Genomic DNA, 64,085 nt, shown 5'->3' on the forward strand with positions numbered 1-64,085 from the left:
TCTTTCTTGTATGAGTGTATGGATGTTTTGTGACGAAAAGGCTTCTCACAGATCCCTCCCATAAACGATCAGTTTTGGTGGCATTAGACTATCCACGCCAAGCAATGTAGAAATGTAATTTTGATACATTCTGTTCCATTGTGACTTTATATTTGCTGGGATTGTCATTCGAATTGTTGGTTAGATATTCAAAACCATTTTTACATAATGTGTTCAACCTTATATACCTCTATGTATATTTGTAATGCATTAGGTTGGCTTTGAAAATACAGTATACTGTTTGTGATAAAATTACTCGTTTGTTATTTGCTCTTAAAATTTCGTGAAACTTGCACTTTTTACGAGAAATGTCATAAACGAACCTAAACTGAAAACTTAATCTCATAAATGTATTTCGAATCTTTGAAATGTGCAAATATTTCGTAAGTGTACAAGTTTGTGTTTTCTTTCACAGCAAAGCAACATCGGGCTAGCTGCTGAGCCCACCGAGGGAAATCGAACCCCTGATATTAGCGTTGTAAATCCGTAGACTTACCGCTGTACTAGTGGGGACAGTATATGAGCTTGATGCTGATTGATTACAAAGCTACTGTATATGTTTCGTTAGCTGTTTTAGCACAGTGCCATAGAATAATCTATATACGCTCTGTTCATTGTGGGAATAGAACCTTGCATTTTAATGTTGTAAGTGAGTTAACTTATCGTTGTTGCACCGCAAACCACAAGGTTACTGACATTAAATTTAAAAACAACTTAAGCACAGTGAAAGTAAAAATGTAAAATTTGTTTAAAAACTCCTTGTCAGAAATTATTTTCACCAAATTCGATATTACTAAAAGCTTGGTTTGTTTTGAATTTCGTGCAAAGCTACACGAGGGCTATCTGCGCTAGCCGTCCCTAATTTAGGAGTGTAAGACTAGAGGAAAGGCAGCTAGTCATCATCACCCACCGCCAACTCTTGATCTACTTTTTTTTACCAACGAATAGTGGGATTGACCATAACATTAAAACGTTCCCACGGCTGAAAGGGAGATAATTTTTTCGTGTGAGGGGGATTTGAACCCGCAACCCTTATATTAAGAGTCGAGCGCCCTAACCAAAGCGTGTAGGTTTACGCAAAGTTCAAGACAAGCACTCTAGTTTTACACTGCTAAACGGGATGGTTAGCACGGATAACTCCTTTGCAGCTTTGCGCAAAGTCCAAAAGAAACAGCGTTAAATAGAAATTAGTGTGTTTGTTTTTTCTGCTATAGTAGAAAAACAAACATTTTCCTTCCAGTGTTTACATAATTTACCACAACTATTACCTAGGTTGTGGTTGAATAATTCATAAATCGACATTATGGTTCATAGTGGACAACCGGATTTCTGAGATTTAAAGGTGCCACATAGCTGTGCTGTGCGTGAGTCGATCTTGCGAAGGAAGGAGCAAAGTTTTCTGACATTCTGTTGGTTCTTTTGTCTGCAGTAGAATTTTGTTCAGTTAGTTTCATGTGTTTTTATTGGAATTGTGTGTATTGGTCACCTCTTCCACAACACATAACGAAATTTTTAGAGTAACTTATTTCCATTCAGTGTGAAAGAACATGCTAGAAAGATTTTTTTTATAAACAAAAACTTTATTCTGTGTAAAATAATTTGAAATACTTGTATAGTTTATATTCAAATTATTATTGGTTACGAATAATAAATATTCGTTTCCTTGACAACAGAGAAAGAAACCAAAACGTGTTTGGAAATAAAAAATAAAAAAGACTGCAAAGTCATCATTGTACCTGTGCTGCCATCTTTCGTTTTAAAAAAATAGTATGTTGTAGCATTTGTCTCAGCTCTGTCAGCAAAGTTGATGTTTTGCTGGTGAAAGTGCATAAGCGGCCATATTAGATTTATTATGTCTCCTTTTGTTTGTTTATTTTTGAATTTCGCACAAAGCTACTCGAGGGCTATCCGTCCCTAATTTAGCAGTGTAACACTGAAGGAAGGCAGCTAGTCATCATCACCTACCGCCAACTCTTAGGCTACTCTTTTACCTACGGCTGAAAGAGCGAGCATGTTTGGTGCGACCGAGATTCGAACCCGCGACCCTCAGATTAGGAGTCGAACACCTTAACCCACCTGGCCATGCCGGGCCTTGACGTATACGAAAAGTAAACTGTTTAATCTCAGCTGCCTCTCTTTTATGAGCGCCAAGTGACAAAGTAGTTTTGATTGTGAATGATTTAGTGACTGTTTGTAACCTACCAGTCTTTTTCCACTCAGTTTCTTTACTTTTTTATTCGATATGAAACTCATTTGTCTTCGTTATGCTCGTAAAAAAAAAAAAGATGAAATGAAGTCCGAGATTAGGTATCATTAAACTGAGATAACTTGGTTGGTAAGAAATTGTTAGAATTTACTTTGTTGTTTGTTAGTTTTTCGGAGATTTTGTAAAAAGCTATATTCAGTTGAATTTATATGCACACAATACATGTAAGTGTCCGTGTGTTAAAATTTACAATTGAGATTTGTGAGAAAATACAATATCGTGTGGCATCATAATGATATAAGATCAAGTACCCGTTTTCTGATTTACAAAAGCTCAGATGTATCAATCATGTTTCTCCTTTATCCTTAATATTTCTATAATCTACCCCACAGTTAGACAATCTATCAGTAATATCTGAGCATGTGCGCCATCTATGGTCCAGCTGGCTAGCAAGAATCGGGTTTTGATCCATGCTTGGACCAGGGAGGGCAATATTCAATGTTTAGTGTTATTTTATTTGATCTAAAACTCATTCCTAAACAATACCCTGGTCACTATCTTGTTCTTCTGACAGAGTGTTAAACATTTTCCATTGTTCGCTTTTTTTTTTTTTAAATTTGGCACACGCCCAGAATATATGAGCATAATTTTAAACTTTTCGCTTCGAGATGGTGGAAGAACATAAACATTAATTTTCAGCAAAATTCCGGTTTGAAAACCTAATTTTAAACCTTCATCACACCTGGGTGGCCTTATGGGCGCGTTTCAGCCCTCCTTGGTACCCTCTTTGGAGAAAGACTACGCCCCATGACATCGCCTAACATGGAATCTCCTAAACTCTGAGAATATTTAAAAGATAATCAAACACAGAAACACAACATGAATTAATGTACGATCTATCGCCCAAGGAAGGCTGCAAATTATTGGTTTCACCACAGCTCGCGACACAAAGATAATAGGTTACGATACGGAAAGGTTGATCAATTGCTTACTAGAACCGTAGTTACCAGTAAGTCTGTCAGAAGACAAGACCACGTTGGTCAGTGTAATTATTCAGCAAAATAATTATATCAATCGATTATACAAACACATGTATATACACTCTCTCTCTCTCTCACACACACACACAATGATTTGTGGCATAACGGTAAGAGGTCTATTTCCTGACATCCAAACTCACCGGAACTAGCCTCCATGGACTTTTATAGCTGTGATAACACCAGATATGTTGCAATGAACTACACAGAAGATTGTAAATCGTCACAAACCGTGGCCAACGAAGTGAAAGACTTATCTTCTTGAAACAGATACATTCCAACTGGTCAAAGTTTATAGTCTTTGGAACCGCTTTTGGTTTCCTGATAATTATTTATTTTTAAATCGCTAGCCTGGTTTTTTTTAACACCCTTCTACATACTATTAAGTAAGTTTATACGTTCCAAGTTTTTGCGATTAGAATTAAATTATTTGAAAAAAGTTTAAAAAGAAGACATAAAAAGTGAGCTTTCTCGTAGTTCGTATTCAAGCCAATATTTAAAAAAGTGTACAAAATAACCAACCAATTTTTTAAAAAAAGTCACCTCAATCAAAGAAGAAATCAGCCTTTGAAAACGCTATAAGTGTGGTTCTGTTTTGACTATTTTTTTTTATTTCGCGCAAAGCTACACGAGGGCTATCTGCGCTAGTCGTCCCTAATTTAGCATTGTAAGACTAGAGGGAAGGCAGCTAGTCATCACCACCCACCGCCAACTCTTGGGCTATTCTTTTACCAATGAATAGTGGGATTGGTCATCACATTATAACGCCCCCACGACTGAAAAGGGCGAACATGTTTGGTGCGGCGGGGATTCGAAACCGCAACCCTCGGATTATGAGTCGAACGCCTTAACCCCTCTGGCCAAGTTTGTTTCGTTTTGGGGTATTGTTAGACGCAAAGTTACACAAAGGGTTAATACGGGTATCGAGGCTCGACTTTAGAACGCCGTTCCGCTGAACTACTGGAGATAGGTCTTAATTTTACAAACGAACTTAAATCAATATTCCTGGTTTGGTACAAGACAATTATACTCATTTTGTTTAGATTATTTCTCTAAGGAAACTTCGTAATATTAATACCTCGCACTAAGAATAATATATATGTTCAAAATGAACATAAGAGATGTAGAATCAAAGTGAGCGGGTTGACCTTGAATAACATTTTAGCTAAAACCTACCACATGATTTCAATATGCGAAATTTTACACTTATGCTGTTCCGCGTTATTTAGTTTCATGATTATATATAGATATATGTTATGGATCATTCATATCAAAAGCAAATGTTTGAATCTCTCTGATCCTGTAGCGAAATTTGAGCGTGTTAGTTTACTTAGACCTATCTTGGTTTTGCCCGGCATGTGCAGGTTGTCAGAGCGCTTGACTCGCAATCTGAGTGTCGGGGGTTAAAATCCCCCATCATACCAAACATGTCCTCTTTTCAGTTGTGGGGACGTTATAAAGTTATGGTCAATCCTACTATTCGTTGGTAAAATGTAGCCTAAGAGTTGGCAGAAGGTAGTGGCGACTATCTGTCTTGACCCAGCATGGCCAAGTGGTTAAGGTGCTCGCCTCATAATCTGAGGGTCGCGGGTTCGAATCCCGTTCGCACCAAACATGCTCACTCTTTCAGCCTTGGGGACGTTATAATGTACGATTAATCGCACTATTCGCTGGTAAAAGAGTAGCCTAAGAGTTGGCAGTGGGTGGTGATGACTAACTGCCTTTCCTTTATTCTTACAACGCTACTAAATTAGGAACGGCTAGCGCAACCCTCGTGTAGCTTTGCGCGAAATTCAAAACAAATCAAACCAGACCTTATTGCCTCCATTACAATTTCCATTTACTATCTTTATTTCAAAAAGCGATACAGCGTCGCGACAGGGATGTGTCAAGTATTTTTTTTTTTTTTTGTTGTTTTACGCCGTGATCCAACATAGCAACACATTGCAACTACAGCCGATAACTTTAATTTTACACTATCCATCACGTGGCGAATAAATCAACAAAATGCTGTTTTGTTTCTATTTGTTACTTTTATCAAATTTATCAAGAATATCCTTACTAGTGCTAGGATGGCTGAAACTACTCCAGTTATTAAGTTTTAGTTTTATTTTCGACTGAGTTTGGTAAAGTACTTTTGTTCGCAACGTGTCAAGACATGTTTTAGGGTTAAAACTAACCTTCTTAGGTACCCAGTAAAAACAAAAACAAAAAACGAATCGCATCAAACAAACAAGTTTATAAATGACAAAGGATTTGTCTATTAAATCTCTAAATATTTTGAATGAAATACTTGAAACATATAAAAAAAATATTTTTTCTGCCGACTTTCAGTGTTTGGTTTTGTGTTCCAAAATCTGTCTCAATGATAAATCCTAGTATAAAAAATAATTTCTAAAGTTAAAATTCGTTTAAGTAAATATAATACCTTTAGCTACAGCGTTTCGCCAGATTAATCTAATATCATCAGGTACAACAACTACAAGGAGTAAACTCCTGATCTCCGTAATACAAGACATGTTGTTGTTTTTTGAATTTCGCGCTAGCCGTCCCAAATTTAGTAGTTTAAGACTAGAAGGAAGACTAGTCATCACCACCCATCGCCAACTCTTGGGCTGCTCTTTTACCAACGAATAGTGGGAGTGACCTTTACATTATAACGCCCCCACGGCTGAAATGGGGAGCATGTTTGATATGATAGGGATTCGAACCCGAGATCCTCGGACTATGAGTCGAGTGCCTTAACCACCTGGCCATGCCGGGCCGTACAAATTTTATGGGAGAAAAAAATGCAAGGTTAAACATAGGTGAAAAGAAGCTTCAGTTTAATTGTGGAAGGTTAATTAACCCAAATGTTCCCAAATGTCAAATGTCATTAAAGATCAGAACTTTCTTATGCTTTTCTTACAAAGAGATAAAGATTTTAAGGTGTTTTTTTTTATGATAGCCCGTGTGTCCACAATAAAGTTCATGTTTATAAATAGAAAAAACAACAACTCACAAATAAATTCTAATAGGAAAGCCCTATTTCCGTAAGTCATATACCTAAGTACTACCCCCAACTGATTCTATCTTCTACTGTCTAACACCCCACAGATAAAAAGTTGAACAACAATTTATTACATCGTAAATCTAACAAAACCAGGCGTGTTCGGATTTAACTATTACACTATGTAACAAAATGTTTACCTTTTCTTGTTCCTGGGCAGAAAGTGTTCTTTCCCAATTGCTTATGCCCAAAGTAAATGGAAAAGACCTATTTTTCTCTTCAAACTTTGCTTTTGTGACCTGGATAATGATATTTTCAAATTTACCCATTTTCAAGATGGGCTCTGCTTCTACCAAAATGTATCCGGTTTGTGCGGGGCAATTGGCGCCTCTTCATTGATAACTCATCCAGAAACCTCAAAGCTTTGATGCTCCATAACGGGAATAAGTAATCATCTCTTCCTCTGGCTCATTCTGTACACCTCAAAGAGGAATACAACAGTGTCAAGACCTTGCTAGAAGCCTTGAAGTATGATGAGTATGGCTGGGAGGTTATCGGAGATTTCAAAATGGTGGTATTCCTGATGGGTATCCAAGGAGGCTTTACCAAGTTTCTCTGTTATCTTTGCCTTTGGAACAGCAAGGACACTGCAGCGCACTACAACAGGAATCACTGGCCACAACGGACCGAGTTCTCTGTGGGGAGGCACAATGTCAAGTGTGAGCCACTAGTGGACCTCCAGAAGGTGTTGTTCCCACCATTGCACATAAAATTGGGTCTTATGAAACAATTTGTCACAGCTCTTGATAAGGAGTCTGCTGTCTTCAGGTACCTTCGAGACGTCTGCCCTAAGTTGTCTGAGACAAAAGTCAAAGCTGATGTCTTCGTTGGACCACAAATAAAGAAGATCCTGGAGTGCTCAGAATTCCCCAAGAAGCTCAGTATGAAGGGGGAAAAAAGCTTGGGGCAGCTCTGTCGCAGTGGTTTGGGGCTTCTTGGGCAATCACAAAGCCGAAAATTATGTGGAACTAGTTGAAACTCTGGTGAAGAACTACGGCAAAATGGGCTGCAGGATGCCCCTGAAAGTCCATATCCTTAACGCTTATCTTGATAAATTGAAGGAGAATATGGGAGCACAGTCAAAGGAAGAAGGCGAGCGCTTCGACCAAGATATACTGGACTTTGAACGCCGCTACCAAGGAGCGTATAACGAAAACATGATGTGGGCTGACACGTGAAAGTGATTTACATTACAGTCCCAAATCTCGAAAAAGTACTCACTTCTAAACATTTTTGTTCATTTTTGTATCACTTTAGTATAAATACATGTAAATCTTGATTCATATGTTGTGTTATTCAGACTTTATGTAAATAAAAATGTGCAAATTTGCCCGTTTTTACATAGAAAATAGGTTAATTTCTAAATTTCATTATCCAAGTAACAAAAGCAAAGTTTGAAGAGAATAATGGCCATTTTCTGTACTTTTACAACATAAGCAATTAAGAAATAACACATACTATCCAGGAATAAAATTTGTGTTACATAGTGTTATTCTATATAAACATAATTCATTTATATATTTATACTGAAATCGGTGAGATACGCGTATTTGTTTGTTATTTTTATTTTTTTTTTGTTTTTCTCATTGTAAAGCCACAACGGGCTATCTACTATGTCCACCTGATTTTGGCATTATAAATCCGAAGACTTATTTTTATCCCACCAGAGGACCGATTAGATTTAAAACCTTTGTTGCGTGATACAATGGAAGACTTAGTGAATTAACAGCGAACTTAGGTTAAAATGTATTATATGAATCAGAATAAAAAACATTCTCATAGTAAACTAAGTAACAACACACGTTACAGTTTTCCTTAAAGTATAATAGAGTACAAGGTTAGAACATAAGGTTGTATAATAAAATTAACACTGGTAAAGAAACTTATTTGGGAGGTAAAATATCACACCGAATTTACGATGCAAGAGCGATAGCTGGTTATTTTATCTAAATACCAAAGTTAAAACTTTTACTTGGAAAGATGTATGTTGAATATTTAGATCAAGGTGTTTTTGTTGTTGTTTTTGGAGGGAGAACAAATAGTAGGCTTCCTTTAATGAGAATTTCAATATCTGAAGTTCTAAACATTACGATGTCAAGACTGTCATAAAATTAATTTGGTTTGCTTATTTTGAATTTTGCTCATAGCTACATGAAGACCATCTCCAAGTTTAAATGATAGACTAGAGTAAGGCAACCGCTCAACATCAACCACCGCCATATTTTAGGCTACTCTTTGCCAACAAATAAGGGGATTGACCGTAACTTTATAAATGACAGATGAAAGGGCGAGCGAGTTTAAAGTCGGAATTGAATCTTCAGCCACCAGAACATTCCAGACCACCATATAATTAATGGTCTGTTTTTTATATTCTAAAATAACTTCTTTATTATACAGGTACAGAGTTGGAGTACGTTACATTGTAACAAATCAGGAGTCTCATCACATCGATAAAGTAGATATTGCCGCGTCCCTTCATAGTCTATCTGAAGACTATGCACTTTGACAATAATTCTGCAGCGTACTTTCCAAAAGATGCAAAATGTTTTATTCTAGCTCTGTCATAGTCAAAACACATCATGCTACCCGATTGCTTTCTGTGTTACATCTAACACATACGATGTTATGTTCGGCGACTTGACATTTATTTCCCCACATGATCATTATAAATAATCGTTTCATTCTCCAGTTACTTGTGGAATACATGGGTTGAACTTATATGTTTTGAAAGCAACTTGAATTCATGTGTATTGTGTCGCTTTTCCAAAGAGGTCCTTTCTGAGTTTGCTTCGTACTGTTGCCTGAGAAACACTAACTACTTTTACCACCAGCTTGTATATTTATGGACGCCACGCCTTTCTTTCTATAGTTTAAGTACAACTTGTTGCAAGCCTCTTTTAGGCCATCCTGGTACCACAATTCAGTCATTTCCTTCTGGTTTCCAGTTTCGTTAAGAAGTACAAAGATTATCACAGCCTTAGAAATTCTAAATCATTGATCTGAACAAACAATTATAATCTAGATGTATGAATATTTAAGGTTGGAACATTTATTACATGTATTTTGCAAAAGCGATCATGGCCAAGCGTGTTAAGACGTGCGTGCAACTCGTAATCTGAGGGTCGCGGGTTCGCATGCGCGTCGCGCCAAACATGCTCGCCCTCCCAGCCGTGGGGGCGTTATAATGTGACGGGCAATCCCACTAATCGTTGGTAAAAGAGTAGCCCAAGAGTTGGCGGTGGGTGGTGATGACTAGCTGCCTTTCCTCTAGTCTTACACTGCTAAATTAGGGACGGCTAGCACAGATAGCCCTCGAGTAGCTTTGTGCGAAATTCCAAAACAAACAAACAAAGCAAAAGCGATCACTTTTCATTGGCTTCATACTGTCTTCGAAATGCCAATTATAAATTGTAATTGTGATACATGCCGTTTCACCGCAACTTTACTTCAGCTATGGTTGCCATTTTACTTGTTGATTTTCGCATTCAGCATCGTTCTAATATAACTTTACTCAACCTTCTATATATACATTACGATTTTTTTTTCATTTCATTGTAAATTTAACATTTCTACCTTATTGTGATTTTATCTCATCTGTTCTATATTGTTTTCGAACCTCTTGCTTTCAAACTTGGCCCAGCATGGCCAGGTGGTTAAGGTATTCGACTGGTAATCCAAGGGTCGCAGGCTCTAATCCCCGTCACACCAAACATGCTCGACCCTTCAGACGCGGGGGCGTTATAATATGACGATTAATCACACTATTATTTGGTAAAAGAGCAGCCAAAGAGTTGACGGTGGGTGGTGATGATTAGCTGCCTTCTCTCTAGTCTTACACTGCTAAATTAGGGACGGCTAGCGCAGATAGCCCTCGTGTAGCTTTGCGCGAAATTCAAAACAAACAAACAAACAAGGTAAATTAAGGACGGCTAGCGCAGATAGCCCTCGTGTAGCTTTGCGCGAAATTCCAAAGCAAACAAACAAACAAGCTAAATTAAGGACGGCTAGCGCAAATAGCCCTCGTGTAGCTTTGCGCGAAATTCAAAGAAAACAAACATTAATTTGCGAGATATTCACAACGTCACCATGTGGAATTTCTGGTGATTTTATATATCCATTATATTTCATCATCAACAGCAACAGTAAAGTGGAAACATGCATTTTAACAAATTATGAGAAACATTACGTGGAAACCACTTAGCGGCAGCTTTATTAATTAGTTTGCTTGAAAAGACATGGATATTTGCATCCAGTAAACGTGATTGCTAATTAAACCAAGTATTGCATCACTAAGAACTTTCAAAACGATATGATCTTTTTCACGAAATTCAAACACAAATATAGACGCTACTATGTAAAGCGACATCTAGTATAATGTTTTAAAAACTGTAAATGATTCTTTTAAGATAAATATGTACATATCTTCTATTTCACCTCACGAACTTTGATTACACATATAACAAGATGAAATATGAAATAATTGACTGTACTTGACAAATAGTTAACGTCATAAAATGTGAAACCAGTCCAAACAATCCAGTTATGAAGTTATTTGTTACTGCATTTTGTTAGGATTACGTTCACAGCTGTTACAAAATAACCACCATACGAACTGTTGAATAAAAATAGGGTATGTGTATGTTTTCTTATAACAAAGCCACATCAGACTATCTGCTGAGTCCATCGAGTGGAATCGAACCCTGATTTTAGCGGTGTAATTCCGTAGACTTACCACTGTATTAGCGAGGGACAAAAATATGGAGGTATTTAATTAATTAAATTGCAAAAAACTAACAAACTTACACGTTACTACTTGCTACTATGAACAGTATATATTTATTACGTTTTTCCTGCCTTCTTATGGCTTACATTTAACCGGTTTCATGACTTCTGAGGTTTAATTTTACAAAGACGTTTGAGTTTCCTTCTGTAATTCCCAGTAATATTTACAACCTCTGCACAAACTGCCAGATGAATGATGTTTTATTTTATATGTATCTATGCAGTTCATAAAATAACTTCCATGTAACAATTCGTAAAAATTACAAAACTGTCTCAAATAACATATTGGTTTCGCAGATTTGAGTACTCTTCAACCTGAAAACACTTAAAAATAAAATAAACAGTATGACAAAAGAAAAATACAATTTAAATATATATATAACCATACGTCATGTATTGAATATTTAAGGTGACTTATGTTGGTCAAATGTACGGTTTTCGAATGGTCATCTGAAATAAGTATCAATTGCGCAACCAGTTCGAGTTTTCTGTAGTCATTTAACAACACAGTTCATTCTAAAGTTTAAACATAACTCAGTTTCATACAGGGATATACCAGTCTAGTGAAAAATCTATGACATTTTGTCAACAGTCGTTGGAACTGAGGCTGCTTTTAATCTATATAAATTTAATGTCAGTTCCATAGCCTCGTTGAGTTTACATTGTTTTCGAATCTTTGAGCACGTGTATTGGACTGGTGCAAATCTTTCAGCTTTCTTGTAACCCTATGGGTTTATATTAGTTTTATATGAGTCTGTTTGCTTTCTGCTACTGCAAAGTCAACTTTCTAAGATTGTTTGTAGTACCAGAACGTTATGTATGTTTTCCATGCTTTTATAAACGTTTTATTTTTATTTTTAGTGCTGTTTTAATAGTTCCTTTATCCGCCGCAAGGAGATGCTCAAGTGAGTTATCAACTTGCTTTCTCTAAGTGGTGAACGGTATTGTAGTTAAAGGTCGAAACTTACTTGTTTGACTCTCGTGCAAAAATAACAAATGTTTAATAGCGCTTCACGGTTTATAATATAGAAAGTAACAATACACTGAAATAACATAATTAATAGTGGAGTGACTTTTTTTTTATCAATCCATTGTAACTCTTAAAACCTCGAAGTCTAAAAAAGTCCTGTTATTTACTGGCCTATATTTTCTACTCTATTGGTTATCCAAGAGATACCATGTATTTCCTCGTTTATGAAGAATTTAAGCTATCTTTATATTTCATGTGACTAAAAGTATATATCCCGATATCAAACTGACATATCGGTTAACACATCAATACAGAGAAGGCCAGAAACGGTCGATATCTTTGCTAAAATCTGTTGATAAAATGTTTTCAAGAAAATCTTGACTACACCTTAATATTCAATATTTGGTACGTATTAATTCCTGGTGTTAAGAAAAGAAAACATTTAAGTTAAACCAAACAATTAAAGACAAAAACAAAGCTGCACAATTCGAGCGCTTTCGAAAGGTCAGCCTTTCTTTCACTGAAATAATGGTATGCTTGTCTTGGTTCTGGTCTCAATGGATTTTTTTATCCCCTGCAGTAAATTATTCACTATTTTATTTGACTTATAAGACTGGAAGACGTCTAGTGTTTATGATTATCGTGTATAATAAATTGTTGTTGTTTTTAAGTTTGATTTAATATACTAACTACCTTATGTTTCGCAGTGAAAAAGAGTTATTTCAGTGTCATTTTTTAAACAATAACAAAATTTCCTTGCTTTAATATAAAACATGGTTGTTAAAATATTTGTATGTAACTGATTTTGTTTGAATTTCGCGTAAAGCTACATGAGGGCTATCTGCGCTAGCTGTCCCTAATTTAGCAGTGTAAGGTTAGAGGGAAGGCAGCTAGTCATCACCACTCACGCCAACTCTTGGGATACTCTTTTACCACCGAATAGTAGGATTGATCGTCACATTATGACGCCCCCACAGCTGAAAGGGTGATCATGTTTAGTTTGACAGGGATTCGAAGCCGTGAATTACGAGTCAAACGCCTTAACCCACCTAGCCGTGCCGGGCCAGTTAAGCGTGTTTGTTTGTTGAATTTCGCGCAAAGCTACTTGAGGACTGTCTGCCTAGCAGGCCTTAATTTAGAAGTTAGAGACTAGAGAGAAGGCAACTCGTCTACATCACCCACTGCCATCTCTTGGGATACTCTTCTTCCAACGAAACATGTGATTGACCGTCACACTATCACGCTCCCACTGCTGAAAGACCGAAAATTTTCATTGACCAGATTCGAAACGGCGATCCGAGTTCTCTAATCACCGGGACATGTCAGCTCCAAAATGTCTGTTTTTTTAGTGCAAAGTTACAATCTTTATTTCGTAAAACGAGTAGATTAGTGTTAGGTGACTGTTGAACTGATTTCCTTTTATTAATTCAATATGGCTCTTCTTGTACTACGTAAATTATACATTTATATCACATTTGCATATAAATTTTATGTTTCGGTTATTAAACTAGAACACGCTAGAGCCACGATGAGTACACTGGTGTTAGAATTCCTGATTACAACGTCAGTCGCATGGTAGGTGAAAAGAGTTTTAAGGGTTAGATATGGTTTTGTTTGTTTTGAATTACGCGCAAGGCTACACGAGAGCTATCTGCGCTAACCGTCCCCAATTTAGCAGTGTAAGACTAGAGGGAAGGCAGCTAGTCATCATCACCCACCACCAATTTTTTGGCTACACTTTTACCAAAGAATAGTGGGGCTGTCCGTCACATTATAACGCCCTCATGGCTGAAAGGGCGAGCATGTTTGGTGCGATGAGGAATCGAACCCATGAACCTCGGATTACGAGTCGAGTGCCTTAACCACCTGGCTTCACTTAGTCCCAATAGACTACGGTTACAATTGTACGGATTGTGCTGAATGTTATCTCCATCAGGAACTACCAAATTTATTTTCAATTGCAAATTCATTGTTCTTCTTCATTATGATTAATGAGGTAATTAAATTAGCTATATAAATTGAATATATATACAATTATCAGAACACTGTACTATTCTTTTATCATATACCTCTTACTGTTTTCTTCTCGCAAAGCGACATAATGGTTTATCTGCAATCGATCCATCACGGGGAATCAAGCCTCGAATTTTAGTGTTGAAAATCTATAAATGTACCACTGTCGCACCAGTGGGCTATATTTATGGAGTCTCTCTTGTTAAAGTCCCCCCGCTAGTGCAATGATAAATCTATGCATTTACAACCCTAAAATCAGAGGTTCGGTTCCCCTCGGTAAACTCAACAGATAACTCGATGCAACTTTGCTATAAAAAACACCCACACACTCTCGTTAAGTACCTAAAATTCGATAATTTTCACCACGTTATCTCATTTCTAGTTTTATGGTTTCTAAACAATTCGAAATATAACTTTTTTATTTTGCTGCAAAGCTTTGGTTCTTAAAAATACCTATTTCAAATTTCAGTTTATACTTTAGATTTATTTGTTTCTTAATTTTGCGCAAAGCTACTCGAGAGCTATCTGTTCTAGCCGTTCCTAATTTAGCAGTGTAAAACTACAGGAAAGACAGCTAGTCATCACCACCCACCGCCAACTCTTGGGCTACTCCTTTACCAAATAATAGTGGGATTGACCGTCACATTATAACGCCTCACGGCTGAAAGAGCGAACATGTTTGGTGTGACCGGGATTCAAACCCGTGACCTTCGATTACCAGTCGAACGCTTTAACGCAATGGCCATGCCGGGCCTTATATTTCGGAACAGGCTATAATGTGTTTCTAAGCTATTTATGTCTAAGAAAGAATTATTTCAACTGACTTTATTTTATATTAAGAAATGATTGATAAGCTTGTTGAAAAATGTCTCTTTATAGTTAATTAAAATATACAAATAAATAAATGATTTAAACTCGTACATTATTAATTTTAAAATCACTCTAATTTGCTGAAATTATACTTCGTTCAAGATTTAAGTCAAGAAATCAATCTCAAAGTGTTTAGAATTCCACGTACACCTGCTTCCAACGTCAAGCGCTCGACTTGAAATCCGAGGGTCGCAGGTGCGAATCCCCATCGCACCAAACATGCTCGCCCTTTTAGCCCTGGGGTGTTATAATGTTACGGTCAATCCCACTATTCGTTGGTAAAAGAGTAGCCAAAGAGTTGGCGGTGGGTGGTAATGACTAGCTGCCTTCCCACTAGTCTTACCTTGCTAAATTAGCAACGGCTAGCTCAGATAGCCATCGTGTAACTTTGCATTGAATCCAAAAAGAAACAAATCCAAAGTTATTTCTTATCCGTAACTTAGTTCTAACAAACATTAGTGACAGGATACTTTTGCTCGCTTAACTAACACTAAAACAGTGGCCTAACTTATTAAGCCTAACCAGTTTCTGAATGATAGAAAACTAACAGTCAGTTGTCCAAATGCTTCCTTATTTGTATTATTCTCAGAAAATCTCTGAATTGTAATTCGTTGAAACTCGTCACTGTTAAGCTGGGGGTGGCCTAATATTTAGCTCTATATTCGAAATGCGATGTCACTAAACACGTTCCGCATTTTCAGCTGTGGACGCGTTATCAAATTGACAGTCATCCTTTAATTGGATTCCATGAAACGGACAAATTCTGTTGAGTGGTTAATTTTTATCTGACCAGTAACTCAAAATTAGGGTTGACTTAAACCCTAAGTGTCTCTAACATGGCTGTTTAGTCAATGTAAATATAAGGTGTCGCTCAGGTTGAGAATTTTTGTTTGTAGTTAAGCGAAAAGCTACGCAAAGGGTATCAAAACTCGGTTTCTAGCTTTGATAGTCCACAGACAAAGCACTGTGCAACTAGGACGAGATTTAAAAATATCCGTACCTCCTGATTTTTGTTTGTTTGTTCGTTTTGAATTTCGCGCAAAGCTACACAAGGACTATCTGTGCTAGCCGTTCCTAATTTAGCAGTGTAAGACCACAGGAAAGACAGCTAGTCATCACCACCCACCGCCAACTCTTGGGCTACTCCTTTACCAACGAATAGTGGAATTAACCGTCACTTTATAATGCCCCCATGGCTTAAAGAGTGAGTGATCATGTTTGATGTTACGGGAATTCGAACCCGCGACCTTTAGATTTCGTATCGAACGCCCCAAACCACCTGGCCATGCTGGACCTTTGGTTTTTGAATTATGTGTTGCGATATTCAGCAAATGTATGGGCCCACAATCAATATGACGCATGAATGGCTTGAAAACGTCTACGTGAACGTCATCAATAATTCTACTGCTAGATTGAATCGTTGGAAAAAATGTTTTAAACTGAAAATCGCACGTACCACTACCAGATAATGCTTCTAATATTTTGTAATGATAAAAAATACATATTTCTTTGAATTTTTTAAATTTTTCTACTAACATTTCAGCAAAACTGAAACCTACAGTATGTTACAATAACTCTATTTATTTTAAAACATGTTTTCTGAAAAGTACTTATTTAAAGTCTGATCTATTGAAAGATATTCTGATCAAGGTTTTTCCATAAATTACTTTAAATTCCTGCAAAGGTTGTGCACAAGTTGAACTTTCTAGAATTTATTTTAGTCTGTCAGTAACTACGATACGTCTCCGTAAACATTTTATATATATAATATAAAGTTGTCATGAAATGCTCATATATATATATATTTTTTTTTTCAAAATACAATAATTCTCTCATGCGTATTCCCGTAAATATTCATAAGCAAATAAGATCAAAATAAATCGTCTGCTATCACGAAAAATTAAATCAATTTGTGGCTCCCTCAAGTGCCCAACATCGTTACTAGCCTTATAAATTTTGATCGAATCCGTTTCATGAATTGTGAAATTGATGCTTAAATCCAATAGTTTTCTTGCGATTTTTTTTTCTCCGACTGCGTGAATCACGACGTAAAGCTTCAGATGATCTGTTTCTTTTCTTACCATACACAAACAAAGAAGATCTCTTTCAAAATGCTTAAAGGATAGAGCAAAGTAAAGATTTTTAAATTCAGACAGTGAATACAGATAGCGGAGAATCTGAAGGAACAGAGAACCGTGGAAATATATGTATTATGTTCATGGATCACTGAATGATTTCGTGAAATCTTGCTCTTGGAAGAAACGACACAGTAGCGATTACTACACGTTTCTTCCATGTTGGATTTGGAGTGTATCCGAGTAAGAAAAATTATATAATACTTAATTTTATTTTTGTCAAATTTGACAAGTAATATCTATTAAATTATTAGACTATTCTGTATTAAATAAATAAATAAAAAATGTGCTAAACACATACAGAGAAATAAAAATCAGTGAAATTTTACTCATAATTATTTTTAGTTAAAAATAAGGTCATTTGGCACTACTTTATGCGGATGTACACCCTAAGCCGCATATAAAAGCACGAGAGTCACAGTAAACGCAGTGTAGTGATATAGTTCCATGTCGTGTTAATTACTGTCTCTACCATATTGAAAGGAGGAATACTGACATCGAGATGTAAGTTTCAACTTACTTACCCCCAAATGATAATACCTTATTTACTTATTTTTATCTTTTTACCTTTATCTAATTCCTATTTTAACTTGGAAGAGCAATCACCTTCCCACAATTCTCTGCAGGCCATGAAGGTTGATGTACATGTGAGACGTTGTGGGTTTGAGCACCCACATGTCGCTCTCCTAATTTCTCGTCTAATTATGTTTATTTCTTACGTGAGACTAGCGAATTGGAGGTTAAGAGTGATAGACAGTGTATCCCCACCGCAATGTGGGTCCTACACCAACAGTCACCTCCAAAACCCAGGATAGATTTTATAATCCCACATTGTAGCTTGTACCCCAGAATCTTTTTTAAAAATATGCAGTGTATTTTGTTTATGGCTTAAAAATTTATGGTTATAATATATATGTATGTGTATATGTACACAAACACACACCAGATGAGAGCATCAGTTTCGGCACATGTAGATAACTAAACAGTTTCGATCCCAGCGATTGACACAGTAAGCGATTTATTGTACAGTTTTGTCTGAAACAATAATTAACACGTAATGAGATTTGTCGCGAGAACTCCCGCTTTTCACATCGTAATATCACTACTTGGTCCAAATGCCTCACTGTTCAAGCACAACGGTGCTTTGTTCTGAATCGCTGGTCGAAGTGAGACCAACCGGTCAGTAGCCACACTTATTAATTCTTAACCAAATAACGAAATTCACTTTAACCTTTGTAATACTTTCACATAATAAAGTAAGTAAAGTTTGGTTGTTGTTTTTTTTAATTTCGCGCAAAGCTACTAGAGGGCTATCTGCGCTAGCCGTCCCTAATTCATTTGTGTAAGACTAGAGGGAAGGTAGCTAGTCATCACCACCCACCGCCATCTCTTGGGCTACTCTTTTACCAACGAATAGAGGGATTTACCGTCACATTATAACGCCACCACGGTTGAAATGGCGAGCGTGTTTGGTGCGACCGGGAATCAAACCGCTACCCTCGGATTACGAATCGAACGCCTTAACCTATCTGACCATGCCGGGCCCCTGATTATTTTAAACATTTAGCGTAATTTAAAAGTCCCCACTCAGGTTAACCTCTTCTCAAAAGCAACGCCTTTATTTGTTTGTTTTACATTTTCGCGAAAAGCTAGACGAGGGCTATCTGCGCTAGCCGTCCCCAATTTAGCAGTGTAAGACTAGAGGGAAGGCAGCTAGTCATCACCACCCAATGCCAATTCTTGTACTACTGTTTTACCAAAGAATAGTGGGATTGACCATCACATTATAACGCCCCCACGGTTAAAAGGACGAGCATGTTTGGTGTGACGAGGATTCGAATCCGCGGCCTTCAAATTACGAGTCGAATGCCTTAACCCACCTGGACATGCCGGGCCTAAAACGAATAGTACTTGAGTGATGATGTGTAATATCGTCGAAACTCTGTTTTGAACCCTAAATTGTCTCAAAAATTATACTTGACACCTTCATTAATACCATATTGTTATATTGTTCGTACACCTGAGAATATTAATATTGCGCTAACCCGAGTGTGGTCCGGCGGTTAACACATCTGACTGAGAATCGGAGGTTCGGAGATGTGATGCTGAAATATACACTCCACACTTTCAGCTGTGGGCCGTTATAATAGTAACAGTCAATCTTTCCTTTCGGTTTAGAGTAGTCGCTTTAGGTGACTGGTGCAGTTCAATACGAAAAACAGATATTCTTGAAACATAGGAGTTGCTGTCATCATTGTTTTATCCATTAAAACATAAGGCGTGAACAAACAAGCACACTAATGTAAACCGTAACGTATTCGAAAATATTTCAATGTTGCTCACTTGAATCTGTTGGTTTATGAAGCAATCCAAAGAGCAACTTGCTGCTTAGGGGGCAACCGTATGTACTAAAACTATTGAAGTTTACCTTTACTTCATACACGAGGAGTTTCAAGTGGCCCCCACTAGTACAGCGGTAAGTCTACGGATGTACAAAGCTAACATCAGCGGTTCGATTCCCCTCGGTGGGCTCAGCACACGTGGTTTCAAGTATACTAAGGATTAGTTTTTTTGACAACGCGAAAAAATATATAAATGTGTAAATGTGTGTATCACATTTTCTTACACACTCTCCGTTTTGCTTAATGGAAAAGAATTGTAGATAAAATCGTCAAATCTTATAATAATACTGTCCCTAAAATATATATATATACTCCTAACGGCTCTGATACCGTATACCTATTTGAAAGATTTGCTACAATATGCTTTGAAATAAGGTGTAAGAATTTGTTTTACTTCTGATTAAATACAAAGCTACACATTGGGCTATCTGTGCTCTGCCAACCACGGGTATCGAAACCCAATTTCGAGCGTTGTAAGTCCGCAAACATTCCGCTGTGCCATTGGGGGGAGAAGATGTAAAAAAACGTCAGCTGAAATCAGTAAAATGGAAAAGTGATTGATGATTAGTCTGTCTATAAAAAATGAGGTTACTGCAGTATTATAAGTTATAAAGAAATAATTGTAGATGGTTGGTATAGGGCTGCATTTATAAGTACAGTCTATATAGCAGCGTATCCCAAATGTTACTATCCATCGCCTCATCCAGCTGTAACCCAAATTTCTTCAGTTTCATTTTTTCAATTACCTGATTGTTGAGGTCTTCGGCTTTGTGTTGGATTCTACGACCGATAGTATTGTTGATTAAAAGCACCTTTGACAAGTAGTCTTCACGCTGATTCACCAACCATAATACTCACCATATCCACTGTAGCTGGTAAAATCAGTTATTCTGCGATTGGAGAGGCTTTTCACATTTTGAGACTCTATATGCCACCTTGTAGGGTGCTAACAAAGCATTCCTTGGTATTGATGCTTGTTTCAAATATGTACCTTTTTGTTCTTTCAGTTTTTGTTTTTTTTTTACTTTCTGGTAAAATTATCACGAGATTTACATGAAGATGATTGGTTTATAAGTGGTGTTTCAGTTTACTTGGAAGAACACGCTCTGGAGCCAAAACTTTTAGACACTCTTCTTCACTGGTTTGTGGTTCGCCATCTTTGTCTTCACTCCCACACTTCTTATTATGCACAAGGATTAGAAATCAACAAAATAATTCACTGAATTTCGCTAGACTTCGCAGACACTTGACCACAACACCCTTTACTTATTTCGATTACTGACGGATCCGGAGAGTCAATAGGTATTTATATACAAAATATTAGAAACGAGAAAGTTCGAGACGTTACTGGCGTAGCCGAAAGTACAAGTAAACAAAAACATATCTTAAACTTCCGAGAACGTCGTTGAAAGAGATAGAGCTCGATCTAATGTTAAAACTGTGAACTATCTCGAACTAGTAGTTCGCGAAGTGTCCGACAGATGTCGATATCGATGCGTTTCCCTTGAAAATTTGAAATTTTCCACGGCGCAAAGTTTGAGAACCACTGTTGTATAGAGAATAAAAGAGCATCTGTGATTATAAAATGTCATGATCTGACAGACAGAAAACAGGTGCAAAGTCAGAAGTGAGAAACCGATTGGGCGTAGTTTGAGAAAGGAATATACATTGTAAGTGTTCATCTAAAGAAAATAGCGAAAAATACGACAGAGAAATGTGAGAAACAACAAATAAGCCAAGAAAGGCGAAGGAAGAAAGTAATATGTTGCCAGTAAAAAAAAAAAAAAAGAAACCTATTTCTAAGTGTATGTATTATTGACCGTATTAATAAACATCGATTTGTTAACTTTCGGATGTGTATGAATTTTTCTTATAACAAAGCCCCATCGAGCTATCTGCTGAGTCAAGCGAGGGGAATCGAACTTCTGATTTTAATGTTGTAAATCCATAGACTTACTTCTGTACCAACAGGGCGCGTAATATTCGTCTGAGTTAATTCCTGATAGGATAAAGTATGACTTAAACAAATCTGATGGAAGTAAAAAGCAAAGTAAAGTGTAATGCATTAAGAGTTTCGAAATAAAAATTCCCTCAATGGTGGCTCAACGGTAAGTCTGAAGGTTATTAAGATAAAAATACAAACGGATTTCGATGCATATAGAGGGCGCTGCACAAACAGCACATCGTTTGTTTGTTTGTTTGTTTGTTTGTTTGTTTAAATTCGCACAAAGCTACTCAAAGGCTATCTGTGCTAGCCGTCCCTAATTTAGCAGTGTAAGACTAGAGGGAAGGCAGCTAGTCATCACCACCCACCGCCAACTCTTGGGCTACTCTTTTACCAACGAATAGTGGTAACTATAACTTTGTGTTTAATAACAAACAAACAAAATTTCTCATACTAGGCATGAGAATACAATATTACCAAAACAGTTTTATATTTATATTTTAAATTTTCTGTAAGTTTTCATAGCATAGGCGCCATTACTTATTTCTCTGTATACTACAAAATCAACAAGCGACCTAGTACTTTCAGTTTTAGTGTTTAACTCTTGTGGCGAAATTTCTTTTCAGAAATTCTCAGGAACTCTTTATTTGTTTGTCTGATGTTATGCACAGAGCTACACAATGGACTGTGCCATGCCCACCACAGACTGCTTCGAAATCCTTTTTCAGTGTTATAAGCCACTGGGGAAGGGGGCGCGAAACGCATTGAAATGTAAATTAAATGACTTTGCAATATATAAGATAATTCTTTCTTGTCTCAAATTATTTTTTGTGCGTGCTCGCCATCGGGCGAAAATATATTAGAGTTATATTTCTGAAAGAATTTCCGACGTTTTTAAGTTCAATAAAATATACGTAAGCAATAAATAGTTTTGAATTTATATTATTTCTTCTTTGTGCAAAGTAAAAATCTGAAGACATACATATTAAACATCGTATATATATATTTTCCATACATCCCTCTATCCAGATTTGCCTTTTTATATTTCCTTGAGCGCAAGATTAAATAAAGTTATATTTTTAGCAAGCAGTGTATTACGAATACAGAGCACAGATAGCCCTCAAGTAGCTTTGTGCGAAATTAAAAAAAACAAACAAACAAACAAACAATACGAAGACAGGAGGAATTAAACACAAATTACTCATCGGCTTGTAACGTGAGAGTCGAATCCACGTACACCAAAGTTGATCACCCTTTCAGTCGTGGGACGTTATAATGTTACGGTCAATCCCACTATTCGTTGGTAAAAGAGTAGCCCAAGAGTTGGCGGTGAGTGGCGATAACTAGCTGCCTTTCCTATAGTCTTACACTGCTAAATTAGGGACGGCTAGCACAGATAGCTCTTGAGTAGCTTTACGCGAAATACAAAACAAAACAAACAAAAGATTATTAAAATGCAAAGACCAATACGTGCATTCGATAATGTCGAGATAAAAATGTAATCTGTGAGTGGTTATTGATAAAAGTATAAATGTGTTCACTAAAAGACGCTGTTCAAGTAAAATACTTTTCTTTTCTTTTAAGATAACTGAGACAATTAACAAACAATTTAATCCTCTGTACTGATATTTAGACACAATTCTTTAACATTTTAATGAACTTTAAAATAATAAACAATTAACTGTCCAGAAAAATGTACAGTTTAACCTATTGACTGCCAAGTATTTCAGCTGCTACAATACAACTCTAATCCTTCTTGATTTTGTAACTTTTTCGTGACGCCATTTTGGATCGAAAGTGAAACAATTTGTAAGTAGGTCAACTGCATGTATGGTGCTGACATCTAGCGTTGAAGTTAGGCATTAGTGAGAACGAATTAACTCGTCCGTGGCACTGTGTTACCGATCGGCTTGCACGAATTATCTCGTCTATGGCACTGAACAGGTTAAACCCATTGAATGCCCTCAGTGACTCAACAGTAAGTCTGTAGGCTTAAAACGATAAAAGTAGGGCAGCAAACAGGACATTATGTAGCTTTGCGCTTAACAACAACAAAAGAGCCAACAAGTTCATAAACTATATTATAATAAAAGCTCATATGACAAGTTGTTTGTTTTTGCTTCTCATTGATATATTCCATTTCACTAAGCTTTATTCATTCTTCACAAAAACATGACTAGAAAGATTCAAAGTAATAAGTTTGAAAATGTTATGTATTCTGCAATAAATATAAATAAGACGTATTCTACTTCAAAGATAAATAGGCTAAAGTGAAAAATTAAAGATTGCTTGGATATATAAATAATTGGTTTTTTTTTCTCATTTCTATTGTGCCTGTCACCACAATATATATATTGTGATAGACACAATTAAAATGAGAAAACATTATATATATATATGTATAATTAATATCAATTCAAAGACTATGCCTGCCAATATTATATATTTGGAAATATTGTGAAACAGTTCATCAAATTTAAAGTAAATTAAATAGCAATTACATTATTTTGTAACACCTTTATACCAATATTAATAAATATAATCAAACATCTAAGCACGCCCTCTACATTCTTACACTCAATTACACAACCCCCTTCAAACATGTAGTCAGCTATCGATAAGTTACCTCTCTTTCTTTGCGAACCTGGCACTGTTCACTTCTCTACATAAAAAAATTTCCCAACCCAAATCAGCCGTTTTAACATATATATTTTTCTCTACAAGTGGGTTTTCTCGTCATCATTGATTACTTGATCGACAACGATTTTTTATTAAGTCTTTATCTAAAAAGTCAATTGATTTTACCAACCAAAATGAAAGGAGACAACAGTTCTGACCGAATTCTGACTAAATACATGTTTTTATTGAATGTTAAACAGTTTGTAGTCGTTTACGATTCCAACCCGTCCAATGATGTACCGGTTTGTTTATTTTTTTAAAAATAATATTTTGTTAAAAACTAAAGTGTCTACTTATGATAAACGAAATGTGCATTCACTTATATAAGCGTTTCGTATATATATATATATACGTACGTACACGTAACGATTTCATAATAACATATCTTTCAAACACCATCTAGTATAAAATTCGTAAAATATGGTTAATGTATGCAAGTTTGTTTAAGAAAGGAGCAAGCCTATACGATATATACCAGTATGTTGTATGTAGGGGTGATTAATTAATTAATAATTATTAAATCCTCGAAAATAATTGATATTTTATCGTTTAATTATAATCTGAAGTGGAAGAAAAACTAAAAATACTGCGAATGAAAATAATTAAACGATTTATGATTCATTGCAAAATATAATGGTTCTGTCTCAAATTATTATATAATATATATATAATTATGATTACCTCAATAACTTTTGTTTGGTGCACAAGGCTTCAAAGTGAAAATCGTTTAAATTTGGACAGAATTAGTCGAATTAAATCTATGTAAATTATTTTTAATGAGATTCTTTTCGTGCAAAGTAAAAAGAGTAATCAGGCAAATAATAGGTTACCGATTATTTAGGCCTATGAGCGTTGTAGAATGCGTCCTATAGGGGGCAGATGAGGATGATCTTAGATGAAATAATAGTTTTTCATACACGTTTAAAAAAATTGCTTACATTATTATCAAAATTTTAAATCACAAATACTTATATAATATACTTGCTTAATTAATGGTTTACTATAATTTTAATTTATTTAACAGTTTACAAAATAGATATTAAAAAGTGGTAATTGAAAGTACACGAATATGAATATATTAAAACAAACTACAAAGCATGACACTAAAATATATATATTTTTAGTCAAATGATTGATCTGACGGATCATAATACTAAAAACCATGTTTATAGGTATCCATAGTGTGCATACCACAGATAACCCATTCTGTAGCTTTGTGCTTAATAACAAACAAAAGAAAAGCAGTGAATTTTCGGACTTAGAATACTGAGATCCAAGTTTCGTGTAACAACACCGCATTTTCAATAAATGACATATATTATAATTTTGACATAGATAAAATAAGTTTGTTTGTTTGAATTTCGCGCAAAGCTACACGAGATCTGTCTGCGCTAGCCGTCCCTAATTTAGCAGTGTAAGACTAGAGGGAAGGCAGCTAGTCATCACCACCCACAGCTAACTCTTGAGCTGCTCTTTTACCAACGAATAGTGGGATTGATCGTCATATTATAACGCCCTCACAGCTAAAAGGGTGAGCATCTTTGGTGGAACGGGGATTCGAACCCGCGGCTCTCAGATTACGAGTCGAGTGCTTTAATCACCTAGCCATGCAGGGCCTTACAGTTTTGTAAATAACAAAATTGTCCCTCGTAGTGACGGCGATAAATATGAGGAATTATAATGCTAAAATCCGGCAGGAGCACACATAACCTATAGTGTAACTCTTGATAAAATACAAACAAACACAAATAATTTCACTTTTCTAAACATTCAAGGTATATGCTACTTGAAACCCACAATTACAAATTCGATATTCGAATATATCAAACGATTTTGAATGAACCAATTAGCAAGATATGTGACAGCCATTGCCAGATAAAGTAACAGTGGAACAGCACGTAATACAGCTACATTTTAACTTTGTTTTGGGTTGCATATGTACTGTGATGTTATCGAAAATTCAACGAATTTCGGAACAACATATAACAACTCTTCTTGACGCAAACTATTCATACATACATGATATAAGGATATCTTTAGATCAAATCCTTATATCATATCATATCCTTATATCATACATACATGATATAAGGATATCTTTAGATCAAATGATTATGTTTTCCAAACACAGATGTTTCTTTTAAATAAGAGCATTGGAAAATATAGAAATGTGCATCAATCTGGGGTCTCAGAGTTATACAGAAAGTGAACTGCACAATAAATCCTGCCTCAGTCGTATTAAGAAAATTGCGTTTGAAAGTGTAACTCTAGCCACATATGCACAAACTTTTTCCACGACATTTTGGTTCAACCGTAGTATGCCTCAAGAGACCGGAGAATGAAATGAATATTCATACTATTTCATGCAAAGACATATCTTAAAATCACCTGACGCAGCATCTAGAGATTTTTGTGCGATTTCACATTTATAGCTGCTACATGTTAAACGTTGTCCTTGTACGCAAAATGTATTGTGGAAAGTGAGCAGGAAAGAAGGGTTTGCTTTGGATATAACGACTATATAATAGATGGCCAAGCGTGTTAAGTCGTTTGACTCGTAATCCGAGGGTCGCGAGTTCGAATCCCGGTCGCACAAAACATGCTCGTCCTTTCAGCCATGGGAGTGTTATAATGTACGATCAATCCCATGATTCGTTGGTAAAAGAGTAGTCCAAGAGTTGGCGTTGGGTGGTGATGACTAGCTGCCTTCTCTCTAGTCTTACACTGCTAAATTAGGGCCAGCTAGCAGGGATAGCCCTCGAGTAGCATTGCGCGAAATTCAAAAACGAACTAAATTATAGAAATTATGCTGCAGGATTGTTTTCAAGATGTATGGTCATCACAAGAAGTACTATTAAACGTGTAATGACATGGTAAGGCACTTGAAACATTTTAATATAACTTATTCAACCTTTGTAGTGGATGAAGTTTTCAATCCTTCTGGTAAACTTTCTCAGCAGTTTATATTCAAAGTACATTTGTAACATTAACATTCAAATTATAATGTTGAATAATATTTTAGTTATACGTTTGTTGAATTGAGAACACTGCTCTTCCAAATATATCTGCACAATTAAATTCACAATAAAAGAAAAAAATGCTTTATTTTATTAATTATAAAAAATCAAATTCTAAATGTTTATTTTTTATTAGCATGTCAATTATATATATACATAAGGCTTAGAGAGGGCGCTAGGAGCTCTTGGTTGTCGGAGTAATCCTAATAGATAGATAAACGTGATACAAACTTTATTTTGGTATATTGTATAACGTTTAGATCAGGTAAATAACATAAATTGGTAAAATGTTGTATTTACAGCCAGAGTTTTGGGATAGAGTATTCTTCATTTACGAGTTGCAATACCTTGCTTTATCTTCCAATCTCAGTTTTAGTTTACCCTTCTTGTCAAATTATGAATAATGTTTATCTTTCAGTTGGTGTTACTACATACTGATGTGTTTGATTAAGTTACTTGAATATATAGCCATAAAATATGGAATTATTTTTAAATGGATCTTTTGTTTGCTGTTGTAAATCTATATTAGTACCGTTAATATAAAGGAACATGCCTATCATGAAAGTTGAAAAGTTTATTTTAAATGTTTTTCACATTTAAACAGTATCGTAAATTAATTCAGTTATCCAATTAACAGTTTTATATAGATCAGTATTGTGTTCGCTTTTACTAAATGTTTAGGCTGTGACTTTAAGATGGAGATTGAATTATTGGAAGTAGTTCAGAGGAGGGCTGTCGTTTCTGTAGTTACTAGTGAAGTATTAGGTGCTACTTAGGATGGAAAGGACATATTAAGACCTATGAAATTGTTTTTGCTTGGAAAAAGAAATTATATATAGGATCTGATTAAGCTGTTTAAAATGACTAAGATAATTGATGATGTTCATGCAACTTTTTTTAATAGTGAATTATAAGAATTCTAGAATAGAGGACATAAATATACATTTTTGCAGCATAATAGTGTGCATTCACTTGAGATAGTTTTATTTTTTAACACAACAGTGTAGTTGGCTTTCAAAATGGTTTGTCTTCAGATACAGTGGATGCAACAAATTCAGAAAGTTTTGAAAACTGTTTAAGTGGTAAAGGCTGGCCTTAAGTTTGTTTATTTTTTTGAAACTGTAGGGATGGAACAACCAAGATGGACCAATTTTGTTACCTTCTGCTACTAGAGTCTAGCCTGGTTTTTCCAATCTTTTAACTTGTACTTCACCTTCTGAGTATAGTAAAAGGACATTAGGGAATTTTATCTCTTATATTCACTGGATAATTTTATAAACTTCATTAAAACTTTCTACACTACTGTTCTCAAGGGAGGTAAATTAATATATCTTGAAATATTCTTGTAAGATAACCTCTTATGCCCCAGGAAATTTTGAAGTAGCCATCCTCTTAACCCTTTCCAGTAAACTATTTTTGTGTCTAATAAGTATAAAATGTTTTGATTGGTTGCAAACTGTACTGAGATATCACATTTAGTAATTGTGTTTTTTTCACTATTACAATTTTATATCTTATTTAATGTGAAATTTCACATAATTTATAAATAAGTATCAGTGAGCATGTCATACATAAATTTTCAAATAAAGTTTACAGTTTCATTGAATGGGAAATTTTGAAAACTTGTCTACTTGTACTTTTTGACATTTCCAAGTACAGAAGTAACAAACTGCTTTCTCAAAATTCCAGCTTTAGATCTACTCTGAAAAAAATGTTTTATTGAAGTAATATATCTACAATACAGTCATACAGTGCTATATCTAATTTAGGTCTGTATTCAATAGTTCAGACCTTAATCCTTAAATAAGCATTTATTGAGTAAACATAAATAAAAGGTAGAAATCTTTTAAATTTTATATATGTAAAAACAGCTGGTATGGGTTGAGAAAATTGTTTATGTAGAGGAGCGAACAACATTTCGATCTCTTTTTATCATCGTCAAGTTTACAAAGAAAGAAAGAGGTAACTGACCGATAGCTGACCACATTTTTGAAAGAGATTGTGTAAATGAGTGTAGGAATGTAGAGGGTGTGGTTAGATGTTGGGTATATTTATTAATATAGGTATAAAGCTAATCCTTTGTATTGGCTTATTTTGGGCTTGAGTTGTTGTATAAGTAAAGCTTCTTTAATTTTGCATTTGTTTATGTTTGTTTATTTAGTATTTGGGTGTTTTCTACAGTTAGGTTGTGTGTATTTGATTTTTCAGTGTTCGAAAACGTGTGAAGGTTACTTTTTATGTTCTGTTCTTTGAATCTGGTTTCTATTTTTCTACTTGTTTCTCCAATATAGAAGTTGTGGCAGTTATCACATTGTATTTTGTAAATAATGTTGGTGTTGTGTTTGTCAGTGTAGTTTTTACATAGTATAGACCTCAGTTTTGTTGTTCGCTCCTTTACATAGTGCTTTCTCTACCCATATCAGCCGTTTGTACATGTATATTTTTCTCTACAAGTGGGTTTTCTCATCATCACGGATTACCCTATTGTTTGCTTGAAACAACTAGCAAGTAAAATACTCTTTTTCTCTTTTAGGTATGACTACACCACCACCACAGAACCACCAGAACATGCACCACTACCCACATGTACCTTATCAAAGTATCCAACAGGAAGTGCCTAATCATCCATATCCCCCTTTGCCCTCACAGTATCCTCCAATCTGTGACCTACAAAGACCACCTCCAAGATTACCTCATGTAGTGAATTGTCCTCAGTCAGCTATTTCGGTACCTCCAATCCAACCTGCTGTTTCAAATAATGGGTCAAATAATTTGTACTCAAGCACCCAATATGCAGGTAATCATTTTACCAACCCACAGTTCTCAGGGTCTTCATTTGTATCCTTTCTTCCACCCCCCCTTTATGAAAGTATGCCAAAACACAAACAAGTAGTGTCTGATTTTTCACATTCATCTTATTCAAGTAATTCTAATTCCTCTGTGAAACCAGTATTGTCAACAGCACAACCTCCCGTTTCAACCCAAGTAGCTCAGACATTGTTGCCCCCTCAGATTACTAGTGTTAATCATATAGCTTGTTATCTCCAACCATCAGGTCCTGAGACAACTTCATCTGGTTCATTACATCTTACCAATCAGCTTTCAGCTCAACAATCACAAAAACTGTTTACTTCTATCACATCCTGGTCCAGTTCAGGTACACAAAGCCCAATCACACAGCCTCTCACAAAGACATTAAGAGAAAGCGACAGTGATTGGCTTGAAGAATGGTTGTCTTCAAAACAAAAGTCAAATCAAAAAGTACAAAGAAATGAGCAGAAGCCAGTTATTAATGTAAGTAGAAAATTTTCCACACGAGTTAAGGGTCAATGCAAATGAAAAGGCTTTTTGAAGTCAGTTTGTTCTGTTGTTGTTTTTTCCAACAAATAATCAAGTTTTTAATACATGTGAACATCTGGCATACATGAAATTTCTCTTATTAGTTTATTATAATGGGACTAATACTTTGGATATACATTTACTTGAAACTTGGTCATAAAAATTTTGGAGAATGTTTTAAAAGTAACTTACATTGATTATAAAATTAGTACTTTTTCAAACTCATTAAAAAATACTAGTGGAAATCTGATTAAAACTATGATATACTGGTATCAGGTTTTCTGGTTTTTCATATCTTTTTGTTGTCACATTAAACAAATGAATTTTTTTTTTAGCTATGAGTCTTTAACTCAGTTACATATTTTGATAAATTTTGCGCTTAAGTACCATTTCGAATCAATGTGTAGATATAGCTCTAAATAAATAAAACTTGGATATTATTTACATTTATTGCCCAAAAAGTTGGACAGTTTTTAAACTTCTGAAAATAGTTTGCAATAGTACGTCATTTTCATGTTGTGATCCACATTTACAAAATGTAATCCAGAACAAAAGTTATTGTAAAAAAAAAATCCTTTGACCGTATTCAGACCAGTAAGCATCCCAAGGTATCAAGAGAATGCATGCGTGTTAAATTTCACAATAATATTTTGACTTCATTTATATTATAATTTATATTAAAATATATTACAAATGAATTTTTTTCCTTTATTAACATTTATTTGGTGTGATTCACAAAGATAAATAACAAATTGTTCAGATGTTCTGTGCAGTTGTCGCTTGTAAACAAAACATTTAGAAATTTGTTCTAGAAGTTTTGTGTCCATCCAAAAATATGGATATAATTTATTAAGAAACCATGACCCCTGGAGGATAAATATTTATTAATTACTTGAATTTAAGACATTGTCTTTTATCAACTTAATTTTGGTACACACACCATTCACAATCCTTTTATGATACCACATCAAATAATTTCACAATGTGCTACTGAAACACAGCTGTGGAAATGGCTATCAAAGTTTAAAGAATTGTTAATAGAAAGAATTAGATTTCATACGTTACAGTAAACAAAGTGGTTTGAACAATATGCTTTTGTGGGAAAATTGCTAGTTGTAGCTACTGTAGCATTGACCAAAAACGTTCAGCAAGAAGTTTGCAAGACTTGAACAAACCAAAAAAAATGGGGAATTTCAAATTCTTTATACAGTCTTTTTTGTTGTGAAAATACTTGTGTTGCAAAAAACAATAGACATGTTTGTAGACAAGAAGCCAACAGATAAGCCTATATTTATTAATTATAGTAGGCTATGGCAAAATATTCTGATGATTCAGTCCTTGTTTAATGAACTTATTTCTGTTTATTCTTTTCAGACAATTTCGTAAAAAGATAGGTCAAATTGCTACTTGTTTATTTTTAATTTCAACTCTCATGTTCTAAATAATGTTTTACCATTGTCAGTGATTGTTAAACATGTTTACATTATTTTAATACTTTATTTAATTTATGTGAGATTGGTTGTAAGCGTATTGTCATATTGACATTAACAGTTCACCAAGTAAGCAGTTGCGTAGCTAGGGGCACAGCTTTGGGGGTGGGGTGCCAAATTGATGTTGCATAATTAGGAATTATGGCTTACATTTTGTCACGAGGGGGTGCAAAAACTGGCTTTGTCCCCAGGTGCTGAAAACCCTAGCTATGCCTCTGCAAGTAAGATATGTTCATATAACCATTTTCACAAAACATTTTTGCTGAACGTTTCTTTTTTAAGAATATAAAGAGAAACATTGTTCTAACATAGAACATTGATATAAATTTAAAATAGTCTCAAAATTTAACTTATAAGTTATTTCATTTATTTTTTGTGTGATTGTGTAATTTATATGAAGGGAGTTTACCATTGTGAAAAGGTTAACTGACTGGCAATATTATGCAAGATCTAATATTGTGAAGGCCTGATAGTCCAAAGATGTAAGTTGTTTTGACAGAGAAAATATAAATTGATTGTTTGCTTAAATATGTGAGTATTTTATGAGAAAAATGGTCCATGACATGAGCTGAAAGGTTACAATTTGTCATAAATGGGTGGATAATGTTTATCATTTTCCTGTTTGCATATATATTATTTGCTTCATAGCTAACATGTTTATGCATCAGGATTCGATTTGGGAATATAGCTCTTTTATATAATACAGGGTGGCCCATAAGTCCCTACCCATCCATATGTTATAATATATTCAATTACGCATGTATTATAAATTTTTTCCTTTTTTGTCAGAGAAATATGGCCGATTTAAGCCCATTTAGACTTGAAAATGTCTCACAGAACATGGCATCGCATAATATTATGCAGCGAGAATGAGGGACAGCACAGAGATACACTAGATACATAAAATATACGGATATTCAATATTCTTATTCTATAGAATGTTATATCCTTGACTTATTTTACTTATTCAGTGCCATATACGAGATAACTCGTCCAAGCTGATCGGTAACACAGTGCCACGGACAAGTTAATTTGTTCTCAATAATACCTAACTTCAACGCTAGATGTCAGCACCATACATGCATTTGACCAACTTACAAATTGTTTCACTTTCGATCCAAAATGCATCTTGAAAAAGTTACAAAATGAAGAAGCAATAGAGTTGTATTGTAGCAGCTGAAATACTTGGCAGTCAACAGGTTAAACATGTTCAAGACTTCCAGTCAACAAAATTATCTTGAAACTAAGCCAGTGCAATGAGCTATACACTACATTGTGGATTAAAATATTTGTGTACCTACATATTTGTTTATTCATTTAATTTTGACTTGCATGGGAAAAAAACAATCTGTGACTATCGGTCCTTGGAATATTGGGCAGTCAGATTACACTTATATGTTTAACAACTTGAACGTAATGGTGGTCTACGGAAAATAAACCTCTGATTGTTGGATATAATTGAGCAAACAAATCAACTGATGTCAAACATTTAGGGATTTGGCATGGCCAGGTTGTTAAGGCACTCAACTCATAATCTGAGAGACTCAGGTTCAAACCTCTATTACACCAAACATGCTTGCTCTTTCAGCTGTGGGGATGTTATAAAGTTATGTCAATCCCACTATTCATTAATAAAAGAGTAGTCCAATAGTTGGCAGTAGGTGGTAATGACTAGCTGCCTTTCCTCTAGTCTTACACTGATAAAATAGGGACGGCAAGTGCAGTTAGCCCTCGTGTAGCTTTGTACACTGTATGAAACAAACCAATCAGTCATACATTTGGAAGTTATTAAGGATCCAACTGCTTGTGAGGAAAGCAGGCTACAAATCCTAAGCTTTATACATATAATCATCATTTGCCCAATTAGTTTGTAAAACATTTGTAGATTTTGCAGAATTTTCAATCATTACTAGATATTGTGTACCTTTTATTAAGTTTGTACATGTAAACCTAAAATATTATGTTAGGCCTAATTTGTGGAATTTAATTTTTACTTTGATAGGTTTCTGTTATTATCTAAAAAATCTTCAAGTTACAATAATTTTATTTACTTTGAATTTCAAATGTAAAGACAGTTTATAATTTTATTTTATTTTTGTAACAATAACTATTTTCCAGCTTGGTAAAATGATCAAATCTGTTTCATAGTTTCACATTCTGGTCTCTTTGAGATATTCTAATAAATGAATTTTCTCATTCTGTTTTAACACTTCCTACTTATTGGCCATCTGTTTTCTCTTATTTGGACATCAATGCTCTTGAATATTTGTTCATCATTAAGATACTAAAACAGTCCAGATTTCTTATGCTTTGTGAAGTTTAGCACAAGAACAGTTTATCCTCAGATCGTTATAAAAACTTCCAATTTCTGAATCAACAAAAATAATAGTAGGTTCATAAATTACAAGTTCTTTGATTATCAGTACACTTTGGAATTTTGATATCCTTCAGTTAATAATACACTGACCATTCTAACCACTAATCAGCCTATTTTAAATGTCCATCTTGTATTCATACTACTAACACAACAAAATTTTGAAAAACTTAAGACTTAAAACACATTTCTATGTCTGTTCATAATTTCAGCTTGAATGTTTAAAATCTAACAACTATCTCTTTATATGCATCATACCACACACTATAAACTCCTCACTGTTTATTCTTTCACTTGTACTAACAATTTTTAGACAGTATAAGCATCCTTGTTCTCAACAAGACAAAAATAGAAATAGAAATCCTTAAAAAATGTAACTTACCAATTAAAAAATACAGAAGCTATTATCAATAAACTGTTTCTACCTAGCAAAGGTTTCCCAACTCCTTAATTAAAAACCCTTATTACCTAATTGCTAGGTTAAAAGCAACTATCAAACATAAAAACTGTACACAATAAAATATACACATGCATTTATTATCCCATTGGCTGTGGCTGTTCTAAATGTATGTGGAATTTTTGCAAGCCATATAACATGTACAGCACACTTGTGTTCAACTGCTAGAAGTGGACTATACCCTATATGGTGAATCAGCAGTTAGTGGGTTAATTAATGAAAATCATCTCACTAGCAAAAATAATGATAAAATATATCTAGTTTAAAATATTAATAAAGCTAAATTTGACATATAAGGTATAGAATACATAAACATTTAATCTCTCCAGTGGGGGAAGAAAAAGTATTAATGACTTCCAGAACTTCAGTTCAATCATCTGCTTAGTACTGTTCTCACTAGAGCTGGGAGATTAATCTACATAACTGCTTATTCTTTTGCTTTAACTATACTGATAGGTATCACATAAAATAATTAATTGAAATTACAGTTAAATCAAATAATGTCATTTAAATAACAACCTAATGCAAATTCTTATTTCTGATTATTCTGACTCTTCAAGAAATCAAAGATTGCCATTATGTTTTCTCATTATTGTTTTTAATCAACTAATTGAAATTAGTGTTTGTTATTATTACTTTTTAATTTTTCCAGTTACATTAAAGTCTTGTGAGAATAATCAATCAGTTGAATATAATTAATAGCTCCATTAATTAATTAATGTTTGTTTTTCCATTGATAAGCTCTAGTTCTTGTTAACAGCTAATTCAAGTTTCAAACCATCAAAGTATTAATACACTTTCATGTTCATGTAGCACCATAAGCTGGACATCTTCACCAAACCTGCTGCTACTAGCAAAGTAACATGGAGGTTATGAATACACTTTACAAATTCAAACTCATTTTCCAAAGTCTGTGCAAAATATCCTTCATTAGGACATGAGTTAGAAAGTATAGTATAAGATATTCACCATAGTATCATCAAGAACTTTACAAAACTAATATCCCTATAACTGATATAAATAGAAATATAAAAATCCAGAAATATATCAGAAATAATGTTATTCATCATCTAATTATTTGTACAGCTTTCTGGCTAGCAAACTATGTATATTTATCTACATTTTTAATATAACTATTCAGGTATTGGAGAGTTCATAATCAACCAGTAATGAAGAAATGTTTTTATTTTTAGATAGCCTATGCTCGTTCTGTCCTTCAAGAGGCTCTAGTTGTTTTAAAGGAACTCAATGAAGTTCGGAACCTTATTTCCTCATCCCTGATGACAGCTGATGACGATATGTGGAATTTCAGGTTACGTAGGGCCTCGAGATTACAGGTGAGATATGCATAGAGTGGCAGTGAGATATTTACTTAGCTTATTGGTGTAAAAGAACAGTATAAGCATCTAATGTAGGCTATTTATAAATAAATTTATACAAATGAGAACTAAAGATGTTAAATAAATTTGTATTTCAGAATCGTCTGGAAGAGATTAAAGAAATCATTCTTCAACCAGCCGTGTTAAAGAATCTCAAACAAAGGATGGAAAAAATAAAAAAGAAAAGGGTATGGTATTCTCAGACTTTATCTGACGTGAATACTTATGCAGGAACGTTTTGTAAATTAAAATTATTTTTTATTTACATATGGTTACATTTCAATTTTCTGTGTATTTACTGATGTTAGATTCATCTGCACTAGTTGTTAACTGTTATGCTGTATAATGTTGTCATACCTAAGTTATTTTGGGTTTTGATAACAGTTTTTACATCATTTAGTACAGAATCTTCACATACTTTTACAGTATTTAAAATAGTAGAATAAAAAACAAGGAGGCCCTGGCATGGCCAGGTGGGTTAAGGCGTGCGACATGTAATCTGAGGCTCACGGTTCGCATCCCCATCGCACTAAACATGCTCGCCCTTTCAGCCATGGGGGCATTATAATGTGACGGTCAATCCCACCATTTGTTGGTAAAAGAGTAGCCCAAGAGTTGGCAGTGGGTGGTGATGACTAGCTGCCTGCACTGTAGTCTTACACTGCTAAATTAGGGACGGCTAGCACAGATAGCCCTCAAGTAGCTTTGTGCAAAATTCCAAAACAAATAAACAAAAAAAAAAAATTTTTTTTCCATGTGTTTTAAATGAATCATGTTTGCTAACGGAAAAGTTAATATTTTTAATATTCTGTTTGTATACAAACATATACTTTGCATATATACAAAATAAAACAATTTGAGAATATATAATTCATGTGTATATTTTAATTATTATAATAGTTTCTGCATATCATGTATAGTCACACGAGTACTTTATGAATTAAATTCTGTATTTACTTTTTGTCACTTCTAGAAAAGAATAAAAAACCAGAAGGAATACAGAAGACAACAGATGAAGGAAATACAGAATGAGAGAGAAGAGAAGGAAAGACAGATTAGTATTTGGAAAGAACAGATTATAGAAAAAATTCAACAGGATAGAAGGGTATGTAATCAGAAACGAAAACTCCAAACTGACACATGAATTATATTTTCAGATATCTGTGAGACAGATAACTTTCACTAAAGGTTATTTGTAAACGTAGACAATAAAAAAATGTTGATATAATTTACAAAATAAAGAAACTGTGATGTAAATTACCAGTTTTGAGTGTATATATGTTGTCTTATCAACAAAACATTCCCTTTAAATGTGTAATGTTGCTCTCCCTTTATAAGAATGCTCTGCAGGTCTTAGTGTGATAGTATGCTTGCTGCAGGTGAAATCTACACCACCATTAGTAACATATTTAGCATCTTTTTGCAAGGTTAATCAAAAAGTTCTAAGACTTTACTTTTATTCTGAAGAATAATTGTCATACATCAATATTGTATACCATTCACTTCAAAGTAATCTCCCCCAGCTGATACACACTAGTTCCAACGTTCCTGTTATTTTCAGAAGCTATGCTGGAAGTCTTCAGCTATTATGTGACTGAGTTCTGCTTTCACATTATTATGGATGGTTGGAGTGTCATCAAATGTCTTTCCTTTCAACTTAATTTTCATTTTTGGGAACAGAAAAAAGTCACATGGGGCAAGATCGGAGAATACGTGGGTGTGGTATCACAGGAATGTTTTTTTGCCCAAAATTCTTGAACAGACACAGCAGTGTGTGTACCATGTTGTCATGATGAAGATACATGGAGTTTTTCAGTTAAAAATCACCTTACATGATTCAAAGGAAATGTCCAGTTCTTCAGTAATTTCACGGACAGTTAATTGTCGATATTTTTCTTTCACCTTAGTGACCATTTCATCAGTGGACAACGTTGATGGTCACCCAGAAGGTGGATCCCTTTGACCCATCGCCGGCCATCTTGGAGCCTTACTTAAGCAGTCATCACCAGAGGCAGCTTAACATTTCAAGGATTTCTGTTCCTCCTTTACCATTTATCACACAGAACTTGATGCAAACACGATACTCTTCTTTTCTTTGTATTTTTATCATGACAGGGGCAAGAGACACATCTGTCTTTGAAGATGTTTTTCGCAACACGGTATAAGGTCTTGAGAAATGGCTTGTTCGTGGGGTAGATCACTACTTGTACTTTGTACATACCTCAGTGAAACCTCTGTACCGGCACTGGTCACAGAAGAAGTCTTAGAACGTTTTGATCAGACCTCGAGCACATGTGTGTGTGTGTGTTTATATATGTATATAATATTATTTGTGGGATATTTTACACCATTTGACCTTTGTCTATCTTTGTGTATATTTTTATTATCAGGAAAAGGAACTAAAAACAGAAGCTGATACTATTTTAAGTGAAGTACGACGCAAAATTCAAGAGGCCAAACGAGCATTAGAAAGATTGAAATCTCTCGAGAAACTTCGTGAAGTAAAAAAGAAAAACTTGATCATGAAAGGTAACAAACATTGCATAAGATGAAGAAATTGCTGGTTAATCTTTGTTTGGAAACCTAAATTTTTATGAAACATAAAATGGAAAGACAGATAAAATAATGTTTCTTTAGTTTGCAAGCTGTTACATCAATCAAAATAAGGATAGTTATTTTATCAAGTTCACTTAATTGATGGAAACATATTTTATGTTGCTGCTTTTGTTTGTCTTTTATGTTTGTTTGTTTTTTAGGTGTTATAGTATCCCTCGAATATGATGATACTTTTAAGGAAGGAGTTTTGAAGCTAAAGGAATTAATGAAACAGCAGTTGTCTGACTATGAAGCTGAAGAAAAGGCAATAAAAGTCATGTTAGAAACTGAGCATGAAGGACAAAGAGAAGAAGAGGAGGAACGTCGAAGACGAAGAATCGAGAGACTCGTCAACGATAAACAGTGGGAGATCAAAGAAGGGCTTTTTGGAGACTCTTGTAAGTTATGAGTACAATGATAAACAGTGGGAGATCAAAGAAGGGCTTTTTGGAGACTCTTGTAAGTTATGAGTACAACGATAAACAGTGGGAGATCAAAGAGGAGACTCTTGTAAGTTATGAGTACAATGATAAACAGTGGGAGATCAAAGAAGGGATTTTTGGAGACTTGTAAGTTATGAGTACAATGATAAACAGTGGGAGATCAAAGAAGGGCTTTTTGGAGACTCTTGTAAGTTATGAGTACATGATATTTTACATTCAGAATGCCTACTGAATGTTTGTCCACAAAATATTATCAGGAAACATTAATCCAATTCAGCACTTATTCAGACATTATCTAACATTGTGTGTATAGTTGTGTTAAATGACTAGAGTTTATTTTTAAAAACAATATTTGAAGTAGCCTGTAAACATTTCTTGTTATATTTATTAGCAGACAAAACTGCATAGTGACTTTCCGAACACCCTGTATATATCACATAACTTCAATTTTACAATTTATTAAATTAATATAATTCACACCAAAACAGTTGCTGTTTAGGGAATTGATGATATAAGGAAAGTACATTTTAGTCACTACTCTATTTGTCCTATTCCAACCAGGCTAATGAGCATTAGTATTATACGAAAGGCCTCTTCAGTACTGGATAGAGTAAATATTGTATGTATTGTATGGTTGGCATGTTATTACATTTTCGTATAATATTTTCTAATCACTTTTTTCAATAAAGAAATATTTATGTTTTGATGGAATAGAAATTTAAAAAGTTTCCAAATTATATTTATTTACATATAAAATGTGATTCTTGTTTTACTTTCATTTTTTAAACCAAAAACCTTTGGCTTTTTGTCAGTTAGCATTACCTAAGTATCACCTCATTGCTCTACATGTTTTATAATTACAAGGTAGGATTTAAATATTATTCTACAACAATAAAGCCAGAGTTAAACATAAATGATATCAGTGATTTTACTATTGTTACAGAAATATGCTGAAAATAAAACTTTTTTTCAACTAAAGAAATTTGTATTTTTTTAAGGTACTCCCAGTGTTGAAGATCCTATCTACATTTATTGGCAGTTTTATGTACAAGCTGAAAGGAATCAGAATCAGTTGCTAAATATTAGGTGAGGCTTTCTGCAATCAGAATCATTTATCAATTCATTTTTTAGCAGATAACATAAGAAGAAATGTTGTTTCTGATAAATTACTGAAAATAATTTGCATAATTTTAATCTGCACTTAAGCTGATTATATAAAAGTGATGTTTGTATAATCTACTTACAGACATTTACAGTTTTTAAAGCCTTTCTCTCGTAGATGCCATCTTATTGTTCTTGAACTGCATTCTGCATCCGTAAGGGCCTTAATCTGGTTCGGCCATCGGCTGGTGTCTTGCGGGACAACCCATCGAATCCTCCTGCTCAACACCAGCAACATTTTCTTGAGCCAATCACTTGAAATTCTTGTTTCCGTATCCTTAAGGGTCTTTTAAGAAATTTGCAACAGCAGTTTTACTACACCCAGTCTCACCAGTGATGGCACATTGAAAGAAACCTTGCTTCTGCAGCTTGACAATTCTGCCACATTCAAACTCTGTCAACTTTTTAGCCTTTGCCATGTTTTTACCCAATGAAACACAGATGTCAGTGGGAGATGTTGACAACGCTAATGCTTAAATACAAAAGACTAAATTTCATTACGTGTTTACTGATTAACACTTCGTTTCAGTATGGTCTTAAATTTTTGACCAGCTAGTATTTAGGCTAATTTCATAGTGTTCACATTTTCCCTATTAAATACTAAAAAAGTTGTTTTTTTTCTCTCTTTTCTTATTTCCATCTTTCGAAACTACTCAAATATGTGGTTGAGTTAACAACGTAAAATACATATTTTTTCTTTATGTTTTGGCTTACGATTTTGGCCAGTACGCTAAACTCTATGTATGACATAAATAAGCAATCAAAATCTCAGAATGACCCACAATAGTTTTTCAGATATTTTCAAATATTACAGAGACAAAACTTCGTGCTGGTAAGTTGCGTTTTTAGCATCTTTGAAGTTTCATATTTTTTAGACCCAAATACAGTTGAGTTACTGAACTTGATATATTACAATGGAATTCTATGGTATTGATATAGTAATTTATCACTTTTTAGTTATTCAAATGTATCCATAAACCTTAAAAAAAAAAGTATTTCCTTTCTATTCCCCATGTGAAATTTTTTAAGGCTTAACAACCTATGAGAAGCAGCAACCGAGTACAGAGATCATAACTAGAAGAGATGGTTGTATGCGTTATTTATTTATTTACTCTTCTGTGTTTAAAAAATACAAGTCTTTAAACTCATTTGTAAATAGTAGTAACATGTATATGTGTGTGTGTGTGCGTGCGTGCGTATAATGTATTATAACTGAAATGTGACCGTTTTTCACAAAAATATAAGTTCACTAAAACATACCCATGACAGATCACTTTGGATAAGCCTGATTTATATTCTTGGATGTAACTTAAAATAAAAGTTACTCTGCATTTTGGATATCCGACATTCTGAAAGAATACATTTTATCAGAAAATCTTCAATTAGAAAAACTTGATGCGTAATTTAAACACTTAATATTTTGTTTATAAAAACCTTCTAATATTTACCAATAACCTGTAAAATGTTGTGAACTTATGCATACATTATGAAATATCATAATATAATTACTCTCATGGATACTTTTGTATTCTACCTAACCCATAAAAAGGGGTTAAAATTGACATCTACCATGTTGGTAACATGGTAATATTTGCTTATTGAATCAATGTTGTGTGTATTTATAACATTTCAGTCTCGCATGCTGGAATTAATTGGACTGTTGATGACAAAATCTATAGTCAATGAAATTTTATAACAAAATTATCTAAATGGGTACTGTCATGATTGAATATTTCAATTTTTAAGAACTTGTAGGCACAGCTGATACTAATATTTTAATTTTTAAGAACTTGTAGGCACAGCTGATACTAATATTTTAATTTTTAAGAACTTGTAGGCACGGCTGACACTAATATTTTAATTTTTAAGAACTTGTAGGCACGGCTGACACTAATATTTTAATTTTTAAGAACTTGTAGGCACGGCTGACACTAATATTTTAATTTTTAAGAACTTGTAGGCACGGCTGACACTAATATTTTAATTTTTAAGAACTTGTAGGCACGGCTGACACTAATATTTTAATTTTTAAGAACTTGTAGCTGACACTAATATTTTAATTTTAAGACACTAATATTTTAATTTTTAAGAACTTGTAGGCACGGCTGACACTAATATTTTAATTTTTAAGAACTTGTAGGCACGGCTGACACTAATATTTTAATTTTTAAGAACTTGTAGGCACGGCTGACACTAATATTTTAATTTTAAGAACTTGTAGCTGACACTAATATTTTAATTTTGACACTAATATTTTAATTTTTAAGAACTTGTAGGCACGGCTGACACTAATATTTTAATTTTTAAGAACTTGTAGGCACAGCTGACACTAATATTTTAATTTTTTTTACTTACAGGCAAGAATGGGATATGTTTTTAGTTCCATGTGATCATCCAGAGGGCTCTAGTATACCAATTCAGTGGATCACCCCAGAAGCACCATCTAGTCAAGTTTGGGCATCTGCTTTACAGCCTGATAGCAGTTGATACTCTTTTGTTGTTTTTTTTCTATAAACATATGACTGTCTTGTAAATCTATCATACATATGTAAAAATAGAGTTGAGGAAGAAATAAAATAAATATCATATGCTTATCTTAAAGCAATTTGTTGTAGTTATATGTCAATTAATAAGGTATTTGATCACATTTAAGACAAAAATATATTCATAGCATATAACTGCTTTTTACAAATATTATGGTTAACAACATTCTTTGAACAATGTTTGAAACAGAACTTTTTAATGCAAGCATCTTGTTTGAAAGCTGGTCACATGATAAAATAAACTTCAACTATTTTTTATTATGTTTGGAAAAAAAGTCAAATGAACTGAAAATTTATAGAAATATTTAGCATTCATAACGAACCTTGTTACTTAAGTTGTAAAAATATTATCATTATTTGGGCCTGGCATGGCCAAGAGTGTTCAGGCATTCGACTTGTAATCCGAGGATCGTGGGTTCGAATCCCGGTCGCACCCAACATGCTTGCCCTCCCAGTCATGGGGGCATTATAATGTGACGGTCAATCCCACTATTTGTTGGTAAAAGAGTAGCCCAAGAGTTGGTGGTGGGTGGTAATGACTAGCTGCCTTCCCTCTAGTCTTACACTGCTAAATGCAGATAGCCCTCGAGTAGCTTTGCACAAAATTAAAAAAAAAAAACAAATTAGCATTATTTAATTTTCATCATAATGGATCATACCAGGTAAACACTGATAAAATGCTATTTTTTCCCTTTTAAGTAATTTTTTTAGCTTGTCTTGTACTTTTGACCTAATAAACGTTTTCTTGTGGATGTACTAAGTATTCTTACACTTAACATGTTACTGAAGCAAGTCTTCAGTGATGCCATCAGAAACAATAAATTTTAGAAGTAAATTGGTTTTTCAGAAACATTCCAACTTCTTAACCAGTTTCTTTAACTTCCTTGGTTTGGGAAATCCCAAAGACTTGTATTCTTATTGAGTTTATTAGTTTGTTATTTGTTGTTCACACAATTTCTCCAGTCTCATTTCAGTTTTCTTTTTAAAGCCATTTCTCATGTTATATCTTGGACAGTAGTCAAATAGAACTTTCAGTGCTCAGCTTGTGATAGTAAGTTTTCTCAGGGTTCTCCCATACACCTGAACCTATGGGTTTTCAGATTGCTGCTGTACTGAAAATGTGTGTATTTTGATTATCTGATGGTCATGTCACCACCACTTTTCTTTGCTTTTACAGATGTGGTTTTCTCAGTTGTGTCCTTTTTATTTATTCACCTTAATTGTGTTTTTTTCTCTTCTTCACTAAACCTAAATGTAATATCATGAGCAGGGTGAAGGAAATTTCACTAATTTTTGAGCAACGCAGGTTTTCATCCCAAATGTCTGCCATTGATGTACTACATCAGTATAAAGCTGTAAAACGTATAGGCAATCATACTATGTTGTAGTACTTGTGAAAGTCCAGTCATGGCTCTCAGTGACATAACAGGCCTCTAGATTTTTCTTTGATAGATTGTTTAGGCAGAGTATTCGTGCTGACTGTCGGCACCACCACACACACCGACATGAAGACAAAAGGCAGAAGACTTTCGAAATGTCAACCTCTGCACCTATGTCTCTACAACGGGCAGTTGCCGTCCATTCTACAAAGTTTCATCAGGCCTGTAGGTGTCAAACCTTTGGTTAATCAAGGATCATTTATGTAAAACAAATGCCTCAATTTTTTTTCAGTTTAAGTTTAAATAACACTAAAGAGATTATGTTAATCAAAGCATTAATAGAAGCAGTTGATGTAGAAAACTGAAACATAGAACCTTGGTGTATTCTTTGTGACATGATCAAGTGTTGAGTACAGATCTTGTCAGTAATGTTACTGTAAATAAAGGTGTGAGTGCAACCTTAAAAACAATAAGGTACACATGAGCATGAAATAGACTCAATGGACTTGTAATTGCTCAAAAAAAAACTACTGCTGAAAAGAGGAAACCAAAGGAAAAGATTTAAATATGTCAAAAGTGTAATAAAGAAACTAATCTCTGTGCCTCACAGGGAAATTCAAGTTTCAATTGACAAGAAACAATCAAAGTTTGTTCAATATAGAGAGAAGAACAGCATCACAGTCAGTACACAACACCTATAGTGAAGAATGATAGGGAATTGGTAATTTGGGACCACCTCTCGGCCAACAGTGATTACAAAATTCACGACATCTTGACTGCTAACATACACAGACATTCCATTTCCTCATTGGGCAGAAATTCATCTTACAACGAAACGTACTTCCCAAGGACACAATAAATTTGGTAAATTGATATCTTGATGGCAAAGAGCCTGATGGAACACTTGCAGCCGTGGACATCCTGGAGGCAGTATTAGCTTATCTAAACAACTTGGATAATCATGGGAGTAATGCAGTATACTTGGAACAGTTTCTACAGTTGTGTATTGATAAACTGTGTGGCAGCATAAACGAAAGTTTAATGCTATGTGTAAAGCAGAGAACTGTGTGCTTCCAACTTTGTGACAAGTGACAACAGTTTGGGGAAGGCTCTTTTTTGTTTTGTCATGACAATGCCCCGTGCACAAAGCGAGGTCCATAAAGACATGGTTTGCCAAGAATGGTGTTGAGAAACTTGACTGGCCTGCATAGAGCCCTGACCTCAACCCCATCGAACACCTTTAGGATGAATTGGAACGCCAATTGCAAGTCAGGCCTTCTCGCCCAACCTCACTTATGTTCTTGCGGTTGAATAGGAGCGAATCTCTGCAGCCATGTGTCAAAATCTAGTGAAAAGCCTTTCCAGAAGAGTGGAGGCTGTTATAGCTGCAAAGGGGGACAAACTCCATATTCATGCGCATGGTTTTGAAATGACATGTTCAACAAGCACATGTGGGTGTGACGATCAGGTGTCCACATACTTTTGGCCATGTGTTGTAGCTCGGCGATATAAGAAAATGGAATAAACATGAGAATCTTAGATTTGGAAAGATGATGCAGGTGGAGTGTAATAAAAAGAATACCACTTTCGTTGGACCTCAGAATTAGAAGGTCATTACCATTAATTGAGTGATTAATAAATATAGGTCAGTGTGGTTTTCTTTATGTTTATATTTTGTGTTTGAAATATAACTTGATGTTTGTTACTGACTGCTTCTCATTTCAGTTAGGCCTGGCATGGCCAAGCGCGTAAGGCGTGCGACTCGTAATCCGAGGGTCGCAGGTTCGCGCCCGCGTCGCGCTAAACATGCTCGCCCTCCCAACCGTGGGGGTGTATAATGTGACGGTCAATCCCACTATTCGTTGGTAAAAGAGTTGGCGGTGGGTGGTGATGACTAGCTGCCTTCCCTCTAGTCTTACACTGCTAAATTATGGACGGCTAGCACAGATATCCCTCGTGTAGCTTTGTGCGAAATTCCAAAAAACAAACAAACTCATTTCAGTTATGGTCGTGATTCGACTTTTAGTAGAACATAAAGTATCCTAAGTTAAGTTTATTTGCTGTTTGTATAACAACACAATTTTTAACGTATGTGTAACGATTAATACTTCTATTATTTAAATTCTACGTAGATTTAAACGTAGTGGCATTAGATATTGTTGAAATGGAGAGGTACCATAAAAGAACTATATGTCTGGCATGGCAAGGTGGTTGGGGCGTTCGACTCGTAATTTGAGGATCGTGGGTTAAAACCCCGTCACATCAAGTATGCTCGCCCTTTCAGTCGTGGCTGCGTAATATGTGCCCGTCAATCCCACTATTTGTTGGTAAGAGTAGCCCAAAACTTGACGGTGGATGGTAACTAGCTACCTTCCCTCTTGTCATGACACTACTAAAGTAGGGAGGGCTAGCGCAGGTATCCATCGTGTACCTTTGCGTGAAATTTAAAACAATCATGTTATTTAAGTTAAAACATTATAGTGATTGGTTGGCTGCTTTTTTCTGTGTTATAGATTCTCTTGACTTTTTAGCCCATTTGTAACGATAAATTGCTTAATTTTAATACAGCTGTGGTATGTATGCTCAGCTAATACTGATTTGTTTGTACATGATAGAACGCTTTAATTAATAGCAGAAAATTTGTGATGTATTTTCTTTTGACTACTGAACTAAGTTGGACAAAGATATGAGACAGATTTGAAAATAAAAACACAATCATTGTTGTACGAAATAGAAAAAAAATATATACTTAGTTGCGCATACAGGATTATAGTTGATTCTCTCTCGGGATTGGGCCTGGCATGGTCAAGCGTGTTAAGTCGTTCGACTCGTAATCCGAGGGTCGCGGGTTCGAATCCCGGTCGCACCAAACATGCTTGCCCTCCTAGCCGTGGGGGCGTTATATGTGACGGTCAATTGCACTATTCGTTGATAAAAGAGTAGCCCAAGAGTTGGCGGTGGGTGGTGATGACTAGCTGCCTTCTCTCTAGTCTTACACTGCTAAATTAGGGACGACTAGCGCAGATAGCCCTCGAGTTACTTTGCGCGAAATTCAAAAATAAATAAATCCTCACGGGATTGGTATGTGCACGGATAAAACACGATGATTTCAAAGTTGTCATTTCAAGATCTACCAGTAAAATGCTTAAATTCAATGGGTATGCTGTTTCTTTGTCCATTCGACAGCGTCACTTTGTGATCCTTATTCTCTCATAATATTCGGTGTATGTAACTTACAGACATCGTCAATTTTTCCAACAATGAATATTACTGTTGGTGACCTTTCCAACATTGATGTTACTGTTGATATTACACCAATATCCCTTCGAGCAGAATAGACATAATCTACTATAACATAATGTTTTGGGACGACAAGGTCTCTATTGGTCAATCTTGGCTATCTCATCCTTTAAATAAATTAAACTATTAATTTTTATTTCATTTTAAGGCCAACTATTTATATTTACATAGCTATTAGGCTTTCTCTTAAACTCACTAAAATTTACTATCTCCACACAACAAAGCAATTTCAACGGTTTCCTGGATTATGCGTTAATCTCAAAGCTGCATGAAAACTAGATAAATGATGTTATAATCCTATATAATGAAAAAGGTAGAATATATGATATTCCTGCATATCACACATATATATATATAATTCCAAGCTTCGCCCAGGGTATTTTGTTCGAGTATTAGATTCAATTACGCTCCATCATTTCTGTTTCAAAGGTGGTTTTTTACTTAGTTGATTCAAGAAGTTTACTACGTTTTATTATTATTTTACATCTAAGTTCGGTATATTACTGATATTGTGCCGATATCCTTTGATTAACCTCACGCGAAATTCTAAACGAACAAACAAAAAAAGGGCTGTCTCTGCTGTACCCGCCATGATTATTAAAACCCTACTTTTAGCATTATAAGCCTTCACGCTTACCGGTGAGAAAGTTACATATTTTCTGCAAGTATGCTTTGTTAGTTGTTGTTTTCTCAAAATAAATACTGTTTTTATTAATTATTACTTTATTCACGGTATCCTTAAACTATACTAATAGCTTTCTAAGTTTAAAAAAAAATTACGTTAAGTATCCCAAAACTAAAATCCGTAATTTATTTTTTTTTTTTTTTACATCTTTATACGTGATTATAAAATTAAAAATGTATCATTGGAAAATATAATTTAGAGAGCGCTTGTGAACATTTGGTACCAGGATTGTTGTGTAAGCCTAATCGGTAATATCATCTGTATCTTTGTATAGGATGGCTTCAAACATTTCTCGGTCGTGGAAAGTATGTTATGAGTTGTTTCATTACCATGTTACACATTATTCGAGTAAAATATTAGGAAACCTATACTGTGAAGATAATTTAATTTGTATTAGCATTTATGGAAAATATTTGATATAAACTTTCATAACAATAGGCATTTTGTACTTTTATTCTCTTATATCGTCGAATTTATTTTACTTTTATAACTATCTTTCGCTGCTCCCTGATCAGTATTCTTCTAGTTGAACCAAGTACATCTGTTTTACTACTCATCACAATTCAATTGAAGCCAAGTATCGTCGGCATTTGGTAACCTTGTTCAGTACTCCATTTTTTTTAAATTATTTTTTCAAAGTATATCGTCCAATGATATGAATAGCAAAACAGAAAACATTTAAAACATTACTCCAAATAAAAGAGTATGTTAATAGTTGTGTAAAGTGGTAGTAATCTTAAAATACTTAAAATCTGAGTTTGTACATGCAAGTAACAAAACCTGGCTACAGATAGCTCTGCATTATCTTCCTGAGTAAGGCTGAGAATTTATAATATTAAAATTGAGGTTTCAGTACCTGTTGTGGGCACAGATTGCACGTTTTATATCCTTATGTTTAATGACAAACATTTTGGTAGTAGACAACATTGCTAAATGTTTCAGAGATTTCAAAATCATCTCATTGAGAATATTACTCATACTTAAAAAGAAAAATGTGTTCATTTTTATTTATTTTCTTCCTCAGAACCAATTTTTAGTTGTATGCCTAAAATATTTTTTGAAATTTCTTTAACGTGTGGCTATTACATGTACTTGTTGGTAATGTTAAGCATTACAAGTTAATTGTTTTAGCTTAAGCAAAGAGCCCCCAAATTTAGTCCATAACAATCAATGAAGAAAAACTTGAGATATAAATAACTGAGGCATAGCATCTTCCAATAAAGCAGAGCTGTATTTGCAATTCCCACTTGATCATAATTCTCACTTATTCAGGAAATTGTAACATACAGATAATAAGGGACGATTTTTCTCCCAAGTCTATCCTTTCTCACAGCAACCCACAGAAAACAAAAATTTAAAACTACCTTTTATATTTCCAGAAATTATCAATTCCTCTCTTAAGCTACTATAAAGTGCTGCCCTCCTCTACTGCTTACATCAACTCATTCCACAAATCTATTAGAAAAGTAACTGACCAAGATGAGGTTTAGCCTGTCTGTTCCAAATCTTATGCACTCTTGTCCTATTACTTTCAGAATATAGTGGAAAGAAATTTGAGGCCTTTATCCTACTGAACTCTCAACAGACTTGCCAATTTCATTAAGACCAACTTTGTTTCTCAATTGAAAGTAAGAATCTGCCCTAGTGACTCTTCTGTAAACCATTTCTAATAAGTTGGTATCCTTCTTGAAGTGAGGAGGCCAAAAGTCTTCACAGAATTCCAAGTAATAATTAATTAAAGATTTGTATAGAAAGATAAATACCTCTTTTTATTTGTACTTAGTATGTGTTTAAGTACACACTAAAACTGGTGGCTTTACAGAATATTGGTTCAATGGCTTGGGTGAGTTATCCACTGCAATCTTTTCTTCAGTCATGCTGTTGAACAGCTTTCCACCTTTTTAGTGTGATAAAATTATAGTAATCCTAATGCATTACCTTCCAATTATTGTTGTAATTAAAGGTCATTTGCCAAATATTTATTGAACTTACTGATTCATCTATGTCAATTTGGATATCTCGAAACAGATATACCCAAGAGTTTAATGCTATCAGCAAACTTTATTAATAGATACTTCTATTAATATCATTAGTGTGAATATGTCAAAAACAAAAACCCAAACTCTTATCCTTAAAGTGTTGTATTAGTGACAAAGCTTTCTTCCATTCAAACATCCTCCAAGCCGCCAGTTGAGTTGTCTTTTTCTCCAACTCCCACAGATTTTGTTCATGTGGCACCCATTGGCGGTGCCAGGATATTTTCGTTGGGGGGGGGGGGTGGCTGGCTGAGGTAAACTGTGGAGGAGCTTTCCAAAATGCCATCAATATGGTTATTATCTAATCATAAGTATAACATTAATTGGATTGCAAGTCACAATTTTAAGTGTATGCCATAATCATCAGTACAGTTTTGCAAAATGATCTCACAGAGGACACAACACCGGCTAAATGTTTCATAGTTTTGACCTATACACAATACACTTATACATGCATACTATGTTTTACTTTTCAATAAAAGATAAATGAAATTAATGGGTAAATACCTGTTAAACCTTTAGTTTATCAAGTAAAATCCCTGATGATCTGTTGTAACTTGAAATCAACGTGGTTGTCTAATCTTCGTCAAAGCTCAAGATAGAATGGCATTACACAGGGAGCAGCAATACAGCACATGAGTTTCAGTGCATTCATTACGTTGCTATGGGACGCATGACACATACTTCTGTCTTAATGAAGACGTTGAGTTATAAAGATCTATGTCTCTTTGATGTTAATTGTTAAGCAACAACGACAATTGTGTTTTCAATATTTTATGAATATATGTAAGTAACAATATTTGGAGGCTTGGCTCATTTTGGGAGGCTCAAAATGGTGGTACCTTATCAAGAAAGTTTTGAAAACCTAAGTTCACTAATTCCAATCACTTTCCATTATTTATACAACAGGCAATATCCTCAAAAAAGGTTAAAAGAATTAGTAAGGAAAGATTAGCCTTTAGTAAATCTATTTATCTTCCACTACTGACATTATATTTAATTAGATTTTCCAAAACTTGTTTTATCTGGCTCTCATATTTCACAATACAAAAGTAAAATATTAAAACATACAATTTCCAGGGAAACTTTTGTCACCTTCTATAAAAAATGAATGTAACATAAGTAATTATCTAATCACCGAGTGAGTATTTATCCACTGTCCATTAGCCTAAAAAGAGTGGCTAATTTACCTTTTCTTTGACCTTCTATAAAAATGAATGGTGTACTATTTTTACAGTTACCTCAGTGTTAAACCACTTAAAATTGGCTTGGCAAATATCTAATAATCCATGAAGGGAAACCTGATATCTATGATGTTTGAAACATAGCACTGAAGATTAGTTCATTAACAAATATATCTTTCAAGCAGAGCTATGAGTGTGAAACTTGATAATAATCTACCACTTTTAGAATGTCTTAGTGTGACTGATCTCAATAAAAATGAAACTCTTAAAAAATTCCTGTTCTCACTAGAAGGGTCTATTTGAAAGCTGGCCGGGCATGGCCAAGTGTGTTAAGGTGTGTGACTAATAATGTGAGGGTGGTGGGTTCGCATCCCTATCGCGCCAAACATGCTCGCCCTTTCAGCCGTGGGGGCGTTATAATGTGACGGTCAATCCCACTATTCATTGGTAAAAGAGTAGCCCAAGATTTGATGGTAGGTAGTGATGACTAGCTGCCTTCCCTCTGAACTTACACTGCTAAATTAGGAATGGCTAGTGCAAATAGCCCTTGTGTAGCTTTGTGCAAAATTCAAAAAACATTTTAAACATCAATTTAACACATAGATATGATACCCTTTAACCTGATCATTTTTTCAGAGGTGGACCTTTTGAAAGATATGTAAACATATATATGTATGTTTTTTTTTCTGGTTTTTTTTATATATAGGTTGTGAAACCCCATCTACCTCTAATAAAATTCAGAAAAGGGGAAAACAGATAGTTTTGGTGAGTTCTAAGTATACATATTTTAAGATGTTATTAGAATAGACTTGTTTCAGTTGATAGTTGTGGTGAGTTCTAAGTGTACATATTTTAAGATGTTATTAAAATAGACTTGTTTCAGTTGATAGTTGTGGTGAGTTCTAAGTATACATATTTTAAGATGTTATTAAAATAGACTTGTTTCAGTTGATAGTTGTGGTGAGTTCTAAGTATACATATTTTAAGATGTTATTAAAATAGACTTGTTTCAGTTGATAGTTGTGGTGAGTTCTAAGTATTCATATTTTAAAATGTTATTAGAATAGACTTGTTTCAGTTGATAGTTGTGGTGAGTTCTAAGTATACATATTTTAAGATGTTATTAAAATAGACTTGTTTCAGTTGATAGTTGTGGTGAGTTCTAAGTATACATATTTTAAGATGTTATTAAAATAGACTTGTTTCAGTTGATATATGTGGTGAGTTCTAAGTATACATATTTTAAGATGTTATTAAAATAGACTTGTTTCAGTTGATAGTTGTGGTGAGTTCTAAGTATACATATTTTAAGATGTTATTAGAATAGACATGTTTTAGTGAAGCTATAATATGGTTAGAACTCGGGAGGTGTCCAAAAACATTCTGAAAAATCCATTTAAATATGACAAACGGCTTTTTTTTTTTTCCAAAAGTGTAAGCTTGCTACAGATATTAAATAAATAATCTAAGTTATTTATAGTAAGGAGTTAGAAATTGTTGGGAGAACTGTTCCTGAGGACGAGACCTACTTAAACAGTGCATTGTGAGTGAGGTAAAAATATACACAATATGCAGCATAAAAGGTATATGATTAGAAACTAGTAGATATTCCAGCTGTTTAAAAAAGTGTGAAAAACCCTTTGCATTTAAATCCACTTTTAAGCTTGCTAGCAAAGATTTCTTGACATTCCAGAACACTAGGATACAGTGGAACCCCTGTAAAGCAGCCATCTTTGGGACTGAGACAGTCTGGACTGATTAGAGGGGTTCCACTGTATTTTCAAATGCTGGTGACATTGTCAAACTAATTTGTACAAACTATCTATTTTGCAAAAAATATAAAGATATTACTGAGGGTGGATGGCTGTATGGTCATGCGTAATTTACACTGAAACTTTATTATAATGTTACTACAATGTATTGATAAATTTTCTGTGGTGGTAAAAAATTAACACTCTTTTGTAAATAACATTATATGTATGTCGTGTGATAGTGTACTTTAATACTTATCACCAGATAAGTGTCAATAACAGCTATTAACATATAATCTATATCTCTGTCAACTAATAATTTTATAGTAAGCTTGTTATTGAAAGAACCTAAATAAACTTTTATTTAAAATATAATTGATGTTTTTGAATCATTTCTATCATTTAATATTATAAGTTTATTTCATTATAATTGCTAACTTATTTTGTAACAGTATTAATCTTTAAGGGTTGTAATGTTTCTACGAAATAAAATAGCATACTAATATTGTAACATTACCTTTGACAAGCAATTAATATATGTAACTTTTGTATTTGTTGTAAGAGCAAAATATATGATATTAGAAAAAATTATAAACAGAAACCGGCAGTAGTAAGCACTTAAGAAAGTGTCTTTTTTTTTTTAATTCATGTTTTCTCAGAAGCAATTGTTTGACATTGTTATTTATTATTCGTAATAGTAATATTGTCATGATTTTCAGCTTGAGAAGCAACAGTTGGGATTAAATATGTTTTTATTATGCCAGTGAACAGAATCATATCCAATCAAGATGGAATCCTTAATAGTCATGACTGTAATTATATCTCAAATTGGGCAAGAGATGCAGTTATGAGTTAAAAGTTTGGAATTAATAAAACAACAACAAAAAAACCCAGAGCAGTTAGATGAGCCACTGTGTCATGGTTAAAACTCTTTTGCTCTGTGTTCTACACCACATATAAATTCCCCATTGTTATCAGTTTTAAGTATGGCTCTGAGGCTAGAGTTCTTTATTATATGTCTGTGGAATAAGTTTGTATGGTTTTGGTGTATCATGAACCTTCAATTATATATTTACTGAAATATTACTTTATCAGATAAAGTAATATAGCAGTAACCATAATGTTACATTGTATATTAATATTATTAGAAAATATTTTAAAATATTACACTGCAGTAATATTACTCCTCAGCTTTTGTCTTGTACCTTACACGTATGTAGATTATAAATAATTTAATGAACTTGTGATTACAAGTTAACATAGCTATGTATAATTAGCTTCCCATAGTTACATTAGAGCTGTAAAATCCAGAATAGATTTCCATACCAATCATGTTTCCAGTTTCTGGTCTTGCCACAGAACACAATCCACTGAAAAGTTTCTCACCAGAAGGAAGTTTTTCCCAGCCAAGTTCTGTTCGACCGTCTACTTTATCTCTTCCGGGTACGGGTATTGAAGAATCTGAGCTTCCACGAAGATATGCAAGACAAGAAATCTCTCAGCTAGAACTGGAATATATAGAGGTATATCTGCTTACTGACATTACACAAACTGACTTACTGCTATCATATTTATTGTGTACTGTATGTAAAAATATTACTATGAGGGGAGTAATCATTTTAAAATATTATAGGGTAATTCTAGAATAATCAAAATTGGTAAAATAAATCCATGAATAGGTGTGATGTTTGTTATACAAATGATTTAAACTTCATTTGTAACTTTCAAATTGACAAGTATCGTTGAATAAAAATTTTAAAAAATTCATTTAACAGAGATTGGAAACGAAGTGAAACGTAATGTGGTTAAACAACAATCAAAATGAAATCCATCACAAGAATTACTGTGCTAATTACATTAACTAACTGGAAAGAAATAACAAGGCACCATGGTTTCACTAGTAAAGCCATCATGTACAGACTGAAATGTTTTGTAAGAGTTTTTATAAGTTTGTTTGAACAAGTGTAAATGTTTTCAAGTATCAATTATAGAAAAAAAAAATGTAATAGCAAATTTTGAAGTTTTTATTTTTCACAGAAGGGCTAATATGTTGATATAAAGGCTTTCCAATTTAAAAATATTATGCCCCCCAGTGGCTCAGCAGGATGTCTGTGGACTTACGACGCTAAAATCCGGGTTTTGATACCCGTGGTGGGCAGAGCACAGATAGCTCATTGAGTAGCTTTGTGCTTAATTCAAAAACAACAACAACAACTTAAAATATATATAGATCTATTTTAATCACGGAAGTTTTTTTCGGTGTTAAATACTTCCTATTTAAATTAAAATTGTAATTAAGCATATCAAGTGCTGAAGGGAAGAAAAAAAGTATGAGAGAAATTTTGTTAATTTGGCCCTAATGATGTGTAAAAAAGTTTGAATATTAGATATTTTTCTACTACTGCTAAACATAGTAAAATAATGTCATGTTTGTTTTTAAGATTATTAATAACATAATGTGAAGGGTATGGCATGGCCAGGTGGTTAGAGCTCTAGATTCATAATCTTAGGGTTTGAATCCACGTCACACCAAATGTGCTTGTCTTTTCAGTCAATCCAACTGTTGGTAAAACAGTAGCCCAAGATTTAGCAAAGGGTGGTAATGACTAGCTGCCTTCCCTCTACAGGGTGGCCCGTATGTCCCTACCCATCCATATATCTTATGTATCCAGTGTATCTGTGTGCTGTCCCTCATTTCATGTACCCACTTACTTGTCACAATACGCTCTTCAAGTGTAAATGGGCTTACATTGGCCATATTTCTCTGAAGAAAAAAAAAGAAACAAATTTATAATACATGCATAATTGAATATAACATAATAACATATGGATGGGTAGGGACTTACGGGCCACCTTGTAGTTTTACACTGCTAAATTAGGGATGGCTAGCACAGTTAGCCCTTGTGTGGCTTTGTGCAAAATTCAACAAACAAACAACATTAAGCAACATGAACAAAATTAGAAATGTAGCTAAATAAAATAACTATCAAAAACAATATGTAGACATTAAGGACATGATTAGAACATCAAAGGAAAAGAAACCACAGCAACAAGTGTGAAACTTTCAGTATGAAACATAAATGACTTGAAAAAAATATATAAACAGTTTAAAAGTTAAAAACCTTAGAAACAAATGTGTAAAGCACATCTTTGTTTTGTATGTTAATTCCTTCTTATTTTAACTACACTTTTGTTAAAGCAAATTAAGTATTAACCTATTTATTTTTATTTTTAAGCAAGAAATTTGTTTTCTTTTTAGAGAGGAGGTCCAGAGTAGCCCAAGTTTATCTTAAGCAGTGGTTTGTAAATAAATGAAATGAGAGGATGTCTTAGAAAACTAAGAAGAAAACAGACCCGTTTGATTTTGTGATCGATGAATGTAGATAGACTCATCTTACCAATCTTTAGATCCTTATTTGCTTTTATCTTGTTTCTAGTTTCATAACTACAAAACAGTGAAATAAAAGGACTTAAAACAAGTTAAATTATTATTCATTTGCCTGTTTTAAAAAGATTGATAAAAGCCACGAAAGGTGCCTACGCTGTACGTTTTAAGATGATGTTGTAACCCACGTTAATTTGTAGTTAAAAACAGCTCTAAGTCAGTATCAGAAGAAGTTCGGTAAATCATGATTTGAGAAACATTTACATTTTCAGAAAGAAATAGACTTGGATTATTGTGGATGTGTTTAAAATAGATGGTAAAAAAGATTTTTTGGGTTGATATGTAGAAATTAAAACATTGACTAATAGTTCTCTGATATTAATGTACAGATTTAGGATTGGATAAAAACAAATTAATAAAGATTTAATTAATATTATTACTATGTGGTACTGTATTTTTGTCCATAATTAAAATACACTAATATTTAACACTGTAAAGTAATAAAATATGAAACCTTCATGTGTTACAACTGTTGCACACATGTTATGCACTTAACTACAACTAGTAAACCTTTGGCATCCATGTTTGAGAAGAAACAAAAACTGGCAAACTAGCATGCTAATAAATTCAATGGTTTGGTATCGTATACCACATCAAAGATATTAGAGAAACCTAGCTCAGTTAGAAACATTAACTTAATAAACCAGTATTGCCAATAGTAATGTCGGAACTCAAAAGTTAAATCTAATTTGATCAGATTTTGTAGGCTGTAATTGTATGATACACCATGTTCAACATTAAACATCACCACACTTGTATTATTTGAACTACACTGGCCTTATAAAATACTGATGTATTTAAGGTTAGACATGGCTCAGAGGTCAGCATGCTGGTCTATGGATTGATATAATTAAAATTCAAGTTATGTTACTCTGCTGAATCCTACTATTTGGTTAAAACTTTGTATGTGGTTGATGCTACCAAACATTGGTTTGTTTATGTGTACATAAATTTTCAATTTTGCAGTTTTTATGGGCGTTTTTGCCACTACTTTACCCCCTAACGACTGGTCTTCACCATATTTGGTATGGAGGTTCATTGGGTTCGTGGAGAGACATACAAATTTTAATTTTTCGGTTTTTCATGATTATGTTTGCTTTTGTTTTTTATTCAATTTACAATAACATATAATAGAAGCAACTTTTCATGGCCTAAGATAACCTTTCATTAATCGTGAATTAACGTAACTTCCGTACAGGACACGGAAACTCTAACTAGTTCCTATTATTATTAATGGTGGGAAAAATCTAAGAAAACAATTTATATTATTGTTTAATACGTACTTTTCCTTTCGGCGCAATATAAATTGCCAGTCTACCTACCATAGAACATTGTATGACTCGATATCTGTCAGAGCATACATAAAAATCAAGACGTCAGGGCGGGCCCGAATGGATCACCTTAAGACGAGTTATTCGGGGTCCAAGCTATCACGATAATATTAATTAAATCACAAATCTATAGTTGTAACTCAGAGGGCTTATAACGCTAGAAACTAGGTTTCGATACTCACTGTGGGCATAGCAAAGATCTTCCATTGTGTAGGTTTTGTTCTTAATAATAGAGAGATGCCAACCGCACAGTTCAACGCTTTAAAAGGAATATTATCATATGGTGCTTTTATATATACATAAACATTATCTGAAACTTTAATTGGGGAAGTTTTAAAGTTCATATTTATAAAACAGCAAAAATTCCTGTTATATAGGTAAACATAATGTATCTACATTGTAAGCGTACTGCTGCATCCACAAGTATAAATGAGAGATCTGGAAAAAGCATTAACAGCTGCTATCACTGGTGATAAGAACATTGACAGCTTGGTGGTTAAGGTACTCGACTCGTGATCCGAGGGTCGCGGGTTCAAATCCCCGTTACGCCAAACATGCTCATCCTTTTAGCCGTGGGGGCGTTATAATGGTATGGTCAATCTCACTATTTGTTGGTAAAAGAGTAGTCGAAGCGTTGACTAGTCTTACACTGCAAAATTAGGGACGGCTAGCGCAGATAGCTCTCTCGTAGGTCCTCTTCAGGTTAACTTAAGAAGATCAAAACGCTGTTCTCTACTTTATTTTAATAAAAGTTTTAATACCCACACCGCGTGAGATACATTTGTACTTCAAGGAGGTTTTTCGTCATCACGAGGCCTGGCATGTGTTAAGGCGTTCGACTCGTAATTCTAGGTCGCAGGTTCGAATCCCGGTCGCACCAAACATGCTCGCCACTTCAGCCATGGGGGCGTTATAATGTTACGGTTAAATTCGTTGGTTAAAGAGTAGCCCAAGAGTTGGCGGTGGGTGGTGATGACTAGCTGCCTTCCTTCTAGTCTTACACTGCAAAATCATGGACGGCTAGCGCAGATAGCCCTCGTGTATCTTTGCCCGAAATTCAAAAACAAGCAAACACTGAACAATACCGAATTCCGGATATTTCACCCCTCATCAGTTACCCTATATCACTGTTGTAATCAGTTTGTCCATTAATTAACTCATACGAATAAATTAGTTGCATCGATACTGCATACTCTTAAAATCTTGTATAAATATTGGTTCACTGTAGTGAGTAAAATGCAACTCAAAAGATATACATATTATATACAATCTAAGAACCCATTCCCTGTTCTTTGGACCTGAAAAATCCCTACTTTACTGCCTCCAGTGGAACAGTGATATGTCTACGGACTTGCAGTATTAGAAATCGGGTTTTGATACCCGTGGTGGGTAAAACGTAGATATCCTATTGCGTACCTTTGTGCTGAACTTCAAACAAACAGGCCTATTTTATTTAAATTTAGCTCCACGAAAAACTATTCACATTTAACAAAATGAAATAATACCTTGAATTTCAGCAAATGAGATAATGCATTACACGATTCTAATAAGGAATTATTTTAATTGTAATGGATAAACAGATAGCCCTCAGTAGCTTTGTGCAATTCCCACAAACAAAAAAAATAAGGAATTATTTTAATTGTAATGGATAAACACCAACACACATAATTTTTCAGCTATTTTCTCTTCAGCCGTTTCCATGGATATCTCTGTCACATCGTGTCAGTTTGCTTGTTTTGTTTTTGTTTTTGAATTTCGCGCAAAGCTACTCTAAGGCTATCTGCGCTAGCTGTCCCTAATTTTGTAGTGTAATACTAGATTGAAGGCAGCTAGTCATCACCAACCACCGCCAACTCTTGGGCTACTCTTTTACCAACGAATAGTGAGATTGACCGTCACATTATATCGCCCTCACGGCTGGGAGGGCGAGCATGTTTGGTGCGACCGGGATTCGAACCCGCGATCCTCGGATTACGAGTGGAACGCCTCAACACGCTTGGCCATGCCAGGCCCTACATCGTGTCAGTGCATCAAGTTTCATTCTCCATTAACCAGTTAGGACGCGAACTTGAAACGTGATTTGACTAGGAATTTGAAAAGTTGGGACACAACTAGAATATGCTAGCTTAGTAACAGGTTAAGCGGTTAAGGGAAGTCAAACACCATTCTGTTTGTTTGTTTGTTGTTTTTTTATGCAATAAAGCCTCAAAATGGACTTTCTTTTCTGCGCTCCCCACAGGTATTGAAAATTGTCATTTAGTTTTTAAATCGTCAGAACGAACCACCGCAGAGCAGTAAACACTCAAGGAAAGAAGTTCGAAATGTCAAAATTTACTGTTTTTTGCTTAAAAAGTAAAAAGAAAAATAATCGTATCTCACTTTTGGTGTATGGGCGATGTCAATGTCAATGCCATATAGGGCCGGGTTAAGGGCAACAGATGCCCTAAGCACAGCCCGACAATGGTGCCCTCGGCTCTTCTAGTGCTTAACTGACAAGACATTAAGACTCAATAAGTACTGAAAGTGAAATAACATTTTGAAAATTTATAACCCTTCTTCAGTTTTCTTCCAGGTCAAACCCCACAACTACATTAAATAAAAACTTTTTATTTTATGTATGTAACAGATTGGGCATGGAACAAAATCAATCAATGACTGAGGCCTTTTATTCAAACAATTCTCACTTTGAACTTAAAATCCTATAAGCAAATTATTTGCTTATACATTAATATTTATTTAAATGTTTAAACGTTTTCTTCTATATTTTTTAATAGCAAAGACTTTGATCAAGTCATCAAAACTAATTTGGCGTAAAAAATTTGTTTCTGTACTTAGCAGAGACAAGGCATCCAGTCTGTTTTGTCTGTTGGGATTTTTATTATGCTTGAGTTGAGAAAATAAACGCTCAGCTGTGCAATTTGCGACCATTAATGTTAAAAATATACGCAATGCAATGTCTACGTTTGGAAACGCACACTCAATTTTGTCTTTTGAAATTATTTTATAAAGTTCAGCATGACTGAATCCGGTTTTTACAGTTTTTGTTGCACTTAATTTATGGCGCATATACGAGTGAAACTGCTGAAGTTCGGCAGAGAGATTAGTGTCCAAGTCCTCTGGATAAGCATCAATTAGTTTTTGGGAACACTGAGAGTACCTTTCAGTTTCAGCAGATGAAGTGACATCATTTGGCGCATCAATTAAGAAAAAAAAAAAATGTTTGTACATCTCTCCTCTTCTTCTCATCTGGGTTTCTAGTGTTTCAATAATTGTGTAAAAGGTGATGATACGAAATTTATCTCTGGCATTCAGATCTAGATTCTTGTGCATCTCCATCATTGAGTATCTTCTCTCTGACATGTTTGCGAATTTGAGCTGCATTGTAATCAACATCTGGTAGCATTTCCTTTGCAACTGCTTCAAATCTCTCAAAGTCATCCATTAAGATGCATCGTTGGTCAGCTAATGACCCGTACAGATCTGCACAGGTGTTGTTTTTTTAAGTTTACATCCTCATTTTGCAGAACTTGACTTGCTTTATGAAACTTTTGCAAAATCTCATCCCATATGATCAACATTAAAACAAACTCTAACTCTTTCATCTTATTTGTAATATTGTGTTTCTCTTCTAGTGTCTCCCTTTTGTGACTGTTCTTCAACTAGACATTCTAAAACTTCCAAAATATTAAAGAAAAACTTTAAAATTTCAGTTGTTGCCATAGCATGTGCCTCCCATCTGGTATCACAGAGAAATTTTAATACACTTTAATTTCCAAGATAAGCTTTAAGAATTTTTCACAGACTGATTGTGGCTGAAAAAAAAATTGTACAGAGCAAATGCATTGTAGAGAGAAAAATAACTGCCACTTAACAGCAGTCAACAGCACTTCGGCCGACCTGATTTAGTGTATGGACTGCACAGGGCACATATATGGCAAACTTATTTCCCTCTAAAATCTTTTGCTGCACACCCCTTATAACGCCCAGACATGTTAGCAGCATTGTGGTAAGACTGACCCCTACAGTTTGAAAACTGAGTTTGCAAATTTCACCAAAGTGCTGCAATACCTGGTTTGTTATTTCCTCACTGGTCAGGCTTTTCAGTTCCAGAAAGGTTGAAAAGTGTTCAATAGGCTAACCATCTCTTAAGTATCGAAGTAACACCTAACTGATCTATATGTGATAGATCTGGCGTCGAGTCAACTGACAAGCTAAAATAACCAGAAGAATTTACTTCATCAACAATGAAGGAGTGGACCTTCTGAGCCATTGGTTCAATGAGTTTTTTACAGGTGGTTTTGGACAAGTGAGAAGGATTTCCTTTTCCAGAATTTTCATATTTTGAAATGTGCCCTGCTAAAAATGGATCAAACTGACTTATGAACTCAAGCAGCCCTAAACAATTCCTATTCTGCAGTGAATCAAATTTTTCATCTGCTCTTCGAAAAGCCAGGTCACGTTCAGCTAACGTACGAATAACAGCTATTACATGCTCCAAGACATGTTTCCAGTAATTGCACTCTTCTTTAATTTGGTTTTACAACTCTTGTCGCAAGCCTAAACCTTGTCTGCGAGTTAAGTATGTTTGCATAGACTCTCGGTGAGTAGTGCTTCTTTCATGATGATCATGTTTTGCGAACAGTGTCTCGTTGGTTTGCCACTATTGAAAGTCCGGCAAGATTTGCCAAATGGCCTGTTGTGGTGTTGATAGTCAGTGGGTCCACAAGCAATCCAATAAGCCACATAATCGGTAGAGAAATCGAGCCACAACCCTGGATCTTTTGCTTTAGTTTCTTCATCTTTTGTAGACTGAAGCATTTTATTATAGTCCAGTATATTTTCAATTTCAGCAATTATTTCAACTTCAGACTGTCCTGTACAGCAAATTGCATCAACATTAACACTAGAGATATCAGGGGAATTTACAGGCAAAGTGAGATCAGTTGTCAGACTTGTGCCAATTGAGCCAGCCTGTGACACCTCAACAAAGTGGGCAAAGTGGTACTTGTAGGTGTGGAGCTTGGTTCAACTTCAATCTTGTCAGAGTTGGATGCTGTACAAGTAACTTCTGACAGCGGAGATGGGTTTGGATTTAGAAAATCACGTTGTGTAAGTTGAGCGAAAAAATTAATCAGCTTTTCAGTCTTGGTCACTAAATCTAAAGTCTTTTATTGGTTCTTTTTTGCAGTTTTCTCTTTCATGCACAATTTAATTGAAGACGTTTCATCTTGCAATCTTAAAAATGCAGAAACAAAAATAAAAAACACTGAAATTCATAAAGAAAAAACGTTGGTAAGACCTGTCAAACATACTAAACTCTAGATCTACATTTAGACAAAGATTGTCAGAAAGTTATCCTAGAACCTAGGTCCATCAGCACATAAACATGAATTAATAAATACCTTTAATAAGTTGCTGCATTCTGATTGGTTGAAAACCATTAGGGACTGGCTTTAATCCATTTTAGGATAATTAGTTTTCAGTCATTGCAAAGGTTGTTGCTATGGTATCTGTATGCAAGAAGCAGTGTCAGTGGTAATATACAAATCCATTGTGAACCAAAAAGTATTCCAAAACAGTTTGTGATCAAGAACACATACTGTAGTAGCCTATATACACAGTGAGCATTCTGTACTGGTACACACACATAACATATAATCAATTGTAAATTGAACTGCACATTAAACTATTAAATCCTGGGTTAGGCCTAGGCTAGAGTACCTTAATTGTAATCAAATATCTGAAGAATGAGTTGTAATCTCAACTTTGAGTTCAGTTTTGACCTGGGGACTTTAGATGAGCCAACAAACCATTCGTCAACAAAATAGGCATGTGTCTGAAACTTTATCTGGATGCGAAGGCAAATTCAAAACGACGGCCTTACAATGGGAATAGTCCACTTCATTATTACAGGCTGCAGTAGTACTTACACTAAGCAAGTTACAGTATGTAGGCTTAATGTTATTGTCACTCAGTTCTCAGATAACACTAACGTTAGGCCTAATGCTAATACATTGTAACTGAGGCCGCTAACGTTACGCCTAGTACT

General features: G+C 34.5%; 2 protein-coding genes across 2 annotated transcripts; both read left to right on the forward strand.

Moving 5' to 3' along the window:
* The first annotated feature begins 27,296 nt into the window (after window positions 1-27,296).
* Window positions 27,297-42,987, forward strand: LOC143222422 (programmed cell death protein 7-like). Its single transcript, XM_076448923.1, has 9 exons — window positions 27,297-27,409; window positions 29,678-30,438; window positions 35,998-36,141; window positions 36,282-36,371; window positions 37,157-37,288; window positions 38,574-38,712; window positions 38,940-39,176; window positions 40,220-40,307; window positions 42,740-42,987. The coding sequence occupies exons 2-9, from the start codon at window positions 29,680-29,682 to the stop codon at window positions 42,867-42,869; spliced, it is 1,719 nt and encodes a 572-aa protein (XP_076305038.1). The 5' UTR covers window positions 27,297-27,409; window positions 29,678-29,679; the 3' UTR covers window positions 42,870-42,987.
* A 5,470-nt stretch (window positions 42,988-48,457) lies between these two features.
* Window positions 48,458-57,084, forward strand: LOC143222423 (uncharacterized). The gene is made up of 4 exons (XM_076448924.1): window positions 48,458-48,594; window positions 52,216-52,274; window positions 54,572-54,783; window positions 56,520-57,084. Exons 3-4 carry the CDS (start codon window positions 54,592-54,594, stop codon window positions 56,535-56,537), a joined length of 210 nt encoding a protein of 69 aa, XP_076305039.1. The 5' UTR covers window positions 48,458-48,594; window positions 52,216-52,274; window positions 54,572-54,591; the 3' UTR covers window positions 56,538-57,084.
* Window positions 57,085-64,085: the final 7,001 nt, after the last annotated feature.

The sequence above is a fragment of the Tachypleus tridentatus genome, chromosome 8, assembly GCF_004210375.1.
Source record: "Tachypleus tridentatus isolate NWPU-2018 chromosome 8, ASM421037v1, whole genome shotgun sequence".
NCBI lineage: Eukaryota > Metazoa > Arthropoda > Merostomata > Xiphosura > Limulidae > Tachypleus > Tachypleus tridentatus.

Bases quoted from the DNA above. Each gene is read 5' to 3' on its own strand.
- LOC143222422 (XM_076448923.1), top strand. From the start codon at position 29,680: ATGACTACACCACCACCACAGAACCACCAGAACATGCACCACTACCCA. The intron at 36,142-36,281 runs GTGAGATATGCA...TTTGTATTTCAG, and splicing joins GTAGGGCCTCGAGATTACAG to AATCGTCTGGAAGAGATTAA. The intron at 39,177-40,219 runs GTAAGTTATGAG...TATTTTTTTAAG, and splicing joins AGGGCTTTTTGGAGACTCTT to GTACTCCCAGTGTTGAAGAT.
- LOC143222423 (XM_076448924.1), top strand. From the start codon at position 54,592: ATGTTTCCAGTTTCTGGTCTTGCCACAGAACACAATCCACTGAAAAGT.